This window comes from Anolis carolinensis, chromosome 6 (assembly GCF_035594765.1).
Source record: "Anolis carolinensis isolate JA03-04 chromosome 6, rAnoCar3.1.pri, whole genome shotgun sequence".
Classification (NCBI taxonomy): Eukaryota; Metazoa; Chordata; class Lepidosauria; order Squamata; family Dactyloidae; genus Anolis; species Anolis carolinensis.
The window spans coordinates 20,359,383-20,409,849 of NC_085846.1; the positions used below are offsets into that span (position 1 = coordinate 20,359,383).

General features: G+C 38.2%; 6 protein-coding genes across 9 annotated transcripts; 1 reads left to right on the plus strand and 5 right to left on the minus strand.

The window, feature by feature from the left end:
* Positions 1–6,112: 6,112 nt before the first annotated feature.
* LOC100563161 (olfactory receptor 5F1) lies at positions 6,113–9,532 on the minus strand. 2 transcript variants are annotated; one of them, XM_003224505.4, is made up of 3 exons: positions 8,607–9,532; positions 7,982–8,097; positions 6,113–7,194 (listed from the first exon to the last, which is right to left on the minus strand). In XM_003224505.4, exon 3 carries the CDS (start codon positions 7,125–7,127, stop codon positions 6,186–6,188), a length of 942 nt encoding a protein of 313 aa, XP_003224553.1. In that variant the 5' UTR covers positions 7,128–7,194; positions 7,982–8,097; positions 8,607–9,532; the 3' UTR covers positions 6,113–6,185. The 2 variants fall into 2 exon arrangements, with proteins under 2 accessions (XP_003224553.1, XP_003224552.1); XM_003224504.4 differs by having other exon boundaries at positions 8,576–9,532.
* A 2,182-nt stretch (positions 9,533–11,714) lies between these two features.
* LOC100563354 (olfactory receptor 5F1) lies at positions 11,715–12,788 on the minus strand. The gene has a single exon (XM_008116549.3). The coding sequence runs from the start codon at positions 12,675–12,677 to the stop codon at positions 11,730–11,732; it is 948 nt and encodes a 315-aa protein (XP_008114756.1). The 5' UTR covers positions 12,678–12,788; the 3' UTR covers positions 11,715–11,729.
* On the plus strand, positions 12,788–50,045 carry LOC100562963 (olfactory receptor 14A16-like). 3 transcript variants are annotated; one of them, XM_062957225.1, is made up of 3 exons: positions 12,788–13,602; positions 47,301–47,486; positions 48,987–50,045. In XM_062957225.1, the coding sequence occupies exons 2-3, from the start codon at positions 47,413–47,415 to the stop codon at positions 49,954–49,956; spliced, it is 1,044 nt and encodes a 347-aa protein (XP_062813295.1). In that variant the 5' UTR covers positions 12,788–13,602; positions 47,301–47,412; the 3' UTR covers positions 49,957–50,045. The 3 variants fall into 3 exon arrangements, with proteins under 3 accessions (XP_062813295.1, XP_062813293.1, XP_062813294.1); XM_062957223.1 differs by lacking the exon at positions 12,788–13,602 and adding an exon at positions 20,636–20,911; XM_062957224.1 differs by lacking the exon at positions 12,788–13,602 and having other exon boundaries at positions 46,679–47,486.
* LOC103279776 (olfactory receptor 5AP2) lies at positions 18,510–20,592 on the minus strand. The gene has a single exon (XM_008116472.3). It carries the CDS (start codon positions 20,257–20,259, stop codon positions 19,219–19,221), a length of 1,041 nt encoding a protein of 346 aa, XP_008114679.1. The 5' UTR covers positions 20,260–20,592; the 3' UTR covers positions 18,510–19,218.
* Positions 27,842–30,140, minus strand: LOC100563162 (olfactory receptor 5AP2). Its single transcript, XM_008116471.2, has one exon. It carries the CDS (start codon positions 29,334–29,336, stop codon positions 28,398–28,400), a length of 939 nt encoding a protein of 312 aa, XP_008114678.2. The 5' UTR covers positions 29,337–30,140; the 3' UTR covers positions 27,842–28,397.
* On the minus strand, positions 30,139–39,760 carry LOC103279793 (vomeronasal type-2 receptor 26-like). Its single transcript, XM_008116548.3, has 4 exons — positions 38,029–39,760; positions 36,665–36,892; positions 35,737–35,863; positions 30,139–34,512 (listed from the first exon to the last, which is right to left on the minus strand). Exons 1-4 carry the CDS (start codon positions 38,884–38,886, stop codon positions 33,596–33,598), a joined length of 2,130 nt encoding a protein of 709 aa, XP_008114755.2. The 5' UTR covers positions 38,887–39,760; the 3' UTR covers positions 30,139–33,595.
* Positions 50,046–50,467: the final 422 nt, after the last annotated feature.

Genomic DNA, 50,467 nt, shown 5'->3' on the forward strand with positions numbered 1-50,467 from the left:
GAATATACCGTGAGCATGGACTTACGGTTAACGTGGAGATCCAAGCCACGTGCATATGCATTTTTTTTAAAAAAAAATTTGAAGTTACTGAAGATTCAAAACATTTGCCAAATTTTTTATTTAATTTCAGATCTCTTTCTATGTTTCTTCCAACTTTTTCATGAGTTATGATCCCAGGAATAAAGGTACCTTATGGTGTTTGTAAAGCAAAATATCTGAAGAGTGCTTAGATGCAAATTTATCACAGTGGCTATTTTTACTTCTCTGTTTTATATATTTTTTTCAACTAGGACTATCGTAGATACTCAAACATTGTTGATCAGTTATGACAAAAAACCCCAAATATCTATTTTTCTAGTAAGATTTCACTTTATCCGTTCATTCATTCTTACCTTTTCAAATTTACTGTTCCATTGAATACCATCCTCTCTGATACTAAAGCCTTGAAGTGGAGAAATTTTCCCAACTTTGTTTTTAATGAAGGATTTATTTGGGAAAATCATCCAGTTGATGATGTCGTACCCTTCTGCTGACAATTTCCCATTCTCAAAGAGAACCTCGTGCCCAGCGCCATTATTAAAGTGAATGTTTCTAAGGATGGCATGGAGCTAAATTTAGAGGGAATACCAGAGTGTTATAAAATGAAGTCCAGTTTCTAAGTGTGGTCACTGTGTTTATGCAAAATATAATTTGGCAGGGGCTCATGTATTCTCAGTACTGACAGCTGCCCTAAGCGTGCAGAAGTCATGTGGCTTGGCTGTACTTAGTGGTTGGGCATCCCTTCCTACTTCCCAAATGGTTTAAACATCTGTAGCTTCTGAGGAGAAAAATAGTGGTGAAAGGGGATAATTCTGGGTGGAGGCTAAGTGGAACTACTATAGTTCTATCTCCCAATTCTGAGCTAAGGCAGATCAGTGATGAATTAGGGAAACAGTTACTGCCTATGAGTTAGGATAGTGGTGCCATTGCCGTACAAGTTAAGGAGGAGGAAAAATGTGAAATAGGTGATACATAGTTGTTCCTTCACATTTGCTGGAGTTAAGGGAGCAGGGCTCCTGTGAAAGGGGAAATAATATGAATTAAAAACCACTACAGTAGAGTCTCACTTATCCAACACTCGCTTATCCAACGTTCTGGATTATCCAACGCCTTTTTGTAGTCAATGTTTTCAATACATCGTGATATTTTGGTGCTAATTTGGTAAATACAGTAATTACTACATAACGTTACTGCATATTGAACTACTTTTTCTGTCAAATTTGTTGTAAAACATGATGTTTTGGTGCTTAATTTGTAAAATCATAACCTAATTTGATGTTTAATAGACTTTTCCTTAATCCCTCCTTATTATCCAAGATATTCACTAATCCAACGTTTTGCCGGCCCGTTTACATAAGATAAACGAGACTCTACTGTATGTTTTTACCTGATGGAATACCTCTCTAAGGATCTCTAGGACCTCCAGCATTTTTAGGGTTAAAAGCAAAGTAACAACATTTCAACCTGTGTGTTGTGATCGTGAAGGAAATACTTAACATATACGTATGCAGGATTTTATTTAAAATAAGCTTCCAGTGCTGCTAATTTCAAAATTAATATATAAACTCAGAACTGTGATGACTTTACCTTCCATGGTTGAACCTTCAGATTCATCAGTGTGTACCTATTCAGCATTGCTCTCTTCTTTGCCAACTGTAAAGCGTGTGCTATAGTATATACAGCATTGTAGATACTATAGCTCTCCCCTGTAAGGTCTTTTTCCAGAATATATCCAGGGAGCCTTTCCAGATTTTCTTCACCTGTACATGTTTTACAGTCTATACAGTATTGGTAGTATTCATTAGGTATACGGCAATGGAATGCATCTTGCCAGAAGACAGAAAGAAAAGTCATCAGTGATTTTTCCGGTTTCATGGTCTGGATAAAATCCTGGAATGCCGGCACTTCTTTGGTATGGACAAAGAAAGAAAAGGCACCGTGGAAGGTTTTTGTAGGATATCCGTTGCTACTAGCTGTATTGGAAAAATCCCATTGTGGTGGCATGATCCATACTTTTCCTATATGGGCTTTTCTCCTAAATTCATTAATTTCTAAGATTATTGTTAAAACATGCAGAGATTGAGAAGTCCCACTGACAATAATCACATTGGTTTCAACTGAGCGAAGTAAGGAATCCAACTTGAAAAATATATTTTTAGGTTGCAGCCATGAGTGACGATAGTTCATTGCCTGGACACTTTCTTTGAAAGCAATACAAATGCCATTCTGGGCCAGCAGAGGTGTCATGGTTTTAACAAAACTTTCCCCATCATCATCATCTGAAACAATGAAGCCAATCCATGTCCACCCGAAATGCCGGAGTAAATGGATGATCCCCATGTAATGGATAGTTTCACTTGGTGCCATCCAGTACATAGAAGTGGAGTGTGTTTTCTCACTGAGTGTCCTTTGACGTGCTGTATAAGTGAGCTAAGAGGAAAAACCCAGCATATTAGAGACAACGACCATTTCCCTATTTGGTGTATTTATTTAACTGTGTCAATAAATATGTTTTTCTAATGCCAATTGTATTGTACTTTAGATACAATATATTGGCTGGGATCTATACCCTAGTTGAATATTGGTCTTATGGATAGGAAAAGTACGCATTTCCTCTAGTATAGCTATGTGTTGTCCTAAGTGACAGCTCTCTATTTCAAAGGCCTTTCAGTACATATCTAGGCTGAAGGAAATACATAGCAAAGGGGTACAAGGAGAGCTAGCACTTGGACAAGAGAATGAGTCAATGAACTAATATGTCACTTGGTCTAAATACCACTGGTAGCCAAAGGAAACCCCATTAATAATAATATAATAATATAATAATTTTATTTAATAATAATAATAATAATAATAATAATAATAATAATAATAACAACAATAATAATAATAATAATAACTTTATTTTTATACCTCGCCCCATCTCCCCGAAGGGATTCGGGGCAGCTTACATGGGGCCAAGCCCAGACATCAGACAATATAAAAACAAAGCAATAAAACAAGTCAATCTACAATAAAACAAATCATAAAAGATCACATACAATAAATAAATGATAAAATCTTGGGTTGGCTCCAAAAGAAACTGGGCCAAAAGTGCAAGTAGTGTCAGTGCCATCAGGGAGAGGTAGATACCAGAGCTATCTTTCCCATTAAAATGCTGGGGAAGGCGTACACAAGGGACTATTGCTGGCTAAAAATCAGAATGCAATAAGATAAAATAGGTAACAATCAATGGGATTGATATAATTATTGAATCAACAATTAACAAAAGTAGTTCATGTGCTTTATTACCCTGTGTTTGGCAATGGAGCATCATGAGGCTTCCCTGCCTCAAGATGACAGGGCCGTTCGAGACAAGCCCTATATCCTAGGATATGATCCCAGGTTTTCTGCATTAAACTGGATTATATGAGTCCACACTGCCAGATAATCTGGGATAAACAGAAAACCTGGGTTCATATCCTGGGATATAGGGCCTGCCTGGAAGGGCCCTTATACACATATACATAGATATGGGAGTTAGCATTAGGGACTCTTCTACCAATGTCACTTAACTTTTTTTCCTGTCTACTATATTAACTGCAACAATGAAAGTATTTTTTTTTACCTTTACATTTCCCCCCCTGAGCATATGGTATTTTCTCTCTCCTGTTTCATACCCTAAGCTCATATATAGCACTGGCTAAACTGCACTTTGCTATAGATACTAAATATTTCTACAATTAAAACATAGGTTTGACATTGTTGATCTGTGTTAAATCCAGGATTTTGCTATCAACTCATCTGAAAACTGGGGTGAGGTTTGTATGTTGCACATATCTTAAGATGCATTTCAGTCCTTCGTGAATCATCATCTTTCTCTAACACATACACATACAGTAGAGTTTCACTTATCCAAGCCTCGCTTATCCAAGCTTCTGGATTATCCAAGCCATTTTTGTAGTCAATATTTTCAATATATTGTGATATTTTGGTGCTAAATTCGTAAATACAGTAATTACAACATAACATTATTGAACTACTTTTTCTGTCAAATTTGTTGTATAACATGATGTTTTGGTGCTTAATTTGTAAAATCATAACCTAATTTGATGTTTAATAGGCTTTTCCTTAATCCCTCCTTATTATCCAAGATATTCGCTTATCCAAGCTTCTGCCGGCTCATTTAGCTTGGATAAGTGAGACTCTACTGTACAATCTGTGCTTCAACAGCAATTCTCTCGTATTTTCAGACTGGCATTAGAAACGAATATGAGCAACTTCAGAGTTTGGTCATCTTTAACATAGTTTATCTGAAATTAATTAGGAAAAATTAGCTCAGAGTAGCTTGAAAATGTTCTATCCATGCTTCAATACATGCACACATACCTACCTGAGGAATCTTGTAGGTGCTCAAGAGGGTGGCCATATGTGTGGAGGTTTCTACAGAGAGCCCCCCAATGACTGATAACACATCCTTTCCCCACTCACACATGTAATTAGGGGCACGCATTTGTTGCGTGAATAACAGATCCAGGATTGTCTCAAATGTGCTTCCTAAATCAAAAAGATTGTCGTAGATATGCAGCCCCAGAGTGAGATTGGGCAAGAGTTTAGGGTTTTTATTGATCTCATGGATAGCAAACATCAAGGAGAAGACATGTTGATAATTTTTCAATGCTACACTGCAACAAGAGTGACAATGGTTGTTAGAAAATTATATTGCAGATAATATTATCTCGCTCATATACAACTGGCTCAAAATGCCTCTTGAAGTCTTGGAAGAAAGCAAGATATGATAACCACTGTCAAGAAACATGAATATATTTTTAGGCTAATCATGCTTGGATCACTTCTACAAAATATCCTCCCCAAATGCCCCTTAAATATTCCTGGTTTAAGATTCTTTTGCAGTCACTTACAAAATAACAAAACCAAGCACAAGGAAGCAATGATTTGTTCCACAAGATTTTCAACTTAATTCAAGAAGGAAAGTAGAAGTATTATTAATATTATTATTATTATTATTATTATTATTATTATTATTATTATTATTTTATTATCTCTTTATTTATTTCCCACCTTTCTCCCCATGAGCACTCATACAGAAATAGGTGATGTTCTTTAGCCTTTTCTGAAGTAGCATATCATGGAAAGGCATGGGTCATCACTTTATAAGATAATGTATTCCTTCATCTAGCATATAGAATAGAAACGGACCATGTGTATACCTACAAAAGAGACCTTGTGAAGCTGGAAATGATGTTTGGTTTAGTCTCCGACATAGAAATCTAACCGGAACGCCTGAAATATGATGTGAAAATTTATCCCTGACTCATACATACTTGTTGGCATATCTTACCATCACCAGCCAAATAACATTACTTCTACTAAAAACAAATAACATACCTATAAACGCTGCGTTTCCTATTTGGAATGACTTCAAAATTGGTCAGGAAAGTTGTAGGATGCATTAAAGAAAAGATCCCACCAATGATAGCTCTTCCTGGCCGATATACATTGTCTTGGATTTTACTGTTAAAAGTATATTTTTCATTAATATCTTGAGACACAAGAGGAGGAAAGGAAAGCAAAAAAATTAACATCCACATGACTATGAATACATGCTCACATTTGAACACCTGCATTCCTAGCCACCTTCTGTGTGTTCCAAAAACAAACAGATTTGGGGTCTATACACATAGAATGCTAGTAAAACAAAATGACCAGGAACAGTTGAATTTCTAAGCAACACAAGCTGGGTTATATTGTGAGTGAGCTCAGAATTTAAGTTGGTTATGGTCAAAATCTGAATATTGCTGTTGTTATTGACTATGATGACTCTAATAAGAGTGATTTTGATAATGACAGGGTAGATAAGTGCATTACACTTTCTGATTATAGATTTTCCAGGTGCAAAATGAAATACATGTTTGTCAGATTCTTTTCAGTACATTGGTAATTGGCAAATGTCTGTTCATATTGCATCACTCAGAGCATTCACCAAGCACCAGATGAATTTTAGTGGAAACATTTTCAATGACTACATCCAAGTTAATGCAGCACTAAAATATATGAATCATGAACAAAGTAATACATAAAACAACTTCCTTTTAATTTAGGGTTCTGATGTTCCACACTTTAATACAGTCCCTTATTTGTCAGCTTCAGAGTACACAATGTTTTTTATTTTCAAGAATGCCCAGTAATGCTGATCGCATTTCCTTGTTCCTGAAGCTGTAGATTAGAGGGTTCAGGAAAGGAGTGACGATGGTGTACAATATAGAGATCAGGCGGTCCTCTCCCATGGTGTGACTGGAGGAGGGACGCATGTATGTAAAGATGGCAGTACTGTAGAAGATGCTTACTACAGTCAGATGGGAGGCACACGTGGAGAATGTTTTGATTCTGGTCTGAACTGAATGGATTTTGAGCACAGCTGAGACAATGAGGAAATAGGAGAGGACAATCAAGATAAGAGTTGTTACCATGATGCTGCCAGAGATGATGAAGGTCCCCATTTCAGCAAGGAAAGTATCAGAGCATGAAAGATGCAGGACAGGTGGGATGTCACAAAAGAAATGCACAATTTTATTGGAACTGCAGAAGTTCTGGGAGAAGACAAAGGCTGTATTGACAATGGCATTGAGATTTCCAATAATCCATGAAGCTGCTAGAAGCCACTTGCATGTAGGCTGGCTCATAAGCATAGTATAGTGCAATGGGTGGCAAATGGCAGCATAGCGATCATAGGCCATGGCAGAGAGCAGGGCACCTTCTGTGGCAGCTGTGGTTAGGAAAGAATACATTTGGACCATGCAGCCAGCAAAGGAGATGGTCTTATCCCCCAATGAGAGATCCCATAACATCTTTGGCATGGTGGTGGTAATATAACAGATTTCAGCAAATGAGAGATTGTTCAACAAGAAGTACATGGGAGTGTGGAGATGATGGTCAATTTGGATCAAAAGAATGATAGCTAGATTCCCTGCTACTGTGAATACGTAAATCAACAAACCGATAACAAAGAGCAAGATCTTGACTGTAGGATCATCTGACAGTCCCATCAGGATGAATTCTTTCAGAGTTGTTTCATTCTTTCTTTCCATTCTGCTGTTTATTTTACTTCTGAAGGAATCAGGACTTCTCAGAGGGATTTCATTGTTGCACGGAGAGCTATATGTTCAAGAAGATAGAGACTATAACGAGTTCTGTGTTGAGCTTTGACAACATTAATATAAAAACTAAGAGCCCCTCCAATAAGGGAAAAAGTCTCTGAAAGTCCCAGATTTTGTTCTTGCTCCAATTTTAATTTGGAGAGCCACATGAGGGTTTATCTATCTAGAAATATTTTCTGGGAACGCCAGGCATTATCAAGAATGTTTTGTTCCTACTTCCCTGGTCAGTTTAAATCAACCCAGTATTTTCTGATTTGAAATTTATCTTTTCTTAGTCATCTGTTTGTATTGTTCTGGAGCAGGCTAATGCCCCCTCCACACAGTTGTATAAAATCCACATTGAACTGGAATATATAGCAGTGTGGACTCAGATAATCCAGTTCAAAGCAGATATTGTAGATTTTCTGCCTTGATATTATGGGTTATATAGCTGTGTGGAAGGGCCCTAAAATGGCTGCCATCAATAAATACAGAGATTGTTTCTGAAATGTTTCATGAGTTTTGATGTGACACATGAGCAGAGGAAGATAGGGAATATAAGGAAGGGAGAATGAAGAAAACCTGGCATCTTCAAGAGAGAATTTGGATGCAGACTTGCATTTCTAGGTCGGCATCCAAATGCAGGTAAAATTAAAAAAACAAAAACAAAAAACAGAAGCTTTAAATTCTTCCCTTCCTCATGGATGAGCTCTTTATCCCTGATATAAGTAATCATATAGTGATGACTGTCATAGATTTGTGCTTCAGAAAATTGCCATTGTAAAGAAAACAAGTATTAATGATACCTCGATAAAGGTCAGCACAGATGGATTTTAGGCATTTGTTCCTCTAAACATCTTCCTCCCCATAACGATTTTTCTAAATATCATTCAGTTTTGTATTGTGTGCCATACATAGGGAGCTGCAGTATAAAAAGAATATTAATAAATCAGCAGTAATTTGAAATACCCATACAAGCATACTAGACAAAATTTCTCCATGAACTAACTAGATATGTCATTGAATGCTCCTTTTAGCATGTTCCTGTTGACTTATGTTGACCCCATGAATCTCATAGGCTTTTCTTAGGCAAGGAATACTTACAGGTGGCTTTGCCAGTTTTCCCCATGAAATATAACCTATAGTCTCTCATCGAAACACATGGGAGCCTGGCTTCTATGATGAGATGGTATTGGGTGCCTTTAGGCTATTTATTTATGCCATTCAAAACATATTTCATCTCAGTGCAAAGGATAACATGAAACATAACATGAATCAAAACAAATTCAATTGACAAAAATGTGTAGCTATATTAAAAAACACAGATTCACAAATGCAAGAACTTCACTTTTTTAAACAAATAGATAAAATGAATATTTTACAGTGGAGTGCTTACATACATTGCGTGGATTGAAGCTAGGCATAACTCACAGCAGTAGTAGAATGGCAAATGCTGTAAATCTTGATGTCTGCTGTCTTCTTCACTGGCAAAAAGGTCCTGAAAGACTCCTCCTCTTATCAAACATCAAGTCCAAACCAAATGTTTAAGATTTCTCCTATAGAGATGCTTCTCTTTCAAAGCAGCACCAAAAGCCACTCTGGTTATAAGTTTGGAGCCAGGTCTCAACTTTTGTTTTGTTATGAGTGGTCCATTCCAGTGACATGTTTTTTTTTTTTAAAGTGGTAGGTGCTGCTGAGATGTTGAAACTCTTTCAAATCTACTTCCCTATGGGATCTTCAGAATCAGGCCTCTGAGGAATGAATCTAGTGTACTCATTAACACAATGTTAGATGGAAGCAACACAAAGGTGGAAGCAAACAATTGAAAACTAATGATGAATATAGTAATCTCTTGTTAGGATGCCATCCTTCTAACAAAGACGTTAAAATGTGATAGTGGCTGATAGGATGCATTTACATTGTAGAATGAATGCAGTTTGACACAGTGTAGATGCAAGACTCCTGGGATTTGTTGTTTGATGAGGAACCAGCAGTAATTGGTAGAGAAGTCTGAAGATCTTGTAAACATCTAACTCCCATGATTCCATAGCATTGAGCCATGTCAATTAAAGTGGTGCCAAACTGCATTAAATCTACTCATAGTTCATGGCAGGGACAGTGATGTTGATCTGGAGTATATTTATATATTTCAGTCATATCTTGAGACACAAGAAGAGGAAAAGAATATATATATATATATACACACACACACACACACACACACACACACACACCCCGTTTTCCCCCAAATAAGACAGGGTAATATTATTTTTTTGCTCTAAAAGATGCGTTAGGACTTGTTTTCAGGGACAGCCTTATTTTTCCAAATTTACTTTTTAAATGAACTATAACTAGGGTTCACTTTTGAAACAGGGCTTATATTTCAAGCATCCTCAGAAATGCTGAAAGAAAATCATGGTAGGTCTTAATTTCAGGGTAGGTCTTATTTTAGGGGAAACACACATTCAGAGGTATCAGTTTCATACCAATATTTTAGCATTTAGGAGCCCCCGGTGGTGCATTGGGTTAAAGCCTTGTGCCGGCAGGACTGATGACTTGAAGGTTTATTTGCTGACCTGAAGGTTGCTGGTTTGAATCCAACCTCTATCAGCTCCAGCTCCATGCTGGGTCATGAGAGAAGCATCCCACAAGGACAGTAAAACATCAAAACATCTGGGTATCCCCTGGGCAACATCCTTGCAGATGGCCAATTCTTTCACACCAGAAGCGACCTGCAGTTGCTCAAGTTGCTCTTGACATAAAAAACAAAACAAAACATTTAAATGTGTTCTGATTCATTCCATTTGAAGTCCATTTGAATTATCGGTGTGAATTATTGGAAGTGATTTTTTTTCATTTCCCTGTGTAAGACTACATCCATTAGCAAATTAGTTATCAAATCTAATGTTTCATGTTCTGATACTACTCCCTACATTTCAGTTACCCAGGGCTTCCATGCCAATGAGATGGTGAATCTACTCCAAGATTTAGTCTGATTCTTAAAAGGTTTTTCAAAGATGTTGAATTCTGTCTCCAAGATAGTTTCTTAACAATCTAGACTAAAATCCATAGTAGATTGTTGCTCCAATGAAATGAAAGCCATGTGCTCCAGGTCTTTGCTATTTTTAAAATCCCAAGTAAAAAACTTATTTTCCAAAGCATTTGGAATTTTAATTTAAAATTGATTATTATCTTGCATATTTTGATTACATGTAACATTCAGTTTGCTTTATATTATTTTTCTATATTTTAGTGGGAGTCTTTGTTTTAAAATTGAATTGGATTGTTTTTCTTCCTTCCTTCCCTCTATGTGCATCTGTATACACATGTATTTTAGATAACATGTGCTTGACAAGAGCCATTGTTTTATTTTATTTACTTATAGAGTCTGGTTCATATTGGTGTTGGGTATAAACTAACAATGATGACAAAAACAAAAACTCCATGGCTTAAGTTATAGGAAGCATATTAGTTCTTGTGCAAACTAGTCTACGCAATCATCTGCTGGGGAGGCCTTCCACCACTGTCTCAAGCACGGTTGGTGGGGACGAAAGAGAGGGCCTTCTCGGTGGTGGCCCCTGGGCTCTGGAACTCCTTTCCCAGGGAGATTAGGCTAGCCCTAACTCTGTCTGCCTACTGCAGAGACCTCAAAACCTGGATGTTCCAGTGTGCATTTGATGATGGTTAGGCCCAGCCCTAATTGATAGATAGTGCTCTGAACTTTACCCCTAGCCCTGGCCCTGTAGTCTGCTTTTTGCACAAGTCCATGCCCAGCCCTGTCTAATTCTGATTATGCCCACTATATTTCTGTTTACTGGTTGTCATGGTTTGCTTTTTATACATTTTATGATGTTTTTATACTTTGTTATTTTTAATTGTTTAATTTGATTGTGATAAGTTATTATGTTATTAGCTGTGTTTTTAGTTTGGTATACTTTGTTGTTTGTTCTGACCATATGTAAGCTGCCCCGAGTACCTTTGTGGAGATGGTCGCGGGGTATAAAAATAAAGTTGTTATTATCAATATGATTATTATTTTAATTTCACACAGATTCATTGAGTGGCTAGAAAAATCTCTCCAAGTCAGATTGTGGGACCAAAGTTGGCAGACTCTAACCTTTCCAGAGTCAGTTGATCCCATCAAACAGCAAAATTACCATAAAATCTATATTACCAGAGTTATCTGAGATGGACAAAGGAGATGGCATACTACTGAATCATCCCCCTTCTGTCACTACTTTCAAGTAAACTCGTTGTCCTGAGCCAGCCTTCCAATACATTCCTCTATTTCTGAATTAAATCTTTCTTGTGACTCCTTCACATTCATCCATTACTGTTCTTTTGCATCTCTGTTTATATACTCATAATTTCAATGGATTATCATTATCCATATTTAAACACAATGGCTATGAAGAACAAGATAATTAGAACCACCTCTGGTATTTTATGTTTCAAACAATTCAGTACTTGAAACAATTCTCAGAGGAACAACAGAAAAATGTATTTTCAACAAAATTGATAAATTCTATGTCATCTCAAGTCTAAATTTCATAATTATCTGTTCTTCTTCAGAACTCTCTGAAGTGCTCCCTGAACTTCTTTATTCCTGAGGCTATAGATCAGGGGGTTTAGCATTGGAGTAATTATGGCATAAAGCACAGAAACGTGGTGGTCTTCTTTTATAGAATGAACAGAAGATGGGCGTATGTAAGTGTAAATGATAGTGCCAAAGAAGATGCTCACCACAGTGAGATGGGAAGCACAGGTGGAGAAAGCCTTCATCCTGCCATGAACCGTGTGGATTTTAAGTACTGTGAAAACTATGAGGATGTAGGAGAGAAGTGTCAGGCAGAATGGAACAATGATAACACATCCAGAGATAGTGAAGGTCACCAACTGACTGACAAAGGTGTCAGAGCAAGAGATGCGTAAAAGGGGAGGAATGTCACAAAAGAAGTGATTGATTTCATTGGAATTGCAGTAGGACAAGGAAAAGACCATTGCTGTATTAACAATGGAATTGAAGTTTCCAATAGCCCATGAACCTGCCAGTAACCCTCTACGCATTTGCTGGTTGATGAGCCGGGTGTAGCTTAGTGGATGGCAGATAGCTGCATAACGATCATATGCCATGGCTGAGAGGAGCACACACTCTGTTCCTCCTAAAGTAACAAAGAAATACATCTGGAGTGCACATCCTATAAATGAGATGGTTTTTTCCTTTGACAAAAGGTTCCATAACATCTTAGGAACTGTAGTGGAAGTGTAGCAAATCTCAACAAAAGAGAGGTTGCCCAAGAAAAAGTACATGGGAGTCTGAAGACATTTGTCTATCCAGATCAATGCAATAATAGTTAGATTCCCTGCCAAAGTTAACAGATAGACTAACAAGGCTGTAACAAAGAGAAGAGTCCAGTTCTCTGGGTTAACAGAGAATCCCGTGAGGACAAACTCTGTGACACTTGTTTGGTTCCAACTTTCTACAGGCTTGTTGGAGGCCATCTTTAATCAGGACTCCAGAGTTTCTTGATTGGGAAGGGATCACAGTTGTTTGATCTGTGCATAATGAAAAAGAGAGAGAGAGAGAGAGAGACCAAGAAGTCAGTTAATATACTGTACTTTTAATCATTGCAGTCACAGTCATCATTGGGTTGTTGTATGTCTTTCGGGCTGTGTGGCCATGTTCCAGAAGTATTCTCTCCTGACGTTTCGCCCACATCTATGGCAGGCATCCTTAGAGGTTGTGAGTCATCATTGCTTTCATAGGCAGGTAGTGAGCCTAGGTATGATAGAAGGAAGAGCGTAATCCATTGGGAGACCATGGGCTCATAGCATTTTATAGTTATAGAAATTGTTGTGGAGAATCCTAGACCTCAGCAGATGAGTTGTTTTTTATGCTACCCTAAATAACCCTAAATAACCCTAAATAAGTGTTAATCAAAGAAATCAATCTCCAAAACATGAGTCAACTTATTCATTGATTAATGTGACTATTATACTTTAATGGTTATTCAAAAAAGAACTACCGTATATACTCGAAGATAAGCCAAGTTTTTCAGCCCTTATTTATGAGCTGAAAAAGCTTCCCCCGGCTTATATTGGGGTCAAGGTCAAGCCAGCAGCGGAGCCTGGAGGCCACAGTATGTTTTCTTTTCCAAAACCTCCCTCCTCTGCTTCTCCTCCCAGGCTGGTTATCTTATATTTTTTTGAGAAAGAGACAGAGAAGAAGTGAATGTTTTCAAAAGCAAACGGAGAGTGTGAGAGAAACCCTTGCAAGCCAGATTGCATGGGCAGAAGGGGAAGAAAAAAAAGATACTCTTGCAAATTTGCACGATTCATTGCTATTACTATTATTATTATTACTACTACTACTATTTGAACATTCGAGTCCAAAGGGAGGGAAGGAGGGAAAAAAGAACAACAGAAGGTGTGTATTTCTTTTTATTCCTAAGGAAACAAAAATGAGGTGGGTTTTTTTTGGGAGGGGGAGAGAAGTTTTAAAAAGCCTTTTCTGGCTACTTTTTGAGTTTGAAAAAGGGAGAAAGAAAAGAGGTGGGAAAGGGCAGGAGAAAAGAGGATAAAGTTGTTTTTAGGGGGGGCTTTGCTTGCATTTCTTCCTTGGGTAAATGCATGCCCCAAAGCTTCTAAATATTTATATGGATGTTGCCCCTACAAATACATTAATATATGAATTTCCCCTCATATGTTTACAGGTCTTTGCAAATCCTATGTAAATATAGATAGATTTTTCCCACCCTTGGCTTATACTCGAGTCAATAAGTTTTCCCAGTTTTTTTGTGGTAAAATTAGGTGCCTCGTCTTATATTCAGGTCAGCTTATACTCGAGTATATACAGTATCCCCTTTTCTGAGTAGAGTGGTGAAGGGGATGAGCTTAGTCCATCCTGGGAGAACCTGAAAGTAGCATTAACCCCCTCCTCTCTGTCTAACATGATGGCACTTCTAGCTTTTTTGAATGCCTGGGTGGGGAAATGCCATGTTCAGCTGAGTTCAGTATCCACTTGGCTCACTGGGTGACCTTGGGCTACTTATTGTTTCTTACCTTAACAAAGGTTATTTTGCCAATAAGAATAGAAAGGCAATTATATATGCCACCTAAGCTATTTGTAGGAAAAATCAGCAATTAATGTAACAAGCAGTATTAACACCAGGTTGTTGTGAGTTTTTGGGCTGTATGGTCATGTTCCAGAAGCATTATCTCCTGACGTTTCACCCACATCTATGGTAGGCATTCTCAGAGAAATGTCCAGGGTGGGGGAAAGAATTCTTGTCTGCTTGAGGTACGCATGAATGTTTCTATTTGTCACCTGGATTAGCATTTAATGGCCTGCAGTTTCAAGGCCTGGCAAGTTGCTGCCTGGGGGAATCCTTTGTTGTGAAGTGTTAGCTGGCCCTGATTCTTGTCTGGAATTCCCCTGCCTTTTGAGTCTTGCTCTTTATTTACTGTTCTGATTTTAGAGGGTTTAATATGTGTGTGCGTCATCCCATCATTTTGGCAAAACTTCCCATCTGCCTCAACTCCTACTACTACTTTTATCAGGGCAGGAGCAGATAAAGAGGAGACTTCGCATAAATATGTGTGGAATCGCCTATTTCTTAACTCACCTCATTTGTCATACAAACAGCCTTTAGAAACATAAAATAAGAAGAGGTGACCTACAGCTTCTGCATAAAACTCAATTGTTGGCTGTACTTGGAACTGCCTATCTGATAATTTTTGCTAGTTCTACTTTACTCTGAATTCTATTCAACGCTTTTGAATTTGATTTCAGCCTACTGTTCCCTCCCATATCACTGTTTCTTCTCCCAAATAGGGAAAATCAGTATTCACTACTGATTTGAAACATGACTGTAGTGGATCACAGCATTATTCAAGATCTTCAATTTGTCATGATTATTTTCTATTATGTATATCTTTATTTCATTAGCCATGAAATGAAGTGGTCTGCTACCCATAATATGTAATATATCCTCAGAGTTATGCTATTTTTCACCTCTACAAACAAACCATCACTTCCTATCTTACCAACGGATTAATTAAAATCTTGTTCAACTCACTGAGTTTCAGAGAGTTGAGCAGTCATTTGTTGCTCCTTTTAAGATCTTGTCTATCTACATCAAGCTAAAAGATGCCTTGTTTAATGAAAAGTCATCTAACCTTAAGTGTCTGCCCACCAGTGCAATTTTAGAAGCATGTTTCTTTCATTATCTTGACATTTAACATCATAGGAAGACTGAAAGGCAAAAGAATTAATAATTGAGACCCTTAGCTTAGAATTCTTAAATCAATCCATCTACTGCAATGCTTTCATCTTCTAGAAAATGTTGCAAAAATTATTTGATAAGAACCGAATAAGATCCAATTTCTTACCTGCAATGTATTCTGATTTGAGCTTCAGGAGAGACCTTGGCATTGTCAATAGTTCACAATGAATTCGGCACCCAAACCATCACATCACTTTGTTAGACACACAGTCTATGTAACACAGTCTTCAATTTTTTTTCAAGCTAGACATTATATTACATCTGACATCTCTTTATTGCTACTGAACATCTTCCAATTTTCCCTTGTGTTTTTACTGGATAATTCCCCCTGGGACTAATAATTGGCATGAAGAGAAGAGCACACAATAGAAGAGGAAGCCAGAAATAAGCCAGATCTAACACACAATTTCTATAACATTGAAGGCAACTAGACAGACTTCTGGCCTATAAATAGATCAAGTAACATCTTGATCTAACAATTATTTCGTAGTGTACAGTTATAGCACTATGAATCCACTTAAACTGCCATGACTACATCCTTTGGACTCCTCGGATTTGTAGCTTGAGGAGGATCATTGATGATTCTCAAAGAGCTTTCTTTAGTGTTACACCAAACTGTGAACCCCAGGATCACACAGGATGTTGTCATGGCAGTTAAAGAAGGGGTGCAGTGCTATGGTTGTGTAGTGTAATTCCATTGATGTCTTCTATGCGAGTTATTTTTCTCTGAAGTTGCAGCCTCATGTTTCTCTGCCTTTTTCAATTGTTGCTGATGACACCACTTGAACCACTTGTGAACCAGGTCTTTGAATTATTTATTAGCTTTGAGCTTTAGATCTCTGCTGAAGCTCAAAGTAGAAGGCATTGTAGGTACCAAAGTTACCTAGAGTTGGAAGAGACCTCATCGGTGTTGGAAAAACACTTAACTGTTGCTTAAGTCTCTATGGTTAGATAGGAAGCCTAGAAAAAGAGTTAGGGACACCTTCCCCAGTTCCATGCATGCTTTGATTAGGCTTTACTATTGTTTCCTCCCTCATGTCCTGCTTAGGTCAACCCCACCCTTTGATGCTTTAGAAATGTGATCTCTCCTTGGGCTTTGATGTAACGTCCCCCAATTTGGCCTTTGGAATGTTTATGGCCCTAGAGAAGAAGCGACCCACAAGGCTTAGTCGCCATTCCTGCTTCCTGCTTTGTTCCAGAGAGAGGACACACTCTGTCCACTCCTATTACAAACAAATTAGGTTCTGTAGGTTTGTTCTTAAGTTGAGAATGTATGTAAGTTGGAATAGGGACACCATGGATAGCATAGGGAAGGGTTAACATCCCTGTGGAGTTTACTTTGCTGTTTGTGCCCCTGTTCAGAAGATTTCACCTCATTTTCTGAACTGGATTTTGAAAAAAAAGTCTTGTTGTGGAAACAAGGATTGGTGATAAAGCTTCAATTGAGACACCTTTTCCCCATGATAACTCTTTCAGGAGTGAATTTCTCTTCTTAGAAATCTTCCTAGGGGTAGATTTTTTTCACTTCCTGTTGTTTCACCATCTTTCTTAACTGTGCGTTGTTAGTAAGTCAGATGTTCATAACTCAGGGACTGGCTGTATATCTTCCTTCAATTCACCTTTTGCTAATCTTAATTTATAGGTTAACTTTTCCAATAGAGCTATTACGCATATCCTTTTTAACCAATTTTTTATTGTCAGATTCTCTAACTGAAGTGGACAAAGAGAAAAGCCACTGAGTCCTTTCTTGAGACCTGAAAAAACACAGTTTATTTACCAACTGCTAGATCCCCGAACAAAGAGAATTCTCTTCTTTTATGCATTCTTCTGTTACAAGTAGGCAAAGCTACATGTGTAGTCAGCTCTACATCACAGAGATAACCTTTGACTCTCCTAATATATGGTGTATACATCAGTTCTTTTTAAAGCATGGTTACAGATAAACATTATATTTTAGCCCATCCATCAGGAGGCCCTACCACTTTCCTTCCATTAGGCTCATGTCCACCCGATCCCTGGTATTTGGAATTTAGAGAAAACAGATCATTCCTTTGTCTTTATATTTAACCAACCTCTTGAACATTCCTTTGTCTTCTAGCTACTGCATCTAAAAATCTAATTTCCTATATTTCAATGTGCTTATACATACAATATATGTATGTGTTTATATATTTCTTTTATTTATTTCGTGTCAAAAGCATTGCATAATAAATAAATTTAAAAAGTGATGAAATAAAGGAAATCACAAGCAGCTAAATAGTTTTAGACCAAAGGTGGGCAACAGCGACCGCATTGTCCATGGCTTTAAACAACTCCTCCTCAATGCATGAGGCACAAGTTAGCTGGCATTGCCCCTCCTGACGTGTGATGGGAAGTTGCTGCTAACTGTGAGAGAAATAAGGTCGAACATTGTGAAAGCCACCCATTGCATGACTATCAGCCTCCTCCCACCAGACTCAAATCAAGGAAGGGCTTTATGAGAACCACCACTCCTCTTGATGTTCCCCCAGCAACAGCAAGATTGTCCCTCTGGGCAGCTAAACTAGGCAATTCCAACTGGATGGCCCCCCATGAGGGTCTTCCTTCCGCGGCAAACCAAGAATGAGCAACTTGGAAGTCCCTGAACAGACTGAGAAGCGGAGTGGGCAGATCAAAAGACAACTTGGCAAGGTGGCACTACCTGGAGGAATCCTCCATCTTGTGTGATTGTGGAGCAGAACAAACAACTCCGCATAGACATAGAAAGAGCTTCCTCGAAGACTGAGTGAATCCAGTTGGGCATCCCCTGGGCAACGTTTCTTGTAAACGGCTAATCTTTCCAACCCAAAAGCATTGCTTTTAAACTTTTTATATATTTCTTAATACATTCATATCATAACCTTTTCCAGGTTTTCACTATTTTGATTCTTGGGGCACATAACAGGAGCAGTATAACATTTTTCTTTACCAGATCCTTATTCCCACTTTCAAATACAGAAATTATTAATAGAGCTCTCCTGTAGTGTATTGCTTACCCCGCTATTTGTCTTAATCATGATAGCACAAAATCTGAGATTATTGCGGAACTTTATTAACAATTACATTCACTCACAAGTAAATCTTAGACATTTCTTTAATGGTAAGTTACTACTATACAGCAAAATTATGAATGAAGAAAATGTGGGCAAGTTCTCAGGCCAATACCCCAAAAGCCCCATCCCCTCAACTCATAAAAGTTTCCCTACAGCCTCCCAAGTCTACTGATCTAAGCAAGCTCTTCTTATTAGGCTCTTCCTCACAACAGGGCACATATATTTTCATTCTGTTTTCAATACTCAATTTTGGCTGTGAACTCAGGGTATAGAGGTATTCTGGTGTTTTGAACACACCAGATTTGAGTCCCTGACAGATCTCTGTACTTTTGGAAATTTTAGTGATATGATAGGAAAATACTTCATCATCCTGAAGGTACAGTTTAGTCTGTTATTGTGGATTGCCTGTGTACCTGAAATAACTCCCTTCTCTCACTTTTCATCTTTCACTGGATCTTAAAGCATAGAAGCAAATAGATTTTTTTAAAGGTACTGGGGCATTTCTTGGAATGGGTGGCCAGCATGCATCTTCTATATATGTGTCTAAGAATAAAAAGTATATCCACATTTGTTTGTTACTAGCATTTAGAGCAAACCAGGTTTTCCAGATTTACTTATGCTTCTTATGGGAAGGGAGCTGGAAACCCAACAGTAATTTTAAGCTTGGAAATTGAGTGCTTTCACCTGCTATTTGCCGTGCATTACTTTCCGAAATACTCTTTGCACATCCTTGTTCCTCAAGCTATATATGATTGGATTGAGCATAGGTGTTAGTATTGCATAGAACACAGACGAGATTTGGTCTTGTGCCTGGGAGTAACTGGAGTTTGGACGTATGTATGTGAAGATGATGGTCCCGTAATAAATGTTCACAACAATAAGGTGAGAAGCACAAGTGGAAAATGCTTTCAGCCTCCCTTCTTTTGTGCGGATCATAAGGATAGCTACAACTATATAGACATAAGACACCAGGATAACCAGAAATGGACCCATGATCACACTTCCGCCCACTACAAAAGTAACAATTTGGTTGATCAGAGTGTTAGAACAGGAGAGTTGGAAAAGAGGTGGGACGTCACAGAAAAAGTGCTGAATGACATTATCCTGACAGAAAGACAGACGAGACATCAAGCCAGAGTGTATCCCTGAGTTAGACAAGCCAAGAATCCAAGCAGTTGCTGCAAGAGAGGCACACACTTTTGGACGCATCAGCACATTATAGTGTAGTGGGTGACAAATAGCTGCATACCGATCATATGCCATGACACCTAGTAGGAGGCACTCAATCCCACCAAAGGAGATGAAGAAATACATTTGAGTGAAGCATCCTGCTAAGGAAATTGTCTTGTCTTGAGAAAGGTAAATCAGGAGCATCTTGGGGACAGTGGAAGTTGTGCTCCCAATATCCACCACAGAGAGATTGAAAAGGAAAAAATACATGGGATTGTGAAATCTTTTGTCCAAGCTGATCATGAGCAGGATAAGAATATTCCCAATCAAGACTGTTAAATAAATGACAAGAAAGAGAGCAAAGAGAAACAATTGTGCTGTTGGGCTGCTGGAGAGTCCCAGGAGTATAAATTCAGTGACAGTCGTTTCATTCACCATCTCTAGTTGGGACTCTATCTGTAAGAGAATGTTGTTAATTTTTTTAGCAATCTTTTTGTCTGTGAATAGGTTGAATATAATGCAGGACAAGATAAAACCCCAAGAAACAGGCCATGACATCAAACAAAAACCCAATGCTGTCTGAAATTACCCCCCCCCATCCCCACCAAATAAAGACACCGTAACACAATTACCACTAAGTCCCATACAAAACAGACATCTTAGAAGAGTAGCCAGGCCCGGTCCAACATGGAGGCCAGTGAGGCCCCCGCTTGGAGCGCAGGGTCCCCTGGGGCGCCGTTGAGGTGTCTCCCCCCCCCCCCCCCCACGGGGATCACCGGCTCAGTTGAAGCCTTCCACCTTCTGCAGCAGTGGGCATGGCTCTCTCTTCCTCCCTGCGTCTCTCTCTCTCTCTCTCTCTCTCTCTCTGAGAGGTCGCAGAGAGAGAGAGAGAGAGAGAGAGAGGTCAGAGAGGTGGAGAGAGGGAGAGAGAGAGAGGGAGAGGGAGAAAGCAGGGAGGGAGGGAAGAAAGAAGGGACCCAGCACCAGCCTCTTTCTCTTTCTCCCTCTTAGGAAAAAAGTCTCTTCCCCGGTTTGGTTTTGCTCTTTCCAGACTTACCCAAGAGCCAGTTAGCCTTAAAGGGGAACACCTGAGGCAGGCAAGCCTTTCTAATGGGAATCCTTAAGAGCCAGAGGATATCCCTTTAAGAGATCTCTCCAGGAGGATTATGGCACCAGCTCATTTGCAACAGATTCAGTGCCATGTAATCATGTGAGTTGTAGTTTTACAAACTCCCTACCTAGCCTTCCCTGCAGAAGAGAGCCAGTAGCATGCCAAACTACAACTCCCAGTTTTCTGTCAGATTGTTTTGGATTTCAACTCCCACAATTCCTAACACCAGACATGGGCAAAGTTTGCCCTTGCCTGGTATAGAAGCATTCTATTCTTTTTCCCCAGACATGCCAACAGTTTGTATATTAAGTGAGAAAATCCTGGGCATTTTTTCCTTTGATGCTAAAAGTGCATAGGTTGTTCAGCAACAGCCTACTGGCTGGGTTGCTATGAGTTTTCCGGGCTCTATAGCCATGTTCCTGAAGCATTCTCTCCGGACATTTTACCCACATCTGTGGCAGACATCCTCAGAGGTTATGAGGTCTGTTGGAAACTAGGCAAGTGAGGTTTATATATCTGTGGAAGGTCCAGGGTGGGAGAAAGAACTCTTGTCTGTGGGAGGCAAGTGTGAATGTTGCAATTGGCCACCTTGATTAGCATTGAATAGCCTTGCAGCTTCAAAGCCTGGCTGCTTCCTGCCTGGGGGAATCCTTTGTTGGGAGGTGTTAACTGGCCCTGATTGTTTTCTGTCTGGAATTCCCATTTTCTAGGTGTTGTTATTTATTTACTGTCCTGATTTTAGCTTTTCTTTAATACTGGTAGCCAGATTTTGTTTATTTTCATGGTTTCCTCTTTTCTGTTGAAATTGTCCATGTGCTTCTTGTGGATTTCAATGGCTTCTCTGTGTAGTCTGACATGGTGGCTTTTACAGTGGTCCAGCATTTCTGTGTTCTCAAATACTGGCTGTTAGGAATTGTGGGAGTTGAAGTCCAAAACATCTGGAGGGCCAAAGTTTGCCCATGCCTGATTTAGATCCATCTCAAAAAAGGGTATATTTGGCAATCCCTTTGGGTACAACCTTGGAAATATCTGGCTATAGTGCAAAATGTTCTCAAGTGTTGAGTTTTTGAAACTGCACAAGATGGCTTTAAGGCAATTTCTGCCCCCTCAGCCAAAACATATACAGCCAACTTCAGTAAGCTGGAAATAGTCTTAATCATGTATCCAGCTCAATAGCAGATTGTGATGGGAAAGTTCTGGAAACTGCAGTATAGAGCAGGCATGGGCAAACTTTAGTCCTCCAGATATTATAATAATAATAATAATAATAATAATAATAATAATAATAATAATAATAATAATAATAATTGTTATTGTTCTATTTTATTTCTAACCTGCCCTCTCTCCCCAAAAGGACTCAGGGCAGCTTCCAAATGCAAAGGCAAATATTCAATGCCATATACAATAATAAAAACACAACACAATAAAATCACAAATAAATCATAGCTAAAAGTGCATATAAAATTGATTCTATAGGGAGGATAAATGATTGGATTTCAACTCCTACAGCTTAGCTTTCTCTGCCAATAATGGTACCATACCAAACTACAGCTCCCAAGATTCTGTAGCAGTGAGCCATCTTGGATATTGCTAGGGATGATTTTTATATTATTATTATTATTATTATTGACACAACGACGTTGTATGACACAGCAAACAAGATAGATATGCTGGATTTCGTTTCACAAAATCACAAGTCGAACACTTCCCAAGTGTCTAGGACTGTGTGATGTATTTTCGGATTATTATTATTATTATTATTATTATTATTATTATTATTATTATTATTATTATTAGGCCTTGCTCCTGGGAAGGTTCCTCTGCTGTGGCTCCCTACTTATCTATCTACCTTTCCACATATTCTCCACATTGTGTGTATGTGTATGTATACATACACACACACACATATACACACATACACAAACACATATGCAGGGACTATAACACACACACACATATATATTCTATTCACCTCTACATTCTACCTTTTATTTTTCAGTGATTGGTTTCAGGAGTGGGGGCACCAAAATGCTGCTTGCTTACACTTGAAAATTGCCTAGGGCCGGCTCTGAGAGTAGCACAACTGTTGATATGGTCTTGCATTCTATTGGGGACATATGCATAACTATGTATCACTTTGAGCATGGCTTGAATGTCGGAGTAAGTCAGGGAAGGGTATTTTGGAGCCAGTCACTTGCACAGAGGAAGACAATGGTAAACCTCATCTGAAGAAATTTTGCAAAAAAATAATCCTATAACAGCTTTACCTTAGAGTAATCATATATCTGAAATGACTCTAAGGCAAACAACAAAAGCAATGGTTTCTGTGTAGATGTGTATGTACTTTTTTGGTGTAGGTTGATATTCTCTTCTTCCCTTCATAATTCCCAAGATCTCCCTATCATGATGAATAGCATTCTTGCATGGTTATTCCTGGCTTTGTGAAGAGCAGGTAGAATCAGAGAAGCATTTTGAAGTAGCTAGATTCAAAATAATAATATCAGTACTGAAATATATCAGGGTCCCCCAGAGGTCTCTCCACTGTGAAATAATTTTATATTCAGCTTTGGGCATGTGGCCAAATGCATCTATGATCCTGCCTGCTCTCCATGAGTTAGGGAATGGTGATGTTAATGGGGAAGCATGATGGGATGTTCAATACATCAGGGTAATATATGAATTAACCTAGCCAGCATTGATCTAGATTAGACCAACTTCATAGTTCTCCAACCAATGCAGTGGCTTTGAGACACAGAATGTCAAAAACTTTGCAAGGTATACTATGATAAAATAAATCTGGAAAATTGTTCTATATGCAGATCAACATACTATCTATCACAGAAAATCAGATCTAAAATGTGACTTGCTGAATGGACTAGAGGAATATCCAGTCTTGTCACATGTGGTGCCAGAATCGCCCTCAATTGCTGCCGATAGCAGGAATCTTGGCATTGTCTTCCCAGAGGGCGTGGGGACCTGCCGCCCCATGCCCATACTGCCCCAGCTTCCCCTTTACCTCATCAGACAGGGGGAAGCCTCCTTAAGGCAGATCGACCCCTCTTTCCTTATGGAGATGGGGTATTGCCTGTCGGCAGCATTTTCTTTTGTGGTGGTAAAATGTTTGCTCCAGTTCAGCCAGAGAGCCACCTTGAAAGTAGTTCTCTGGGGTGTGATGGGAGCCATTGGACTCCATGGCTGAGCTAAAAAAGAACCATCACTGTTGCCAAAAAAAAGGTAAGTGTGAAGAGATAGCAGGATTGAGTAGTAAGGCCAGGTATCAAATGGGATGCAAACATTGTTGTCATCGAGTCAATGAAATCCTGTACAGGCAGTGCCCGAGTTACAAACAATATAGGTTCTTTATGTTTGTTCTTAAGTTGAATTTGTGTAAGTCAGAATAGGTGCATTTAAAAAATGTAACACCATAGATAGATAGATAGATAGATAGATAGATAGATAGATAGATAGATAGATAGATAGATAGATAGATATAGAGAGAGAGGCTTTGATAGCATAGGGAAGGGTTAACACCCTTGTGCTGTTTGTTTAGCTGTCTGTACTCCGACTAGAAGATTTCACCTCACTTTCTGTTCCTGTGATCATTGGATTTTGAAAAATGTGACTTGTTGTGGAAACAAGGAATGGTGATAAAGCATCAGTAGAGACACCATTTCCCCATGATAACTCTTTAAAGAGTGAATTTCTCTTCCAAGGGGTAGATTTCTCTCTCTTCCTATTGTCTCACCCCTCTTTTTACTAGGAATCATTTGTAACTCAGACATTTGTAACTTGGAGGCTGCCTTTACTTACTTTGAAAGTGCAGGATTTATAGCAAAGTCTCTGAGCAAAACAAGACATGGCATTCCGGCATCATACCAAAGATTGCTCTGGCTGTCTCAGGAAGACAGATTGAGTAGTAGCATGATATTTGCACTGCAGAATCTCTATTATGTGCTCCATTGATTGCAGTGGCTGCTGTCCAGTAAAACGTATTGGGGACTTTCATGGTATATATGAATTTCCTAAACTAGGAGTTTTGCAAAGGCATGAAATTGAAAGAATCAGACATATGAAGCATTCAGAACTGCCCAATAGGATTATATATTTTCTGAATTATATCATTAACAGATCTACTGCTTTTTATGCATATTTCTTCTGATATTACAGGAGAGATAGCCATTTCGAAAGAGAACCATTAATGGAGATCCATCTCCATGAATTTGCTTTAGTTTCTTTCTAAAGATACATTTCATGGAATTGAATTCTATAGCATTGGCAATATACCTGTGAAGAATTAGGAAACAATTATAACTATACAATAACCCTTCCATAATATCTTACCTGTTTAGTAGTCTTGCATGTTTGGTTTCATTGCAAGCAGTGATCCATTCTTCTCATCCTGGAGAAGATCTTGATATCCTAAAATATTTTTAAATCATCCATACCAACCTGTTGTATCTCTGTCTCCTACAAGCCCACATCACTAGTATTTCTGGCTAGATATATTCCAGTGAGACATGCCCAGGGGAACTACATGACTCATGCAATTACTTTTTATGGCAGGAATTTCATTTTGTAAACTCTTGATTTTCCCTTTAATGCCTTTAAATAAACACTTTCCTTGGACTCAATTCCCAGCTCAGATTTTTCTCTATAGATTTCATATGAGTAACCTTTGAACATAAGTGCAAGTGTGTAGCATCTATATCTGCTAATGTACTCCAGTAGTGAACAAAGTACAGTACATGGGCTACATGGCCCCCAAAGTCATTTTGTGATCACCTTGGCACCGCCAAAGACTATTTTTTCCTGTCACTTTTGTGTATCATTTCATATTGTAAAAATATCTCAGGGATCTAAAACTTTGGTGTAAATGTTTCCTCTCTCTCGAAGCTTTTGGGGGCATTTGGTGGCAAAGAAAAATGTTTTTGTGTGTGTTTGGCACTGCTCCCCAAAATCTCCTAGGTGGGCTAATAGAACTTCCTTGTAAAACTTCAACTCCCTGGAGTCCATAGTGTTGATCTCTATTTAGTTATCTGAAATATCAGGATCTGTTTGGGTGTGCCAGCTCCAATGTTTCCCAATCAAGACACACAGTGATAAGGGTGGCATCAGAGGTTGATTGCTACAGCTGGCCAAGGAAGAATGTCATGGGAATTTTCCAGATTTAACATGCCTTCCATTTACAGACATCAGTATTTTATAGATCTTAGAGAATAACAGACATTACTCTGATTGGTACAAATTACAATCCACTGCATTATTAATTTGATATGCTTTCATTGCTGTCATGTTTTACAGCTTGTGAATGGCAGGGTGTGTATGACAGGATTTTAATACGTTTTCATTGGAGGAAAACTTGAGTTTCAGCCTGGAGGGGACTTCCCAGGTAGGAAATGTGGACAATGGAGGTATTGATTACTATCAAAGTGGAATGGCCCTAAGACGATGGCCGATGGGATTTCCTAGCTCCCTCGGTGAAACAATGGAGAGTAGAACTGTGGTGATGAGCCTGGACCCAACTTTAAGTGGAATTCATTGTGCCCTTGTATGACATTGACCAACTAGCAATCTGTTTGATTATCTGCATTCTGATCTCAGTTCTGAGTGGCTAGGCTGAAGAGGAGATTCTGGAATCTTGAGTCTTATTATGTGGAGATGGGGAAAAAAAGAAAATGTGGCAGTGCTGCTCAGTGGGGGGTAACTTGAGGTCATTTACTTGAAATTCTATTTTTGGGATTCAAGTGTCAGATAACAATAACATTAAGCTATGGGAGTTAAAAATAGTGTCAAACGTCATTAATTCTATAGTGTAGTTGCACAATTAGAGATGGTTGGAAGTTCTTTGTCTTACCCATTGAATTTCAGGTAGAAATTGAAATGCATTAAGCTTTCCATGTTATGCACACTTACCAATAATTTATTTACTCATTACAACCATTACTTTCTTTACTTTATAGCAGTGGTTCCCAATCTGTGGGACCACCACTAATCCCCAAGAATTAAAATATGGTCTGCGGCCTCGCTGTTACTATACTGTTGCAACAAGAGTGACCAGTCTCATGAAACCCTCTTATAGTGTTGAAACAGCAGGGATGTCAAGGGGGGAAAGGCTGACTACCCATGAAAGGCATAACAAGAACCCTCCTGACTGTTGCTTCTCCTCTTCCTCCGTCCCCCTGAGCAGAGCCATTCCATGTGGCACCTGGAAGCGGGGACATCTTGGTGCCTTTGTTTTTAGGCCTATTCCTGGGGTTATTTGGGGTGCTGATTCAGAAAATTGCATTGGATAGACCACATCAGCTCAAAATTATTAAAAATGACTTTCTCTGGCCGAGCAGATGGTGACTACTGGGTGGCATTTGTTCTTTATTAGAAACTAGAGCTGATGTGGTCTATCCAATGCAATTTTCTGGATCAGCACCCCACATAACCAAACTGAACTGACCAAAAACTGATTTGTAAACCCTTTGGTACTAATGTTGGAGTGTGGTTCCTGGTCAAAGTGGTCTCTGGTCAAGTGGTCCCTGAACAAAAAAATGTTGGGAACCACTGCTTATAGCAACTGAATCAGTAACCGCTGTGAAATTTACAGCTGCCTTTAGATAGATTTTTGTTCAGCTGAGTTCCATGTTGCTGAAGAGACTGCTGAAGTCATCTTTTATTGTTCCTTAGCAACCAAGGGTTGCATCTACACTGTAGAATTAATGCTGTTTGACATCACTTTAATTGCCATGGTTCAATGCTATGGGATCTTGGGATTTGTAGTTTGATGAGCCACCAGCATTCTTTGGCAGACCTTGTAAAACCGAAATACCCATTGTTCCAGAGTATTGTGTTATGGCAATTAATGTAGTGTTACCTGTTTATAGAATATACCCTGTTTATATTTGTTAGAAACATCTTTGTTCCATTTTTAAAAAATCAGGGAACTGCTTCTGATACTTACCAGGAAATTCTGAGCCATTGCAAAGATAAGGGATATAGAGGAATAATACAAAAACTCTCAACTGACTTGTAAAGTTTTGTTTATTTTTTTCTAGAACATGGACATTTTGGAAGTATATTCAAAGTATATTAAATGCATAATGAAGTTAATCACATTAAATCCTCACTGATGTTAATAGGACACATCACAACACATTGTCCATTAAAAGGTAAAGGTTTCCCCTGATGCTAAGTCCAGTCATGTCTGACTCTGGGGTGTGGTGGTCATCTCCATTTCTAAGCTGAAGAGCTGGCGTTGTCCATAGACACCTCCAAGGTCATGTGGCCGGCATAACTGCATGGAGCGCCGTTACCTTCCCGCCGGAGCGGTACCTATTGATCTACTCACATTGGCATGTTTTCGAACTGCTAGGTTGGCAGGAGCTGGAGCTAACAGCAGCCACTCACGCCGCTCCCGGGGTTTGAACCTGGGACCTTTCGGTCTCCAGCTCAGTGCTTTAACGCACTTCGCCACCAGGGTTCCATAACATTGTCCATTACTATCCTGAAATCAAAGGGACATAGACATGGTTAATTATGGCTGGATCATACCCAGTCAATAGTCATTTCAACTTTGGAAACTGAATCCTTTCCCCTGCTATTTTCCCTGCATTACTTTCTTGAATACTTTTTGCACATCCTTGTTCCTCAAGCTATATATGATTGGATTAAGCATAGGTGTTAGGATGCCATAGAAAACAGGCAAGATCCGGTCCTGTTCCTGGGAGTAGCTGGAGTTTGGACGTATGTATGTGAAGATGATAGTTCCGTAATATATGTTCACTACGGTCAGGTGAGAAGCACAGGTAGAGAATGCCTTCAGCCTCCCTTCTTTTGTGCGGATCATAAGGATAGCTACAACTATATAGACATAAGACACCAGGATAACCAGAAATGGACCCATGATCACACTTCCGCCCACTACAAAAGTAACAATTTGGTTGACCTGAGTGTCTGAGCAGGAGAGTTGGAACAGAGGTGGGATGTCACAGAAAAAGTGCTGAATGACATTATCCCGACAGAAAGACAGATGAGACATCAAGCCAGAGTGTACCCCTGAGTTAGACAAGCCAAGAATCCAAGCAGTTGCTGCAAGAGAGGCACACACTTTTGGACGCATCAGCACATTATAGTGTAGCGGGTGACAAATAGCTGCATACCGATCATATGCCATGACACCTAGTAGGAGGCACTCAATCCCACCAAAGGAGATGAAGAAATACATTTGGGTGAAGCAACCTGCTAGGGAAATTGTCTTTTCTTGGGAAAGATAATTCAGAAGCATCTTGGGGACAGTAGACGTTGTGTATCCAATATCCACCACAGAGAGATTGAAAAGGAAAAAATACATGGGATTGTGAAGTCTTTTGTCCAAGCTGATCACAAGCAGGATAAAAATGTTCCCAATCAAGGTTACGAAATAAATGACGAGAAAGAGACCAAAGAGAGAGAATTGCACCGCTGGTTGGCTGGAGAGTCCTAGGAGTATAAATTCAGTGACAGTCGTTTCATTCACCATCTCATGTTGGGACTCCATCTGTAAGAGGATTTTGTTAACATACGTTTAGCTATCTTGTGGATTTTGTGCAGAATAAGTAATCCACTGTAAAGAATTCAAACAGTAAAATATTTTTCTTGTTCAAGTTTCCTATTATTCAAGAGACCAATTTTTCATTATTTTTTTTTACATATTATCCCATCTCTGTCCATTTGGTTCTATACAGTGGTACATAATGGCTCAAGAGCCATTATGTCAAATGCTAGTGATTTTCTAAACATTTCCTATAGCACTGTGTATTTTGTCTTAAGAAAGGCTTCCTCAATGTGCTCCTGTCCAAGGTGTGTTGGACTATAACCTTAGATAGTCCACAACTATTAAAGTAAAGACTTTCTGCATATATTTCAGATTTCAATATTAATGTCAAAAGTACGTAGTATGATCTTACATAGGATATGCGCTATATTAGAACAGTAAAAACATATAATTGTGGTCTATCTAAGGTTATAGTTCTTAGATACTATTTAGTACAATGCATGAGAAAACCTTTATCTCTCAACCTCATTCGCTTCATTTTATAATCTGGAATGAGAATCATTGTGTCTTTTTTGAGAATGAATGAAAAATGTTAAATAATATTGGCTGGAATCTTTTGAGCAGTTAAAATGCATAAGCATCATAGTTACAGTGCTAGACAGTTAATTCTGCCACAATTATCTCAACTGAGTAGCAGCTAACTGATGTTCCACCTTATCCTATGAGCAATATTTTAGTGTGACAAGAAAAAGTAGGACCCCTTATGCACTTCTCTCTTATGTTGAAGATCACTTGCATGAGAAGTTGGTTGGGACCATCACCTGGCCGCTTCCTGATCAACAGGGGGACAGACCCCTCCCTTCAATTGATTGCAGTGGCTATATCATATAAGGATTATGGGAGACTTTAATGGTTCCTATAAATCCCCTAAACTAGGGTATTTGTAGGGATTATGAAATTAAAACAATCACAGTGTGTAGCAGTCAGAACAGACCCAACAGGATTCCATCCATGATATATTTCTGCATTATATCATCAACTCATCTGCTGATATGTGGAGGCATAATGCCTCTGATTTTGCATGTGAAAGATAGCCAGTTTGACACATAAATATTGATAAAGTTCCATGTCCTTGAATTTGCTTCAGTCCCTTTCTAAAGCCAAATTGGCAGCCCTATTTACACGAGCTTACAAAGAATTCAGAAACAATAGTAACTGTATAATAACTCATTCATTATATCTTACCTGTTCAGCAGTCTTGAACTTTTTGTTTCATTGCAAGCAATGATCAATTGTTTTCATCCTGGAGAAGACCTTGATACCGACCTGGAATGATGTAAAATCTTTCATACCGACCTTAATAGCTGTTGTATTTTTGCCTTCTTCAAGCCCACGTTACTAGCATTTCAGGTTAGATAAATATTCCAGTGAAATGTGCTCAAGGGGATTGCGTGCTGCATGGAGTCTTGACTCATATGATTATTTTTTTTTACAGTGGGGATTACGTATTTTTTGTCAACTGATTTTTTCCCCAATACTTTTAGGTACAAACTTTACATGAACTCAATTCCCAGCTTGGATTTTCTCTATAGATTCCAGATGAGTAATTTTTCAATATCGCTGCAAGCATGCAGCATCTATCTGCCTTGGGAAATAGGACCAAGGTTCCTGGTTTAGCAAGTACACCAGTGCTCTCAGTATTCTGTCTGCTTTAAATCCCAGTGACAAATGGAATGATATTATGAAATATCCATCATTTTGGCACATTCCTGAACTTCATTTTGTTAGATAATGAGAGAATAGAGGTAATCTACAGCAGAATTGGCATAGGGAAATTGACTTCAAAGAAACCATAATTGGTATGAAACTGTTGGCCATTCCTTTGTAGGATCTAACAACTGATTTATTTAAATTATTTTACCATTGCCTTCTGAGAAAAGGCATCCTAAAGGCAACCACAAAGTAAACAAACAAATAACATTTAAACTAGAATGAACATCAGCCAAAACCAAGTAGTAGAAAGACACAATTATGAAATGAAAATGGTCTTATATTAATTTAAGAATATTATGGAATATTCAGTTTCTTAACTTTTTGTTGCCTTTGAAAATAATATTTGCAGCTCATGGTAGAACACTGCTTAAAATGGGGCCATCACAAAAAAAACGAATAAGCAAACTAATAAGCAAACTAACCAACTAACAAAAATATTTCTTGTTCCAGCCTATCCAATTGATGTTATTGGTTGGTATGTAAATTGAATCCCTGTGGCCAATCATGTGTCTTGCTAGATTGTCTTATAATAATCTTGTCTTAAAACTTTTTAGTGCTTTGAAGATTGTCAGTTCTGATTCTGTAGCACAAGAGTTATGCATTCTTGGTATCTTATCTGATTAATGCCTCTTTTGACAAAGTTGTCTTCCAAAACAAGTTTCATGCTCTCAATAAAAAAGATCAATCAGAAGCAGAGAGGAAATTTTCAGCCTCTCTTCTACCACGCATTGAAGAGCAGAAGAGTGAGATCTAACATTTTATTTTTGTCACCCAGCAACATGTACTTTTCCCATAACGATTCCCATCATTATATGGAAGGCTCCTGATTTCTAATAACTACATGACACAGCTACATTGTTTATTATAGCAACTATCAAAAAAGTGGGACTTGTTGCACCTTAGAGACTAAGCTTTTATTATGATACAGATCCACAAAAGCTTACATGTTCAAAACCTTATGACATCTTTAAGATGTCATAATGCTCCTTGTTGCTCTGACTTTCAGCTATTCCTTTCTATATCTGTTTTCTGAAGATAGTGCTATATACTATCCTATTAACTTCACAAATTACTGAGCACTATATTTGAAACTGAGAAGGAGAAGAAAGAACTTGGTTTTTTTAATGATCACAGGACTTGGTCTCTAACCAGCTTAGATTCTACAAATCATAAGGGAAAAAATATTATATGGTGTTTCAAAACACTTGCCCATCATTCTTGCACATTCAGTTGAGAAAGAATTATATTGAGGTTAGAATTCATTTCCCCCAAATTAGGCAAAAGTGGAGAGAGAATTCCCTTTGTTTATTTTCCTTTTTCATGAGTTCTTGATTTACAGTCTTCTAAATGCGCCTTTCAAAATTCTGTTGCGCAATGAGGGTTTTCACATAATGTTTTTATTCCCTTTCCCCCCCTCTTTGAGCTCATTTCAGGCCAAAGAAATGCTTACCCATTTTAACCTGCATGTATTTTGTAAAAAAAAAAAAAAAAAAAAAAAAAAGATTTCCTTGGTGTATTCCTGCACTTTTCCCATTTCTGTGAGGCTCTGGGAGTGAATAATGGGTTACAAGAAAGGCAAGTTGCATTGATTATTAGAAATTCAAGTAAAATTCTGTTCAAAACAATAAGTGGACCATGAGAGCAAAAGAAAACATTTATTTATTCATTTACTATATTTCTACCCCACTCTTCTCACTCAAAGCGGCTTACCACTATGGCAAAATTCAATGCCGCATTACTCATATAAATAAACAAACACATGGAGTAATAAAAACAGATAAAAGCATATAAGTACAATTAAAACATATTAAAAAACATAGTGCCTAGACCCATATGATTTCTCGGATTTTCTCTTACATCACAACTGCAAAGTACAATTACATTTTTACATCACAACTGCAAAGTACAATTACAGACTTTTCAAGTACTGTATTTGTGCATTCCCCGTTTTTCATGGTAGGAGATTCTCTTCTTTCTTATTTGGAAACAAAAATGGGAAGTATTTTGTTTCCATCAGTGCTCAGGATGGGCACTAAGTACAAGTGATGATTTACTGTTTATTTAACAGACAGGTTTATCTATCTATCTATCTATCTATCTATCTATCTATCTATCTATCTATCTAACTGATTTCTTCATGTTCATAACAAAGGAGACATCATCCCACACAACAACAGCTTTATTTTAGAAGTTGCAATTATTTGTTCACGAAAAAGGCCAATCCTTCTGCTTTGACAAACACAACTGGTATCTGTAGTGCCCATAAAAATGGTTGGAAATGGTTTAATATAGAAATGGTTTAAAACACCAAATGTTTTAAAAGATTAACACAGCTGGAGTGCGTGATGGACTGATGTAGACATCAATACCTGCAGTGACTCTTGCCCTTATATCCTTTCTAATATTGGAGGAAATGCAACAACTGCATAAGCCAATCCATTAAAAACCCTTTCTTCTGCAAAATTCCAGACATGGGACTATAAATAATGTCACTCAAATAACTGAGCTCTGTTTTTCCTTGTCAAATATTCTTTGCTGTTTAACTCAGGCTTCAGAATAATTATAAAGCATTTGGGGAAAAAGATACAGCCCAGTAAACCAACACTAGAAAATAAGATAGAGAAGATCTCCACAGCCACCATGTATTTTCCCTTGGTGCTCAGATAGCTTGGCACAAAGGACAACCACACACTGCAAAATACCAACATACTGAAAGTGATGAATTTGGCTTCATTAAAAGCATCAGGCAACTTCCTAGCAAAGAAAGCTACCACAAAGCTGACAACAGCCAGGAGTCCCAAGTATCCTAGAACACAATAAAACATAAAGGTAGATCCTTCATTGCATTGTACTACTATTTCTTTAGGTGAGGAGTACTTATCAAAATCTGGAAATGGAGGGGCAATACTCATCCACACAGTACAAATACCAGTTTGAATGAGGGAACAGGAGAGTACAATACAAATTGCCATCCATTTCCCCATCCATTTCCTTATCTTGGATCCTGGTCTTGTAGTTATGAATGCTAACACCACTGTAATGGTTTTTGCCAACACAGAAGAAATAGCAACTGAGAAGATGATGCCAAAAGTGGTTTGCCTCAGGAGGCATTTTATTTTGTGGGGCTGGCCAATGAAAAGCAATGGGCAGAGGAAGCAGAGGAAGAGAGAGATGAGCAGAGTGTAGGTGAGATCTTGGTTGTTGGCTTTAACAATAGGAGTGTTTTTGTATTTAATGAATATTCCTAACACCAAAGCTGTGATCATGGAAAATGAAAAAGTCATAAAAATGATAATGATGCTCAAAGTTTCTGCATAAAGCAAACAGTTTAAAGCCTTAGGAATACAGTGGTCTTGATTGCTACTTGGATATTGATCTTCTGGACACGGGGTACATATGTTCATGTCTACAGGAAAAAAAGGAAGGAAGGAAGGAAGGAAGGAAGGAAGGAAGGAAGGAAGGAAGGAAGGAAGGAAGGAAGGAAGGAAGGACACTAAATATTTCACCTCAAACAAGAGTGCATTCCATTCAAAAATTATGCTTTTTTGTGCAAAACACATTTCTGCTAAAATACATTTTCAAAAATGCATGTGGTTTTTTTTTTTGCAAATTAGTGGCATTTTCTACAATTTTGTATTTAAAAGATATGTTTCTAGAAATAATGTTTTGTATGAAAATTGTGTTTTATATAAAACAACATTTATAAAATTTGTGTGTTTTTGGCAACAATGGGTTTTTATGCAAAATTTTACTTTTTCTACAAAAGCAAAAATTATGAGATAAAACCTCACATTTTTTCAGAGGCCCGTTTGACATTGAGCGGAAAGCTCATTTGCTTTTGCTCATCCAGCATTCATATACTAAAACAATGGGCTCAAGAAGAGGTATTTTCTAGGAAATATGAAACCATGCCAGACAAAAGCTTATAACATTTTATCAGAAGGCACACACTATGGACAAAAATGAAACAAACATCTCCTAACATCCATAACATATCACAAACTCTCTGTTTATGACTTTTATGTTAATTCATTCTAGTCTCCAACACTATCTGGCTTTAGGGTTTTTTTGAAAGGAGATCACCTGAACTTGATTGTCTTTTACTAAATGTGTGTTTATTAACTAATATTCTATAAGGAAAAATAAATGTGTAAATATTTATTTATTTATTTATTTACAGCATTTATATTCCGCCCTTCTCATCCCGAAGGGGACTCAGGGCGGATCACATTACACATATGGGCAAACATGCAATGCCTTTTAACATAGAACAAAGACAAGACAAACATGGCTCCGAGCGAGCCCCGAACTCATGACCTCCTGGTCAGAGTGATTCATTGCAGTGATTCAGTGCAGCTGCTCTCGGGCCTGCGCCACAGCCCGAGCTGTGTTCCAGAGCATGATGTTGATTTTGCTAGTTTCATCTAAATAACCTTTTCCTTAATTTAGTTTACTTTGCAAGAGATTGTGTAATCTAAACTAAACTATTGTATATGTACCTAGGATATTATCCTATAGCTTCTTTACTGAGAGTAAAGAACTACACACAATAGAGTTTATTTATGAGTAGACATCCATAGGAGTGCACTATTGCTGGATTTAGTTTTATGATGGTGTTCCTTGCCCTTACCGTTTTTATCAGAAATCTTCCCTTCTGGGCATGGTTTGCAATCATAGCAACAGAATGGCTCCATTTCCTTTTTCTTCTTAACTGATCCTGGGTGGCAATTATCATTACATACTGAAGAGGGTGCCATCTGTCCATATAAACAAGGATATATAAATACTTGGTGAATGCAGTTCCTTCAGAAGGTATAAACGAATGGAATCAGATGTAGGCATTTACTCTTTGCACCAGACAAATGGTATGACTTGAGAAATGTCCAATAGACTAGGATTCTAATCCCTATTCAACCATGGAAAATCAGTTGGTAACCTTAGGCAAATGATAGTCTCTCAACCTAAGAGGAAGGTATTAGCAAACTTCTGAATACATTTTGCCAAGTAAACCCTATAGTATATTGTCATAACTCAGAATTGACTTGAGGATACATAGTAAGGACAACAATCCCCAAATGTACCCTTGCCTTTTCAAATTGCAATGACAAAAAGCTTCTCATGTTGACATAATACTTCCAAGGAGGATCAAGTCAAACTTTGTTAGTTCTGTAATCCAAAAAAGTCTACTTTCAGTGGTAGGAAAATGAAGTAGTTGTATCTTTTGTGATAAAAGCATTAATATTATGGGGATAATTTAGGCGATGTCCCTAAATGTTTGCAAATAAGACACAGAAAACAAACTGGAATGCAAGCAAATTTAGGTTTAATGCTACACAGGGAGGATAAAAAGTAGAAATGGAATATAAAAATGATATTTTTTAAAAAGAGGATTGAAACCTTGCAAAATATTCTTTTTTTGTGTATAGTCAGAGTCATAGAGGCTTTTATGCACTTGGAACAACATGCTATGTATATAGTAAAAGAGCTTGCACTATGATTGAAGTTGGGACTTTCATCCCTCAGATTTCTCTCCCAGACCAATATTATCCATCACCTACCTGGTTGAATGTGTGGTACCATGTGATGATCTCATCATTAATGGAGAATCTTCTGTCTTGTGGGGCCCATGGATCTATCCTTCCTACTTTCACCCTTGAGAAAGATTTGTTTGGGAAAGTCACCCAATTTATAATATCAAATCCACTTTGCAATTCACCTTTATCATCCAAGGACATTTGATCTCCAGCACTATTGTTAAATGAAATTCTCTTCAGGGAGGAATGAAGCTACAGGACAGAGGATAGAAACAGCTATTTCAAAGTATGGAAAGCAAGAGATATAAAAATAGCTGTATTATTTCATGCTGAGGTTTATTCATCAACTATTTCATATAAAATACAAACACCCATAACTTAATGATAGCAGTGTAAATGTCACTCCAAACTACAAGCATCCCATGTCAGTTGCCAAGAGCAATAAATCATTATTGTTATTCCGGAAACTTGCTGAACATTTATTTATTTTAGGTCATGATAATAAAAAATAAGTGAAATTCTCCCTAAGAATGAAGTTGCACTTAAAGAAATAATAGCAATCAAATCTACATGATGAACTATTTATCTATTTCTCCCTCCTTCTCGCCTATAATAATCTTTAAAATGTGCTATTTGAAGTAAAATATTAATATCTACCTTTCCATCTGGACAGATCTATAAGGTAGTCGAGATGCAATAAATTATACACACACACACACACACACACACTGACCAAACCACCTAAACCTGTCAGAGTCAAATATAACTGACGTACCTTTGTTACTGGAATTATTTTAAAAAGAAATCATTTTAACAATCTCAATCCAACTCAGTAGGTATATAAAGTGCAGCCACTGATCCACAATCTGAATAGAATGGTATGCTAAATCCAGAATCATATACAAGCAGTCCCTAAGTTACAAACAAGGCTTGTTCTTAAGTTAAATTTGTTTGTAAGTCAGAACAGGTACTTTAAAAAGTGTACTATATATATATATATATATATATATATATATATATATATATATATAAACTTTGGATGGCATAGGGTAGGATTTACACCTCTGTGTGGTGTTTGTTTGGTGTCTGTGCCATTTCAGAAGATTTCACCTCACTTTCTATCCCTGTGATAATTGAATTTTGAAAAAATTGACTTGTGGAAACAAGGATTGGTGAGAAGGCTTCAGTGTAGACACCTTTCCCCCATCATAACTCTTTCACAAGTGAATTTCCCTTCCTAGGGGTAGATTTTCCTCTCACTTCCTGTTGTCTCACCCCTGTTATTAATTATGTGAGTCATTTGTAAGTCGAACGTTTGTATCTTGGGGTCTGCCTTACTGGACTTTATGTCACATGGCAGGAGAGCTGTTTTAGTTGTGATATCATACCTGCCAAGGTTGTGGAACTGGAGTTGGTTTTGCCAGCCTATGCCTGGAATTCCGTTTGTACATGGCCTGCAAAGCATGTGCCACAATATAGACAGCATTGTATATACTATAGCTTTGGGGAGTCATGTTCATTTCAAAAAAGGGTCCTGAAAGACTTTGCAGTTTTTCTTTCCCAGTGCAAGTCCCATTGCCTTCTCTGTATTCATTGGATTCTGAAAATAAACAGTCAAAAGCTTGCTCCCAAAAGGGCCTGATGAAATTGTCTCTGCTTTGTGAGTGTGGATGGATACCCAGGAGGAAGTTTTGGAATCCCAGCACCTCATTGGAGTGAACTGCAAAAGACAGGGCTCCTTGGAAGACTTGGATATCCCAATGCCTGTGAAACTGTAATGCTGGGAAGTCCCATTGGGCTGTCATAATCCAGACTCTGTCTAGAGTAACTGTCACATCTCCTGTTTGTACCAGTAAATATTTCAGACCTAAAATGGAATGTGTCTCTGCATAAACAACAAGTGCCTTTACATTGTTATCTGTGAAAAGATGAAGTTTTCTTTCTGTCTGTAAATAGACATCATGTAATTGAGAAAAGTCTGTTGGAGGAGGCATTCTGTCAGTGAAAGCAACACAGATTCTGTTCAGAGAAAGCATTGGTATCAAGGTCTGCACAAAATTCTCTCCTTTGTCATCATCCAGTGTGACGATCCCAACCCATGTCCATTGGAAATGCTTAAGGAGTTCAACAATCCCCCAGTATTGATGTTGTTCATTGGGGACTACACGATGTATAAAAGGAAAGTAAGCTTTAACATCCAGCACAGGACCAAATAAATAATGAGAGACCTGTGTAAAAGGAAACATATTGTTAAAATGGTATTGAGGTTAAATATTGTTACAGATAAGGTGCATCTTAGTAATGTTCTATATTTCTTGGCTTCTCTTTTCTTCTCCTTTTCTCCTTTTGATTGTATCTGGTTTTTGTTCCCAAAAATACCAGAATCTGCATTTGTACACTTCTTGTGTGCTTTAAATTTGTTTCTGACTGTAACCATAAGATAAACCTATAATAGAAGCAGAGCCGGCCCTAGATATTTTTCAAGTGTAGGCGAACAGAATTTTGCCCCCCCCCAAGCCAATCACTGAAAAATAAAAGTGTTGGATAAGCGAAAATGTTGGATAATAAGGAAAGATAAAGGAAAAGCCTATTAAACATCAAATTACATTATGATTTTACAAATTAAGCACCAAAACATCATGTTTTACAACAAATCAATAGAAAAAGCAGTTCAATACATGGTAATGTTATGTAGGAATTACTATATTTGCAAATTTAGCACTAAACATTGAACAAGGATATAGGGCAGTGTGGACTTAGATAACCCAGATAGCCCTCAGTATTAAAAAAAACCCTCTAAAATCAGGACAATAAATAAAGAACAACACTCTGAAAACAGAAGAAATCCAGACAGTAAACAATCAGGGACAGCTAACTCCTCCCAAAAAAAGATTCTCCCAGGCAAGAAGAAGCCAGGCCTTGAAGCCACAGGGCCATTAAATGCTAATCAAGGTGATTAATTACAACATTCACACCTGCTTCAAAGAAAAGTTCTTTCTCCCACCCTGGACCTTCTACAGACAGATATATAAACCCCACATACCTAGCTTCCAAGTTCCCACAGACCTCACAGTTTCTTTTTTTAAAAATATTTTTTATTAAGTATTTTTGCATACAGGTTTAAAATAGTGGGGTTCAAAAATGGGAGAGGGAAGTAGGGGTAGGGAGGAGGGGGTGGGCCTGGGAGAGAGGTTATAGAAGAGGAGGGAGGAAAAAGGGGAAAGGAGGAGAAACAAAAGCAAAGGGGGTGGGTTTTAGGAGGGTGGGAGGGGGGAGGGGGCTAGAGAGAGGCCCGGGAGAGTCGGTTGAGTCTTTGGATGTCAGAGAGTAGTCCCCTTGTGGTGTCGGCTAGTCCATGGGTAACTGTCCATTTGGGTGGGGGGGGGGGGGTCCGTTTGCCTCCTGAAGCGACATGTTGTGTTGCTAGATTTGTATATTTCTGTTTGTTCTTATGGAATTTCTTCGAGGTATGTCCGTCTTTTCCTTATGTATTCTTCAAATATTGACCAGTCGGTTTCTTTTATTGGTTGTCCATGGTGTTTCTTCATCAGGAAGGTTAGTCTGTCCATGGTCTTTATTTCCCATACTTTTAATAGCCATTGATTGATTGAAGGGATCTGGTTTGTTCTCCATAGTTTGGCGAAGGCAATCCTGGCTCCTATAACCAGATAGTTTAGAATTTTTTCCTCATCTGTGTTCAATTTCAAATTTTTAAGGCCCAATAGGTATAGTTCTGGTCTCATATGTAGTTTCTTTCCCATTATTTTTACACATTCTTCATGGATTTTTTTCCAGTACCTCTTTGTTTCAGGACAGGACCACCACATGTGGTAGAAACTGCCCTCATTCACCTGGCACTTCCAACATTTTATTTGAATATTTTTGTTGTAATGGCTTATATTTTTTTTGGAGTGATGTACCATCTGTAAATCATTTTGTATTGATTTTCTTTTAAGTCGGTTGCATATGTGTGTTTTATATTTTTCTTCCAGATTGATTCCCATTCCTCATATCTTATAGGCCTTCCTATGTCTTTGGACCATTGCACCATGCTTCCCTTAATTTGTTCTTCCTTGGTATTCCACTCCAAGAGTTTCTTATATATCTTTGTAATTAATTTGTTTTCAGACTCTAGAATTTTGTCCCATTCTGAGTCTTTCTTCATGAAGCCGTCTTGTTTATCCTTACTATATTCTTCCTTTATTTGCCTGTAGTGGATCCATGATAAGTGACCGAATGATTTCAATACTTCTTCTTGTGATTTTAGTACGTATTCATTTTCTTGAGTTGTGAGGACATCTCTGTATGTGGGCCAGTTTATGTTGCTTTGGATACTCTTCTGAGTTATTGCTAGTGGCGATAGCCACATTTGAGTTTTGGTGAACATTCTTATTTTATATTTCTCCCATATGTTGTTTAGTGAAGTTCTTATTATATGGTTTCTGAATATTTTCTTATCGTTTTTGTCTGCTTTGTGCCATATATATAAATGCCAGTCGGCTTTTAGGTCGAAACCTTCTAGATTTAAGATTTTCTTGTTCTTTAGAAATAGCCAATCTTTGATCCAAGTTAAGGCACAAGATTCGTAGACCTCACAATTTCTGAAGGCCCCGAAGGTGGGTCTGCGCCGGCCGGAAAGCCCAGCACGGGCACCGGGAGGCCCAGTGTGGCTACAGGAAGGCCCAAAAGAGAAGAAGGTGGAGAGTGGTGCCCTCTTCCCAGGACGATGGCGCCCCTGGGACGATGGCGCCACAGGCAAGTGCCTAGTTCGCCTTATGGTTGGACCGCCTCTGAATAGAAGTTTCTTGGTGATATTTGTTCAGAAGGGGTTTGCCTTTGCTTTCTTCTGAGGCTGAGAGAACCCAGTGGGTTTGCACATTTAAGCAGGGATTCAAATCCTGGTCTCCAGATTCATAATCCAAAACTCAAACTGTTACACCATGCTGGTCCTCTTTCTACTTCTGCTTCACAGATACAACTGTGGAGAGGCATAATGAGAGCACTGTCCCCAAATAAGAATTGTTTTCCCTCAAAAAAAGTTCAAATTTCTACAATTACCATAATTTAAAACTTCAGTAGAACACATAAAGGCAGAATGTGGGCATCTGAAGGAAAGGATGGGCAATGTGACCAAAGGAAATGGATCATAGAATCATAGAATAATAGAGTTGGAAGAGACCTCATGGGCCATCCAGTCCAACTCCCTGCCAAGTAGCAGGAAATCGTGTTCAAAGCGCGTTCTAGAAATGAATGAATTATCTAGAAACTGAACCAAGGGGAGGGAGCTTATCATCATCATCATCATCATCATCATCATCATCATCATCATCATCATTTATTCCTTTCCTTCCCGCTTTTACCCATGGGTGGGATTCAAAGTGGCATACAAAAGTTTAAAATACACAACTACATATACATCAATACGTAAAATACATAATCAACTAAAAACATCATACACCAATTTAGAAAGTAATCCAATCTGAACACTCCATATATAACAATTAATAACTTACAACAAATACCATGAAAGTTTCCCTAACCTCAGGCCACTGAGGTTATTTGTAAAAATAAGTTATGCAGCTCCTAAGACATTCCATTTTCATAATGTCATGTCGCAGTTGCCAGGACCAACAAAACATTCAAAGGTAAATATTAACAGCAGTTCTCTGGCAGTGCCTATTATTGTTCATCTGGGAAGGCTAGCTCCACAGGAAAGTTTTAATTTCAGAAGGCCATTATTGAAAGGCCATTAAGGGGGAGCGCATGATTGTACTTCTCTAGGAAGGGAATTTCAGAGCCACGGAGCCACCACTGAAAAGCCACCCCCCCCCCCTGTTCCCACCAACCATACCAACCGCACCTGTTATTGTGGTGGAACTGAGAGAAGGGCCTCTCTAAGAGAAGGGCCTCATTTGGTGAGGCAAGATTCTTATTGGGAGATGTAATAGTGTGCCCCCTACAGCTATACCCCTATGCTTCTCACACACCAATAATCAGAATGCCACAAAGATGTGGCAGTGTTTCAAAAGCCACATACCTCATATACATGTCCTACCTGTGGAATCTTATAGATGCCTAAGAGAGTAGCCATATAGAGTGAAGTTTCTGAATCAAGTCCCCCAATGACAGCTATCATATTCTTCCTTGTGTCACATTTGTAGTTTGGTACAATCCTTTTCAGACAAAAAAGAAGATTCAAGGTGGTCCGATAAGTCATCTTGACATTAAAATAACTGTCATGGATGTGGAATCCCAAAGTGATATTGGGTAAAATCCTAAGATTTTCATTCAGCTCTTTGACTGCAAACATGAAGGCCAAGACATGCTGGTAATTCTTCACCACTACTCTGAAATAAAAATAGAGGTAGTATTTTATGGATATTGTATCTAGTGTAATTAAGTTGTTCTGGTAGACTTCAGTGATTTACAATATAGTTTTCAATATCCAGTGATTTCAAAGCCCATGTCTATCCTGCCTACATATTAAGAACAAGATGAGGCAACAGGAAGTGAGAAAAATCTACCCCTCAGAAAGGAAATTCATGGGGAAATTCATGGGGAAAAGATGTCTCCGCTGAAGCTTTATCACTGATCCTTATTTCCACAACAAGTTAATTTTTTTAAATCCAATGATCACAGGGACAGAAAGTGAGGTGAAATCTCCTGAACAGGGGCACAGACAGCAAACAAACACCACAGGTGTGTTAACCCTTCCCTATGCTATGCAAAGCTAATATATTGTTACCAGTAATCAAACCTTATTAAGTTTGTCATTCAAAGATGCAAGAAAAAACAAAAGCAACAATGAGAAAGTGCCTACAAAGTAATAAAAGAATTGGTAAAAGAACAATTAACCGAATATAGTGAAAATGCGAAATAGCAATAATTGAGATCTACATTTAGTTACAATCTGTGCTGCAACAGAAATGGAACACATAGATCACAAAATACAGAAAAAACAAATAAGGGAAAATTATAAGCACCACAGCAGTAAGTGATATAATAGACAACTTTGTAGATCTAACGAGCAATCTTGATATAGGGTGGGATATAAATGTTTTAATAAATCATAAAGAAGAATGGGAAAGCAAGAATTCAAAAACACACAACAGTATGCACATTGCATGTTCTGTAACAGACCAAACACATTTAGGTAATGCTAATATTAAAATATTAAGAAGATTTACTTTTTAACCCTGTTTTCTGCTTGTAAGAATTTTAGTAAGCTGCTCATCAACCTTTCACGGAAATAAAACATTCCTTACATGGGATCTTCAATAAACATTGCATCAGGGTGCTCATTAAAGATTATTGTATCAAAGAAGGAGAAGAATTGAGATGAGATGCTACCAATGATGAGATCACCTTGCTGGTAGTATTCATGAGGTATCCGGAGAAGTTCTTGAAAACAGCAGGTAATAGGAAGTGCCTGGCATTCACTTTGGGGCAGAAGAAGAAAGCATAATACCAGTAGCCATAGGAAGAGAAATATCATTGCAACCATAGGGGTGAATCCTTCTCTCTCAAAGCAAAGCCCTCAGTGCCAAACTAATTTATTATCATCTAGTGGCGGTTTGTTTAGAATAGCCCAGTTCTAGCATCTCCTGGTCCTGCTAGGCAATGCTAACACAACACGGTTGGTAAAAACTAACTCAAACTGCCAGCTTGACCTTATCTACAGCCTATCCTTCTGAGCTTTGAAAGGCAGAAGGGCATATATTCTTCATGTTTATTTCTTATTTTGTTCATGCCTTATTTTGAGATTAGTAATTGAAAATCCATTCTATTTTTTGATGAGATAGAAGCTCGTAATAATTTTAGTTAATGACAGGCCTTAGAATTACCTCCCCAAAGTATTCAGTGGAACAACTGAAAAAACATGTTGACTAGGTTTCATTTACATCTCTTCCAATGTGGAACGTGAAAGATACATAAGCATTATGGAATTATCTGGGGAGGAAATCAAGATAGATATTGTTATTATGACAGTCCTTGAAAAGTTTCTGGAATACTTTGAGTGGTTTGGTACAGGTTTGTTTGTTTACTACACTATGTTGTATTTCTCTTGAACAAATGCATGACGAGGCTGAAAGATGAATACTCTGAAGATGCCGGCCACGGATGCAGGCGAAACATCAGGGAAGAATGCTACTGGAACATGGCTGAAAGGCTTCGACAACACAATACTTTATGTGTCCATGTCCTTGGAAAACTGCACCCTAGGTGTTTTCACTTAAAATCAGGAATGACCTTAATGCTTGGACAAACTGGACAGTTTTCATCCAAACTTCAATCTGCTTCCCCTATTTGGCCTCAACACATGCATTCCTGTCAGAAATACTTTTCAAAATTTAAAAAGCATTAAAAAGGTTCCTTTTATTTTGTTCTCTGTGAATCAGAGTATACCACAGAGCAATGCATAGGAAGAAAGTAGACATACAGATTCCAGCTACATTGGGTCCACAAACATTCACACACACATATATAGATTCACTCCTCGTGATGCATACATTACCATTTCTTCTTCCTTCTCTTGGAAAAGAGACCTCGCAGTAGGCCAGATTGTGTTACCAGCAAATCTGCCATTCTACAATATACCATCTCTCTCCGTACCTTGGAGAAGAGTGGTGGGTGGATCTGACTCCTCTGGTCTGACGCAATTTTGAAATAGTGAAGTGTCTCTTATATAGCAATATTTCTGCTGATGTTGTTCTGAAAATTGTACATGAATGACAGATAGCTAAAACATTCTGACACCATCAGTTCCTGGACAGATGTTGGCTTTGCTTCCTTAAATGATAATTGGTTTTCCTCCTAAGGAGCATTATTTGACTTCTTTAACTGATGTTGGTTTTTCTTTTTAATGTAACAAACCATTGTAAACACTTATTTAACTTAAAAGAGTCATTGCCTTTGGTTAGCAATGGCTTTTAAGATCAACTCAGGGGGTTCTGTGGTTTTAAGTTTGAATATGCATTGAATATATTTGAATGGTTTTTAACTATGAATGTTTAAATATTGTTTATATTTAATTATGTTTTCATGTTTGTATATTTGAATATTTTAAATTGTGTGCTAATACTTTTTTATTAAGTCGCTTTGAGTCCCCTTCAGGGGAGATAAAGTGGGGTATAAATAAACATAATAATAACTAGCTGTACCCAATCATGTGTTGCTGTGGCCCAGTCTGGTTCAATGAAAAAAACTCAGAAAAGAGTTCATCCTCCCACCCTGGACCTTCCACAGATATATAAAGAGAAGCCTCCCACAGGATGGTAAAACATCTGGGTGTCCGCTTGGTAGCATCCTTGTTGCATGTAGTTTCTGAAATCACTTCTGACACACTTTCTGTGGCTAGGCCTCAAAGCCTCGACTTTGCGTAATTCCTCATGAATGGATGGGGCCTAGCCTCCCCTTGCGGCCCCGCCCACACCAGTTGCTAAAGGGTGGAGACTGCTTGGCAGTTGCTTGCACCGTTGCTAAGGGGAGGAGCTGTCCGTTATGACGGTTTCTAAGAGAGGAGGAGAATGCTTGGCCATATGTCATATTACATGACATTCCTGCACAGCAGGGATTGAACTGGATGGGCCTCTTCCAACTCTATTATGATTCTATGATTTTATAAATGGTGCTCATATTCCTGAACTCCAGTAATGGGCTCCCATGTACCTCCAGTGATCCTTTTTCCCCTGTCACTGTTGCAGTGACAATTTTTTTGTCATTTCATATTATGAAAAATGCCTAGGGTGACTAGACATTTGATGGAAATATCTTCACTCTAGTCAATCCCCTTTAGCCAAAGACAGATTCCGTCATTGATTTCCTAGGTATTATGAAGGACCATCTCTCAGTAGAAAGGATTCATAGCTTTCATATCTGTTATTTTCCATAGGAAATGTAGGAAATTCCATGTGTAAATGCATATGTTTCACAGTGCTCTCTGACCAATGTAATGGTTCTCTTGTCATCTTAGTCAGATGATCTTAGAGATCAAAGCTCAGATGACATGCTATACCTAAGGGATGAGTAACTGGTGGATTGTATATGGTCTGCCTTACACACTGATAAAAAATTGGACTTTATCAACATGTAAAAAAAAACTCTGAAAAAAATGAATTGCCAGGAAAGACCCCCATGTTTTTAGGTCTTTCTGAACCCAGTGTCCACAAAAGCAAAGGGAAATTGCTTTTACAGATTCAGGGCACAAATTAGGAATTTCTAGGTACCCTAGGATCATTAAATAACCCTGGTATTTTAATGGCCCATATGAACACTTGCCCTATCTCACAGGGAGGTCATGTATTTAGTCTTGACTTTTTGCATTATGATATATTGCCCAGATATAGGTACATAGATAGGTAGATGAAAGATATAATCTCTGAGAAAAATCCTAGACTAGAATTTACAAATGAGATTTTTTTTACACTCAGGAATAAGTGAGATGTATTCATTGTCTGATCTGCCTTGAAGAAGTGGATAAAACAATATCCCATGGGGAATGAGGCAAAATACAACACTGATTTCTGATCAGATGTGCTGGACTCATGGGATCAAAATCCTCTGAAAAGCCTTAAAAGAGGTTCCTTCCAGGCATGCTGCAATTATATGTAGCAAGTAATGCTCTCACTGACATTTTGTTCCTGTTTTCTTTACATATCAGGTGTTTCTACTGCATCTTTTGCAAAGGGTAATAATCAACAAAGCACCACATTTTTTCCTGATTATTGAATGATTTCAAATGGTGGGGACAGATTGGCTCACACCACATTGTTATGAAAAGCGGCCAAGAATCTGCATCTTACAGTGCCTGGGAGGTGTGCAGTGATGAGCTGTTTAAAGTATTTGGGTAAGTGTAATTGATGCCTGCTTTTTTGCGAGAACTGTATTCCAAATTTCACTATCCTCTACCTACCTATCTTTCTACCTTAACTACCTACATATTCTAATATCTTTTTGATAGTTCTTAAATGAGAAATTTGAATGTAAGAAGTTGTATACATCCAATGGTTTTGTATAGAAGCTGTAAAGTATACAGTAAAGCTGTTAAAATATTGGAAATCATTGTCATTGACTTCTTGTTTATTTGCTGAAACTGTTGCCAACATTTCTGTGCATATGTGTTTGTTTGTCTGCTGCCTGCCTGCCTGTCTCATTTATCCCTCACATCATTTTCAATAGTTCCCGAAATAGGAAAAGTAGAATGGACCAAATTCACTTTCTGTAGTTTTATATAGAATTAACTCTCACAGTCAAGGATAACAGTACAGTTTGAAATGGACATATATCTTCTCTAAGTAGTTTTAAAAAAAATGAACAATAAGAAGTTATAGCAATTTTCTTCCCACTTCAGGAAAATCCTGAAGGATGTATAAAGAAATAGACAAAAAGAAAAGGAAAGGGAAAGAAAAAGTCATGTAGCTAGTTGCACCTTTGAGACAAACAAAGTTATATTTTAAAATGAGTTTTTTCTCATATCAGTGCACTGATGACATGATATTGAAATTCTCAAAGCTCTGTGTGGTCTTTCAAGTATTTTGTAAAAGAGATAAATGCACTTTCCAAAGCTCAAATAGGCAGAGAAATGGAGATAACTAGATGCACAATCTCAGAACAATGTTTTATATGAGAAATTTCAATTATGAGGTATAGAGCTGTTCTGCAAAGGATAATTGCAGGTCTACATCTAGGTCTAACATTGTGGATAAGTTCTGTAATGGCTAAAACAAACAACTGCCAAATCTTAAGAAGAGATTTAAGAGGTCTAAGAATTGGGGATATGTTATGTACAGGGTGTCATTGGGATTGTTCTCATTGTGTTCCTCTTGCTAATGCTGTTTAGAAAAGATATAATAAGTCTATGCTGTAGACATCTCTGAGGAAACAAATACAAATTTTCCTCTACTGATGTGGGAAAATAAGAGTTGTATATTCTTCAGTTTAGGAGCTCTGACGGCAAAGTGTGTTAAAGCACTGAGCTGCTGAACTTGCAGACCGAAAGGTCCCAGGTTCAAATCCTGGGAGCGGAGTGAGCACTCGCTGTTAGCTCCAGCTTCTGCCAACCTAGCAGTTCGAAAACATGCCAATGTGAGTAGATCAATAGGTACCGCTCCGTAATGGTGCTCCATGCAGTCATGCCGGCCACATGACCTTGGAGGTGTCTACGGACAACGGCGGCTCTTCGGCTTAGAAATGGAGATGAGCACCAACCCCCAGAGTCAGACATGACTAGACTTAATATCAGGGGAAACCTTTACCTTTTATTCTTCAGTTTTATTAGACAGGCCTGGCTAAACTTAACTATATATCTACCAGCAGACTAAAAATTATTTGCTTTTTCTGTCTACAGGTATTATATGTGGATCGAAGGCAACATGTACAATCTCACCTCCATATCTGATTTTCTGCTGCTGGACTTCTCAAATATCAGAGGACTGCAGATCTTGCACTTCTTTGTGTTCCTAGTGCTGTTCCTGATCACAACAATTGGAAATCTTCTCATCATCATTGCAATTCTCACAGATTACCAGCTACACTCCCCCATGTACTTTTTTCTCTTCTGTTTGGCTCTGGTGGACCTTGGTTCAGTTTCTGTCATAATACCCAAATCTATGGCTATGTCCCTCATGAACGACAGGTCAATATCGTATTCTGGATGTATAACACAAGTTTTCTTTTCCTTTTTTTTTGGAACATCAGATTTTGTTCTCCTCAATATAATGGCACATGATCGCCATGTTGCAATCTGCAACCCACTCCATTACGAGAGAATCATGAATAAGGCAGCCTGTGTTAAGATGTTAGCGATTGGGTTGATTATAAGTCTGATTCATGCCACATTGCACACCATTAGCACCTTTGTGAATACCTTCTGTTCTAATAATGTCAATCAGTTCTTCTGTGAAGTTCCACAATTATTAAAACTCTCATGTTCTGACCTATATCTAATTGAAGTAGGGCTTGTTGTTCTAAGCCTCATTATAGCATTAGGATGTTTTATCTTTATCATCATCACATATGTTCAGATCGTTGCTGCAGTGCTCAAAATCCCCTCTGTACATGGTCAGAAAAAAGCCCTCTCCACTTGTGTTCCCCACCTCACTGTTGTCTCTTTACTATTCATCACTGCAATGTTTTCTTATGCAAGGCCTCTTAGTGATATATCTTCCAGTCTAGATTTGAGTTTTGCTGTCATGTATTCCATAATTCCTCCCATGTCAAATCCATTCATTTATAGTATAAGAAACAAAGAGATCAAGAATGCTTTGAAGAAAGTGTTATATATGAAGCTCATTCCTGCAAAACCATCTTTAAGATAATTCTGTGACCATCAGTTTGTATGATCTTTCACATGTTAATGTTTCTCTCTTAATGAGTAACTCTACAATATAAAATTTTTATTTAAGCATACAAAGGCGTCTTGGGCGTTTCTCTTTGTTCCCTCTACTTTTTAATTTTTTCACTTATTCTGTCAGTTAAATCTGACACAAAAAAGTTGGAGTTTCACAGAACCAAACAGAAATCTGTCTCTTATGTATTTTGAGTATTTATGTTCCTCCCTTACTCCTTTCCCCATTGATTTGAGCCACTGTCTTTTGTCTATCTTTCTGTGTCTCTCCTTCGCTCTCTCTTCCTCTCATCCCTTCTGTTTCACCATGGGCTCCTTTGCCTTGCCTTGCTCTTCAGCGTCATCAACCTCATCATGTCCCGTTCAACATGGCGTCTTTGGAAAACAATTGTTCTACTCCGTCTCCATTGCCAGAGAACTGGAGAACTGCTGGACATATTAGAATTATGCAATAGATATCAACATCTATCACATGCATTATG

Excerpts from the sequence above, each read along its gene's own strand:
- LOC103279776 (XM_008116472.3), bottom strand. The coding sequence starts at position 20,259 with ATGTCATGGCCTGTTTCTTGGGGTTTTATCTTGTCCTGCATTATATTC.
- LOC100563354 (XM_008116549.3), bottom strand. The coding sequence starts at position 12,677 with ATGGCCTCCAACAAGCCTGTAGAAAGTTGGAACCAAACAAGTGTCACA.
- LOC100563162 (XM_008116471.2), bottom strand. The coding sequence starts at position 29,336 with ATGGAGTCCCAACATGAGATGGTGAATGAAACGACTGTCACTGAATTT.
- LOC100563161 (XM_003224505.4), bottom strand. The coding sequence starts at position 7,127 with ATGGAAAGAAAGAATGAAACAACTCTGAAAGAATTCATCCTGATGGGA.
- LOC100562963 (XM_062957225.1), top strand. The coding sequence starts at position 47,413 with ATGAAAAGCGGCCAAGAATCTGCATCTTACAGTGCCTGGGAGGTGTGC. Across the intron at positions 47,487-48,986 it reads GAGCTGTTTAAAGTATTTGG|GTATTATATGTGGATCGAAG; the intron begins GTAAGTGTAATT and ends TTCTGTCTACAG.
- LOC103279793 (XM_008116548.3), bottom strand. The coding sequence starts at position 38,886 with ATGTTTCCTTTTACACAGGTCTCTCATTATTTATTTGGTCCTGTGCTG. Across the intron at positions 35,864-36,664 it reads GGTACCACACATTCAACCAG|ATGGCACCCTCTTCAGTATG; the intron begins GTAGGTGATGGA and ends TTATATGGACAG. Across the intron at positions 34,513-35,736 it reads GAAGATTTCTGATAAAAACG|ACATGAACATATGTACCCCG; the intron begins GTAAGGGCAAGG and ends TTTTTCCTGTAG.